This window comes from Trachurus japonicus, chromosome 6, assembly GCF_045865225.1.
Source record: "Trachurus japonicus isolate A0001 chromosome 6, Traja_1.0".
Taxonomy (NCBI): Eukaryota; Metazoa; Chordata; class Actinopteri; order Carangiformes; family Carangidae; genus Trachurus; species Trachurus japonicus.
The window spans coordinates 3,554,714-3,626,802 of record NC_140912.1 but is presented as its reverse complement, the minus strand read 5'-3'; the positions used below and the strand labels follow the sequence as shown (position 1 = coordinate 3,626,802).

Below are 72,089 nucleotides of genomic sequence, written 5' to 3'. Positions count from 1 at the left end.
CGCCTCCTGTCACAAGGCTTAAAATAAAAATAAAAATAAAGTGAGATGGTGGCAGCAGTGTAGCAGCGATAGCCCCGTGGAGCATGGAGAGGGGATGTAAAGCAGATATCTGGTTAAATATAACCCACTGCATGGCTGGCAGCAGCAAAGAAAGGGGGTATTTTCAAGAGGCAGGGCATCACTGGAGCCCTCACTGCCCAGATAACATCCATGCTAAGAGTGTGTGCGTGTGTGTGTGTGTGTGTGTGTGTGTGTGTGTGTGTGTGTGTGTGTGTGTGTGTGTGTGTGTGTGTGTGTGTGTGTGTTGTGTGTAAAGTAAAAAGACATATCCATAATTACTCTACTGATCGAACAAAATCACACCCAGAAATACACAATTGCTTTTACACACTAATGGAGAAGAAAAACACATACGCACACACGCACACACACATACGGACACACACACATAAACGGAGTAGAGCCAAGAAAAGATGTGCTCGCTCACATCTATGTATCTCTCTGCCTCGCCAAAGGAAGTATCAGCAGCCCCCCCCATCCCTCCCACCCCCAAACACAAAAAGTCACAACGGGATTTCTGATGGGAAAAATGTGCTTTCCTCAGATGATGGTCAGATAGAGGGGGAGTACAGCCAAATGTCAAAGATGATAAATGGAAGGGTGCAGAGACAAGATCACACACACACACACACACACACACACACACACACACACACACACACACACACACACACACACACACACACACACACAGAAATACTCTCTTCCTCACTTGTACTCATAAAAGCACACATGCAAATACCCGCGCGCACACACCAGAGATGCAACTGTCACGTTCACATTTGATAAATCTATCAGAGCCGACATCCAGCATTCAAGTCATCTGGAACCAAGAGAGCACACTTTGAAAAACACCTTCCCTGAAAAATGTGAACATCTCCTTTGACCAGCGGACAAAAGTTCAGCTCAGTCTCATGTCAGGGTTCACTATGAGAGAAAAAACACAGTTCAAATATTCAAGATGTTGAGTTCACACAGATATGAAACAGAGAAAAGCAGCAACAGGCTACAGATCTATCAACACTGTCCCATCATTCACACAAGAGCTCACTTCAATTCAAACTTCCCTTTTACTTTCAAGTCGGATGATGCTACGTGCAAAGTTGATTTCTGTCAGGCTGCTTTCATCCATCAGGAGAACACGGAGGTCATTCACAAAACACTTTTCCTGTTCAAAGATTCAGTTCAGAATTCAACATCATGCAACACAGAGTACGACCAGTGCTTCAGCTTCAGTTTATTACATGAACTTATCATTTTCTTTTGGCCATTTGATGCCAGACCAGCTGAGTTGATGTGTAGTTGCTCACAGAACAACCAAGAAAGCAAAAGAAGAAAAGCGTCCAGTTGATTTAATGTTGATGTGACGACAACGACTGAACCTGCAGCGTTTGTTGATGAGAAAAGTGTTCACTGAACTACTGGCAGAATTTAGCAAAAGTTTAGATTTTTATCTGTGCTACATCACATGTCACGGCTCTGATTGGTCAGAGGTCGACCCACTCGTGTCCAGAAGAATTTGCTCAATCGCTTGGAAATAAAAAGTGCAAATCTGTGTGAGTAGTTCATTTGACATTTGTTACCATGTTCCCTTTGATGAGTAATAACACTATTAATACTGAAAATGATTTTTTTTTAAAAATCAAGTTTTTTATATAACACCTTTCTAAACAAAGCTGCATGATGGTTGTAGTAAAGTAAATGAAACGACAAGCAGGTAAAACATCTCAGCTATGCAAAATCCACAGGAAGGAGGAGTGTAATGAGCAGGTGCTCTGCACTGAACGCCCTTTGTTTTAATGTCGATGTATGTGGTGTGTGATGTAGTCACACCTGTCGGCAGGTCACACAGGTCACATTACAAATGGCTGATGTGTAAGTAACTTCACCACCTGCCATGTAAACAATCTTTGGACCGGGGCGATTATTCATGGGAGAGGTTTATTATAGAGACACAGACTGCCACTGTTACAGCAGAGCCTTTATTACAACTTCATTTGATTTGACACCAGGACAAGCTCATCCAAACTTCAACGCTGTCTTTGTTTCACACATGTTCAAACACACAACCTTTCAGGAAGATTTGTTTCTGTATGTTTATTTACAGTACGCCCCAATAATCTACTTGTAGTGACCAGATACCAGCTCCGTATGGCTGCAACTTTTATGATGAGTTTCTTTAACTGATTTTTTCCAATAAAAAACAAACAAATTCAACAAAACCTTTATAAATCACCCAGAGTCAATGTCTTCAAATGACAACGATCTGAAACTGAGGATCTGGACTAAGGCAGTATTAAAATTATTATCTAAAACGTCTCTGTTGATCAACAAATCAGTTAAAATATGAATCATCTCTGCTCAAAGTCATTTCAGGTACTCTTCTTTCCAGTCAAGTAACAGGGAGATCTTTTCCTGGCTTGAGTGAGAAGTTTGAGTGTTTTCCTTCTCCTGCCAGACGGGATCAGCTCCACAGCAGTTAGTCTGTGTCTTGCTCAAAGGCAGCCGTGCCTGCTGAAGAGTTGAACCTGCACTACGCAGTAAGAGAGTGGCTTTGTGGACTAGATTAACTCATGGACTCAGTATCTGGTTGTTTGGTGACACCCATGATGAAAGCACCTTAGCCTGGCCTGTCCTTGCCCTTCCTTGTCTGGTGTCTTCTGGGGCTATAGAGTCATGCAGCACAGTGTGCGTGTGTGTGTGTGTGTGTGTGTGTGTGTGTGTGTGTGTGTGTGTGTGTGTGTGTGTGTGTGTGTGTGTGTGTCTGGATGACTTGAGAGATAATTTTAATATCGGGCCGGTGTGGATTGCTGATAGTGTTTTAAGGCAGGGCCCAGTGGACCAAGCTCTGGTAGTACCTATCTGTAATTAGTAACCATTCCCTATCGCTGATAAGATAAACTACGACTGACCTTTTCCATTTGGTCACCATGGCAACCCAACACCCCCAACCCGGCACCACCGCCCTCCCCTTCGTATTATTTTAGTGATTAAACAGCAAATAGTGCCGAAGATGTGAGGAGCTGATATCAGCATGATTAATAATAGTCCTCCACATGGTCCTCTGAGGTGTGTGTGTGTTTGTGTGTGTGTGTGTGTGCTGAGAGGAGGGGCCCCATCAGTGTCAAACAGTCATTGTGAACAGGCTTGGCTTGGCTTTTTCTGTTGAATAATTGAAATTTAAGATGAGCTGAAAGTGAAATAAAAGCATGAGGATGAGAGCGATAGATGTCCCTCCTCTCTGAGGAGAGAAACATTAACGTTACCTTCTCCCATTCCCACTCAGCTTTTGCCCACCGTGGCCCTTTATGTTGCTGTGCTGTGGAAGCGCTATCTGTTGATGAATAATGAATGCTGGATTCCAGGGTTACCTCCTCCTCACTTTAAAACGCAGCGCTGTGGTTTTAAAGTGGCGGCAGGAGGACCACCCTCCATCAGAAGAAGTGGAAATGAGAGACGAGAGATGAGTATAGCTGCTGGTTGCTGCTCCTGTCCCCTCAGTGGGACCTCACCCCGTCACTGCGGGGACAGTGTGAGATACACTATATTCACGTGTAGAGCTGCAACAATTAATCAAACAATAATCAATTATTAAATTAATCGTCAACTGTTTTGATAATCAAATAATCAGTTTGAGTAGTTTTTTTTAGGAAAATAAGTCCAAATTCTCTGATTCCAGCTTCTTCAATGTGAATATTTCTGGTTTCTTTGTTCCTTTATGACAATAAACTGAGTCTCTCTTTGGTTTGTGGACAAAACAAGAGATTTGAGGACATCATCTTGTGATAATAATTGATTGATCATTGAAATAAATGACAGATTAATCGATAGTAAATAACCGTTAGTTACAGCCCTATTCAGGTGTGAGTATAATGAAACAGGGTATTGAAAGGGTGTATATCGTATGAACCGTGTCCACGTGTCACACAGATGACGACATGCACTGTGCAGTAATTTAACCAATAAAAGGCAATGAGGAACACTGCACTGTCAAATTTCTACGAATTGACTCTGCGATACTGCTTCATGAAAGAGGAAATGTATTGAATATGTTTATTAGGCCTCAGTGACATATTGTGTGTTTTGGGAAAAGTGACAAAGTAAAAAAACAGATCTTGTGAATCTATAATAAAGATATGAGAAAACAGAGCTTCATCACTGCTTGTGCAAATGATCCACATGTGACAAAACCCCCAGACTTCTCAAACTTCAATGTCAACTTTCACCAGCCGGTTAATTATCACCTCCGTCAATATCTTCCTCTTCTCCAGCGTCCACTGTGCTGAGGGCCTGCAGCTCAGAGCCAGGCCTTCCCTACTCCTAGGAAGCCTGCTCTGTATCTCCCTCCATTTGCATGCCAGGGAAATGGCGAGTAGGTATGCAAAGCGGGACCAGTTGACTGAAAGGTCAGCTAAGCCAAGCAACCAAAAAAAAAAAGAGCTGAGCAGAACCTGGCCGACTGTTATCGATCAGATGCCTTAACTGATAGGAGTTTGGAGGGAAAATGGGCGGAGAGTAAAGGAAAGGGGGGGGCACTCCTTCACTATGCTACAAAGGGAAATCTCCCTTTGCCTCCACTGGTGGATTAGAGCAGTGGTCCCCAACCACCGGGCCGCGGACCGGTACCGGTCCGTGGATCATTTGGTACCGGGCCGCAGAAAGATGAAATGAAAATGAAAAAAAAAAAAAAAATTGTTTGTTTCGTCTATTTCACACTTCCGGTCGTTTTATTTTGAAAATGTTGCCACTTCCGTTTGTGCATCTTCCCAGTGCTGCGCAATTGACAGGCAATTGACAGGCAGGCACAAACGTAAAAGAGTGAAAAACACACGTCGCCGACTCGCCGGGCCGGGAAAAACTCAATAATGAGACGACAGAAGACCCGACGCCTTCCAACAAGAAGAAAGCTGTTCTAAAAGAAAAAGCACGAGTCCTGTTTAAATGACGGGTTCATTGCAACAGGTGATTCACATGCTCCAAGCTCCGCAATGTGTGTGTGGGACCCGGCCGGCTCTCTGCCGCTTCATCACTTCACAGAAAACTTATCTCCCTGCGTTCTGGATTTAAGCAGAATATCCTGAGATCACCACAAAAGCACTGAAAACCTGCTTCCATTACAAACATGTTATGTTTGTGAAACGGAGTTTTCTGCAGCTTCAGCAGCAAAACGAGATGACAGAGTAGACAGGACCCGAGATGACAGACGGAGCATCACCCCCGGATGACTGACATTATTATAGTGATACTATATTATGGTGAGTTGTTACAAAGAACGTAAACGTAAGAGAAAACTAGGCTATGTGAACGTGTAGTCCTGTTTATACAGTAGGCCTACATGTAGCCTAATGTAAACAGGAGAACGTACCCCCCCCCCCCCCCCCCCCCCCCCCCCCCCCGAAGAGAATGACCGCCCCCCCCCCCCGGGCCGCGGTAAAATTTTCCACCGGTGACCGGTCCGCGGAGATAAAAAGGTTGGGGACCGCTGGATTAGAGCACTACAGGATGTCCTGATGAAGCTCCACGCCAAACTATTTATAGACATTACAGGTGTTATCTGTTCAAACCATAGACTGTAAAAAGAATGGACGTAGCGTCCGTGACGTCACCCATTGGTTTGGGGGAGTCTGTTTTGTGCCGCTACTACGGGGGTTTGAGCCGCGCCATGTTTGATTCTACTTGCCATATTTGGAGCGGTGCGGCCGTTGGCCGGCCGAGAGCCCGCCCACTGGCCTCGTAGCAGCGGTCTCCGGACCTGTCACTCAACAGTTCTGCGCCCTAATTGGCCAGAACTTTAAACCTAATAACAGTAAAACGGTAGAGTTTAAAAAAAATTCACCCCCCTCAGAGTGTGTGCGGGGGTAGAAACTATCGGTTGAGACCAAAAAAATGAAATGTACCAGGCTGTAAATATGTTTTTTAAAGCTGTAAAATCGGCTATTTTAACATGGGGCTCAATTGGAGTTGCTCCCTTCTGGAGCCAGCCCCCAGCGACAGCCGAGGGGATTGCAGCTTTTTGAACGCGGAAGTGAGCTTCACTTCTCAGAACGACAACTGCCCCCTTGGTTCAAACTCTAACCAACATCCAACACCTGCATCAACTGACTCACAGACGTCACGGCCCATATGAACGCTTCCTAATCCACGCTTTGTTCAACATGGTGCTCTGCACTTGATGACTGAATGCAGCTGCTTTAGAATAGAATATTTTATATAATCTTTATATTATAATATATAATCTTTTAATATCATCTTTTTTGCAATTAATGAACAAGTTCATATATTGCAATGGATTTGAAATATTGAAACACATGAAATGAATGCAGTTTAAAGGGACAACAAGGAGTTTCTATTTGGTTATAAAAAAGTCTCACGTTAATGTGGATGTGGATGTGGATGAATCTACGCTACCCACACTTGTTAATGGGCCCATTTTCGATAAATATATCATTTTATCTCTATTGTTATTTTGTTATTATTAGTGGTGGCGGAAATGCTGGTCGAGCCGACCAGCGTTTCTTTACTTTCGGTTTCGTGGCAAGTCATGAAAATAACGCCACCGAATCGCCGTTTATGGTCGGAACTACGACGGTATGTGATCGTCTTCCAACCTCTGACTTTAATTCTTGATGAATGAAAACATGTAGTGTGAAAACACTTCGCTTTTCCAAAACTCCTTGTTGTCCCTTCAAACAGCAGTGTTGAGTTTAGGTGGTGTGGTGGCTGAGCTGTGACCTGTGAGCTGCGTGGCTCTGAAACTGGTCCAGGACCAGGAGGATTTCATGCACTCATTGACGACTCAAGATGATGTCAGATATTGTCCTGTGTGTGAGTAAACTCATTAGCAGCCCATTGACATTAAATTTAGTGCTTATTATGTAGCAGAGAGGCACACACACATATATACAGTATAGATATAGAAGATAGATAGATATATAGATATAGTATATGTTTATATGTGATAGTAATGTGCAGTCTATGACATATCTTTCCCCACATTTTTGTTTCTCTGGGGATGACCGGATTAGTGCGGTTACAATTCCCATATTATTTCTCACACAGGCCTAAGCTCCAGAATAGGGACGGGTCTCCTGACATTGCAGTCACTGGGGTTTGGGGGGGTTCAGAGGAATGTGCCTACTGAGGAAGATTCAGCCAATCAGATGAGTGTCAGCCATCCAGAGATATTTTAGAGATAATAAGCATTCTGGGAGATCTCTGGAAAATTCCTGCCCCTTACAATGAAGTAGATAATGGATGCCATCCAGTGTTGAGTGATGTGGATGGAGGCAAGATCAGATTCACACATGCAACACAGACCGCACACACACACACACACACACACACACACACACACACACACACACACACACCCATATATATAAGTTTAAATATACTGTTGCTGGTATAAGCACTTCCCAGCAGCACTTTGAAGGAAATGTGGCTGTGGTATACGCACACACATACAGGCGGGCACACACACAGACACACTCGTGCACACACACACACACACACACACACACACACACACACACACACACACACAGGGACACGGTATGTCCGCATGATTGCTTGAGTAAGCGAATTAGCCTCAGCAATGGCTGAGGAGGCAATAAGTTGGCAGAAAAGAGGGATAATCTTTTATCTTTCACCCTCCCAAATGATTTCTTAAAGTCTGTATCACTTCCCTGACAGTTGACGTTCCACTTTTTCCTTTTTCATTATTTATTTATCTATTTTTGCTTTGTGTGAATTCAGCTAAAATACTTCTAAAGCAGTTAATGGCCCTATCGCTGCCTCAGATCTGCTGCCACATGCTGCCTTTCTCCCTGCTTTCCCCCATTTTTGGAGATATTCTCCAGCCCGACCCCCGAAGAGCCGGCGCTTTATCAAACCGTCTTGACGAGAATGACACGGCCAATTATTGACAAATTATTCCTTCATAGAATGACAGTAAGACAAGGAGAGGAGTGAAGAGAGAGAGGGGGGGTGAGAGACTGTTGGCTTGTTGAGTGGAAGCCACCCCAACACCCCCGTAACAGGCCTGAGGAGACAGGCGTCTATCTATCAGATTCTATTAAGAGCTTGGCACTTTGGCGAACAAAGCTGCCTGCGCCCCGCCACGCATTAACTGCTATTATACGCTCATGAACTTTGTCACAATCACAATGGTTCCCCCCCTGTTCTCTCTTTCGTAAATTTTTAGTCTCCCTTTGTGCACTTAAGAACCAGAGAACCGCATCACTTTCACTCTGTGTGCCTGTGTGTGTGCACGAGTCAAAGATTGGATATATGAGATGATATATACAAAAAGACTGCTGTAAAATGGGGAAAAAAATCTATTCTGAACAAGGAAGCTGACAAAGCTTCATGTGCGTGTTTTTTTTTCTTAACATCTTTCTGCCTTACACTCATTCATACTGGGTGCTGCCCAGTACAACCAGTCTACAGCTGTCAAGTAAAAAAAAAGTATGTGTTTAACTTTAAGTATGTAGGAATTCCCCCCATCTAGCGGTGCGGTTGCATATCGGAACGTATTCTTGATGTTGCATTCAGGTGAAATGGGGCAGACGTCAGACAGACAACATCTGCTGCATGTAACAGGATAAACAAGCCTCTATGTAAACAAGTGGTCCGCCAGCACGAGGCAAAACAATACAGGCATGACAATATGTTGTCATGGTGATGTCGTATTGTTTACCTGAGCAACGTTATACCGTCTTTCTCTTGTGGAGTAAAATGACATCCGGTTGGTTTGCCGACGGCGTCATTCAGGTGTCTGACTGCACCTGAATGCAACACCAGTGCCTCCGTCCTTCCTCACACTACACAGTTGTGACAGTTTTAACAGGCGCTACCTGGAAAACTTTCTCCCCGAGCCGACAGCTCCGCTCAGTTTCCGTGGTTACCTACGGTCACGCTGCCACTCAACATAAAAATGGCGATGCAACATGACCGCCTTGGTTCGGTGCGCCGCCCCTTGTATATTTGTAACGACTTGTAACAACTCATTCTAAGGTACGAGAAAGCTTTCATTTGTATGCGGGTGTGATTCCACTTCAGTGAAATACGTATTTATGAAAGACATATTTGATTTTTGCTAATAAAAAGCCAAATAAATTACATACTGGGGCTTTAAGGGATAAGTCTGTCAACAAACAGGGATGCACATTGATCGAAATATAATTGAAAGCTCAATATGGTGAAATGATATGGCGATATCTGCCTATTTATTTTATTTTTTTGCATATGGTTCAGCCATACTACAACCCAAATGTAAAGAAATATAATAAAATGTCAGGTGTTCGACAATATTTCGACAAAATTCCCTGTGCTGACCAGAGGGATGTCTGACTACTCATCTTGTCTGTACGAAATCAACTCAATCTGATCATGTGTTTTCTGAAATCACTCAGCCACTGCAGCAGAGCGTATTTCTCTTCTACTCTTCCAGCTCATGGATACTGTCATACTGTATGTTGAGCCTGACAGTAAAGATACAAGTGAGTCATCAAGCAGCTCCAGTTTTGTTTTCAAGCTGTTTTTTTTCTTTTTGATGCGATGACTTTTCTACTCACATCCTCACAACTGGTAACCATCCAGTTTGAGTCACACAAGCCAACAGCACTTGGTTTCTTCAAATGTGCACCACTTAAAAAAAAAAACCTCCCATGGATTTAAAAATAGCATGAGTGTAAAAGATATGGCACACTTGAACTAGCCCAGTAATCGTTAGTTGACTAACTACCTAATGCCTTATCAGTTATTTGTACCACTGCTTTGTGAACCGCCTCTCTTATCTCCTGCATCATAATCGGAGGGACTTTGAGGCCTAACGGTCGGGTGGCTGCTGGGAGACAGATGGACCGCAGAGTTTGAGAGAACTTTGATATCAACACAACACAGTCAGGCCAGCAGGTAGGTAACCCTGAAGCATTAGGTAGGGGGGGCGGGGGGCTGGGAGCTCCATTTTCATCCATGGTTTGGATATTTTTCGGAGAACTTCACAATTGTTGTTGGTGAATAACTGAGGAACTTCAAAACTCTGCCATGAAAGGATATAATATATTATAAGATATAATAACAAAGGTGTCTGGCAACTGTTAATGTGTTGTCCAGAGCACGGTTATATCAATATGAACCACCTTCGCAATGGCAATGAATTGGAATGATTTCGAATTCACCCCCCCCCCCTCCACCTGCACGCTAATAACAGTAACGTTAGTTTTTTGCGGTTGCCTCTTCTGATATCACGACACCAGATCATGGACCTCTGTATCAAGGTTTCTGTCTCAGTTTCACAATCATTAGACCCCCGTTCTTAACTCAATCATCTGGTTCGTCTGTGTTTCTCTGAAAAAATCTATTAAATCTGTGGCCTCCAATATTTTTAAAATCTAATCTCCCCTTGTAAAGTCTAAAACCATGGGGAATCTACTTAACATCTTGGAGCCACTGCAAAAAGGTCATAATTAATAATTCAGTCTCTAAAATAAAAAACAGTGTTTTTACAGATTATTTTTAACTAAATTCTGGTTATCTCTGAGAAGCTACAACTAATAACTTCATTCATTCTACCTTAAAAATCCTTAAATGGTCATCTGATCAAATCTGATCAGTTTCTGATTGATTTTCTGTTGATGAACTTATCAATTAATTGACTAATCAAATGTATGTTGTAACGCTTCTGACCTTCAGACCTGAACTCTACTGGAGATCCCCGTGTAAAGCTGGATCTGTGTGATGAAACCAATACAATGCAATACAATACAATAAAACTTTATTGTCCACCATTGTGGAAAATTGTCTTCGGCTCACCGTAAAAGATATATATTTCATTAAAAACACAGTTAAATAAGGAAACAGTTAAAACACAATTAATCATACAATAAATAAATAGAAAGAGAAGAAAAAAAGAGAAAAAAAATTGAGAGCAGTTCATTGCTAGTGCCATTTAGGATAAATTGAGAAGGTGGACAGCATGTGGGATGAATGATTAAAACATGAAGACCAAGAATATTTTCATTCCATGAAATGGTGTTGCCATAAAAACAATATACGTATCTGATTAGTTCATCACACATCTTCAGTGCAGCTCTGAAACAACCAGATATGCAATATAGATGGGGTGATTTAAATAGAGCAGAAAAACACAGGAGACACGTTGCTTCACAGCTTCGTCCTGTGTCCCAAGGTTAAGATCTTTTGGCTTAATATCTTCAGTTTAGTCTCTAAAATAATTAACATACAGTTGGAGCCTAAACCACCCATTATTATTTTGGGAATATCAGACGATATTAAAAAGGTACTACCAACTACCAACAATGTTTCCTCTCCTATAGTCTCATCATTGCAAAGATGCTCCTTCTCATGCACTGGAAAAAGAAAGAAGCACCCACCACAAAGATGTGGCTTAGTGATCTTACTAACACTCTCCACTTAGAGAGAATAAAATATACTCTTATGGATAAACTCACAAACTTTGAAAAAATGTGGTTACCTCTCATTCACTATCTCACACCTGGTAGTGGAAATTAATGTTTTCCCCTAACTATAATAAAGAATTTAGACGGAAGGGTAAGGCTGGGTATGGGAGGGAGGGATTTATTTAGGTTTTGTTTTTGTTCGTTTATTTTTCTGTACTCTGTATACATGTTTATCTGTTCTTCATTTGCCATTGTTATATGTTCTAAAAAACAAAAAGAGGACAGTAGGTCTAACTGCACACATTTCTATATGGATATACATTATACTCTTGGATGTGTATGATGTAGATAATGTAACAATGTTAGAATGTGCTCTAATAAAAATATTTGAAAGAAATAGAGCAGAAAAACTAGGGATGTCAGAGCTGAAAACATCAAAACATTCAAACGTTGACGGAAAAAGAGAAGAAAGAGAGAGAGTTCATCCACCAGCAAAAGAAACTCAGGAGAAGAAGAGCTGATTTGTGCATTTGGAGAAAGAAAAAAGAAAAAAACAGCCACCAGGGCCTGACCCTTTAGCCAATGCCAGAAGACCTCTCTTTCCTGTCTGACTCCCCTCCCCGTCAACACTGCCACCTCCTCTTCTTCCCCTTTTCTCCATTTTCCACCTCCACACACCCCTCACTATCGCCGCCTTGCCAAGTCCACATCGTCGGTAACGAGGGTGTAGTTTCTTAACATTCATCATCGCTGAACTCTGAAACTTTATCAGCTCTGGAGAGCGGCGCCACAGCCCCGGCCCCGGCTTTCTCGGCTCTCAGATAGGGCCGATAACACGCTGATAGATTACAGCAGATTGTTTTACTTCAGGGGACACTGCTGCTGCTGCTAATACTAATACACAGACAAGAAGACTCGCTGGTGGTGGGAACGTGGAGGGAGGGGGGAGAAGAGGCACAAAGAGGTAAGGGCAAGGAAACGGTGATGAGCTGAAGGAAATTACAGCCATGTCCAATATGTCCTTATCCTACCTCTAGTCCTCTGTGGGAGGACGGCCTCGCAAACTCAGAAACCTAATGCTGTGTCAGGTCGTAGCGCACAAGTTCAAAATAATTCATGCCAATTACACACACACTTCCCAGTGCTAACCTGAGCTAGCAGAGGGCTGGAGGGGGCAGAGGGTAGTGAGCCACATGACCTCTACAACCAGCTTCAAAACTGAAACTCAAGTCTCACTTTCTCTTCATCTCTCTCCCTCCCCCCCTCTCTCTCTCTCTCTCTCTCTCTCTCAGACAGGCAGTTTACCACTTAATAAAATCCCTCTTTCTATAAGAGATCCTAATCTCAGCTAGAATAACCTAATAAAATCTAACCTTAAAATATAAGAAATATAACCTAATAAAATGTCTTCCCAAAGACATTAAATTAACAGTTCATCATTCTTTATTTCATTTCGTTAATCTTCCTACAGTCTCCCATTATGTCAGTTATGGATTTCTTCAGCCCGTTTTTACAGGTGTATCAAAAATGTTAAAAGCCGTACCGTATTACTGCTGTAAAATCAAACAGTGCATTCTGCAAATGCGTTTTTTGATTGTGTGTAACAGGGAACAGCCCAAAAAAATGAGCCAGTTCATTGTCACCACTGTAGGTGGGATACAAACAGGAGTTGAATGTGTTCAGCCAATCATAGTGCAGGGTGGAAACAGTGACGTTGACAACCATGGCTACGAGAAACGACCGCGTTTTGATTTCTGAACGAATCACTGTGGTAAGTTTACTCCTGACATCTGCATATATGTGATGTCTACTAGAGTCAAGACTCCAGGGTTGTGTTGTGGTCTGCATGGAATAAAACCACTGAAAACACGTACACGTACCTGATTGGCTCTTTACTGCCTCAGTGGTGAAACAAACAGGAACTGTTAATTATAGGTGTCTCTGACACTGTTGTCTCTGCTAGCAACTGCTGAGCAGAATATTCTGTGTTTTAATGCTACAGCCTTTACTGTGCCTCGGTCATGGTATTTTGTGCAACAACTACAGTATTCAACTGCAGATCAGACAAATCATCTTGCTTCCTGTTTACACCCTCGCATGCACACAGTGTAGGTGAGTGGTGTGCGTTTTCAGGTGTGATTGTGTGGACAGTCAGCTTTGGTATAGACCAGGCATGTCAAATGTGCGGCCAGGTGGATGAATTTGCCAAGTGTGAAAATGACACACTTGGCAAAAGAGGCATTATATTATTGAAATTGTGTGAATTTTTCTCAAGAAATTCAGTTCATAATGTTTTGTAAAAGAATAGTTCATAAACTGTAAGCATCTTAATAATGTACTTGTACTTCTTTGCAATAAAACAAGGGGTTTTCTTTGTTTATAGGTTATTACGCTATTATTTTACTGGTCCGGCCCACAGGAGATCAAATTGCGCCGTATAGACCTTAATGAAGAGGTTGTTTTCATTTTACATAGCGTTTTAGAATAAAAACATAGCAGTGTGGGAGTGGCCTATATGACCATGTAGTGACACGCCCCCTCTGACATTGTCCCCACTTCAACACAGACCCTCCGTCTGACCCACAGAGAGACTCTTGAGTTTATTACTAAAACCTGCATCTTGTGATTTTAGCAACTGCCGCTGTGCAAATAAACACACACACACACACACACACACACACACACACACACACACACACACACACACACACACACTCAGTGAGTCAGCTGGGAATTCACAACCATTGTGTTGAGCACAGGAGCAATTAGGGATTCAGATGTAAATTGGGGTCAAGCTGGTGACCTGCCTGTCTCCGTGTCTTCTGACGGGACACCACCACCAAACGGCTCCATGCCACAAAGAGCCAATCGCCGCCGCCATTCCTGCCACCGCTGTCGACGTTTCAGTCTGTCATTGTGAGAACTCAAACCTGTCCGCTTGCTGGTTTGCGCCTCTCTATTAGTGACAGATTGAGAACTGAGCTTATCTGGGGCCACCAGAATGTGTGTGTGTCTGTGTGTAGGGTGTACACGTAATGAATTGGTGTCAGGGAGGGCATAAAGAGTTAAATGAGGTCTAATCTGTTAATAGCAAGCAACAGCAAGAACTTATCAATGCACAGCTTGTACACAATGCAAAAACCTTCAGACACACACACACACAAAACACAAATATCATTATGAAAAAACACTTGCAGAGCAAAAAAAAAGAAAAGTGGCTCCATGTATTGGTCTTAATTTCAGCATCAACATTTTATCAGCCAACCCCCATGAATAATCCACACTGTAATTTCTTTCTCTCTCCCCCTTTTGTTCCTGGCATTTTGGTGCAGCAAGATAAGGGCTAAAAAACAACAGAAGGGCTCACAGAGTGAAAAAAGACAGATAGATAACATTGATATCAACTCCTACACAACACAGTCATTCTCTTATCTGGGCTTTTTATCACAGTTTCAGTTTTTTTTCTCTCTTTCTTTCTTTTTCAGCTTTCCACTCCCCGTTCTTTGTGGACTCAAAAGGACAGAAAAAAAGAAAAAGCACTGCCCTTAAAAAGTAAAGTCTGGTTTTGGTGTCAAATTAACCTTGCAACCATGCCGATTTCCTGCATCCTTACTCTGGTTAATGTGTGTGAACGTAGCAGCAGGAGCGCGCACGCTGTTGACAAGATAGATCTGGTCACATACAGTATAAGCAAAGCAGACTGTGGGCTAGAAAAGAAAATATATTTAGATAAGTGATCTGGTGAGGTGGGAGGGGAGTTGCTTATTAACAGACACAGACAGGAAGATTGGTTGGTAGAGTCAGACTGACACACACACACACACAATCTTGTCCCAGCCTACACTGCAGCCATATTTCTGAGAAGAGGAAAAACTATTTCACACACAGACTTATCATTGCTCTGTGTCAGACAGAAAAGCCTCTCTGGGTCTAATCTATCAAGGTCAGCTAGTGTGGCCTGGACAAACAGCATGTTGTTCCATCCCACTGCTCCCTGCTGGAGAACACAACATCTGACTGATCTCACTGCAGGGATGACTGACTGACCGCTCCATGACAAGCTGACAAGACTCCTAATGTACTAACAAATAAACGCTGCTGTGCTGTAATGAATTCATTTGAGCTTGGAGGCCTTGATTGCTATGAATCTTTGTGTCTTTTAATTGAAACATGTCGGTTGGTGTACATTTATGTCCCTGCTCTGCCTCTGTCCTTCACTCACCAGTACCACATAGGTGGGCTACTGCATTTCAATATGTGCGTTTCCCAACTTATTAAATTATGAAAAGTATCATTAACTGCTAGAATAAATCCCACCTCAATAAAAATGGTATAATCATCAAGAATATAATGGAAAAGACTAAATATTATTGTGTGTGAGATTACTGCATTTCTACCTGCAACTAGATTTTGGTTTACATTAAAAAATAAAAGAAAATAATTTTAAAAAACTACACATTTAACACAAAGCACAACAACAAAGGAACTGATTAGTGCTTTTATGCAGCATTTACTTATTCTTATGAGTGATGTTTGCTTGAATGAAGGACCTGAAGGAAGAAACATGGATGCCATGTTAGCCTAAACTATGTAATTAAATATATCAGTATGACCGCTGTATGACACCATATGTAGTGTGTTTAAGACATGTGCCATATGACTGAGAGTACAACTGCAGCTTTATACCACAGAGGGGCATTTGTTGCATGTCACACCCCTTCATCTGCCCCATGTTTGCCACCTGCCACTCCACTGAAACAGAAGGAAGGGTAGGAGCAGAGGGACCTGAAGAGTGGGTGGGGAGTGAGGGTGTGTGTGTGTGTGTGTGTGTGTGTGTGTGTGTGTGTGTGTGTGTGTGTGTGTGTGTAGCAGCACAGAACAAAACGAATACTACTACAGCTGCTGTCTTGGGGATCATTTCTTCAGTGAAGCATTTATCTTCCAGCAATAATTAAAGTTCATTTAATTTGATTCCACAATTGATTAAGAATGAGCATGTGTTCTTTAACGACGTCAGGCGAGGTGTATATATGTATTTAACGTTTTCCTCCGAACGGTGAGGAAACCTAATCCGAAATTTGACCATAATGTTTTCCAGTGCGATATGTCACAACTTTGCATCCTTCAACTTGAATGGAAAGGCAGCTACTGACAGTCGACAGGCGGCGTCATCACCGCCACCATCCTGATCAAGGGCTAGGGAGTGATAGTGCAGATGGGGAATTTCTCCTCATGGAAAGGAGGGAGACAGAGGTGAGAGGAGGAGGAAGGGGGAGGAAAGAAGTTCAGTTGGACAGACAGAGAGCTGGAGAGCTAAAGATAAGAGAAGGGAGGGAGATAGCGGTTGCTCGTGGTGTGTGTGTGTGTGTGTGTGTGTGTGTTGGGGGGGGGGGGGGGGTAAAAAGCAAATGGGTTAGAGGATTTGGATGCAGGGAGCATATCCATCAGGGATCTTTCCTGGTATCAAACTAGAGCGATCAGTGATAAAAAGTCAACCTGGAAACAGCTGTAGCTGCAGTGGAAGTTCACTGGGCTGCAAATAGGCCTGTCTGCCCCTACTCTCTCTCTATCGCCCCATCTGTGCCCCCCCCTCCCTCCCTCCCTCCTCTCCTCCAGCAACGCTTGTTGCCTTTATAATGACTCGAAAAGCCAGTAATACAAGTTTTCTTACACTCTGGCTGGTGCTGATGGCCATTCTCCGAAGATCTTTGTGCCTGCACCATTTTCACACATCTTTATTGGCAACAGGATCTGCAAATATAATACACTTCCACATCTCGATACTCTTCTTCCAATTGTGTGACCACTACAGAATCCCCCCTCCCTTCCTTTCTGCACATCATCTCCCTCCTCCTCCTCCTCCTCCTCCTCCTCCTCCTCCTCTAAAAAAAAAAAAGCTCCACAAAAGAAAAGAGAAAGGAAAAGAGGAGAGGGTTTTTCTTCTTTCTGCTGCGCCCCACCCTTTTCTAGATAGAGAGAGGGAGAGAAAAAGAAGAAGAGGAAGAAAAAAAAACATAATTTATCTGTGTATTATCAAGAAAGGCAGACACTTTAATCAGTCAGCTATGAAGTCAGTATTTCCATTCTTATCTGTCGCAGGAGTGGAAATGGAGAGGAGATAGCGTTCTGGGAGCCCATCGGTGGGCAGGAATGATAATGGGGGGGTGGGGGGGTGAAGGGGGGTTGGGGGTGGTGGGGGGGGCAGGGCTAGGCTATTGGACCGCTGTGCCAGCGCTATCTGCACCCATTATCAACAGCCTTATCAGCCCTACCATCAGCCTCGCTGTAATGGGGCCAGTTCAACTTTCCACATTATCATACTGCCAAGACCTGGTTAGCCAAGGCTAGGGGTCTGGCTGGAGCCGGGGGGGGGGGGGGGGGGGGGCAGGGGGGCTATAGATGGGTAGAAGAAAAGAAGAGGTGATAGAGAAGTGGAGGCGGAAGGGTAGAGATAGAGGTAGAGGGTCGAGAGGAAAGGGAGAAAAGATTATTTTAAAGAGAGATGGAAAGGACTAAATATTATAATACATAAAAAAAAAAACATGGCAGTGACATTGTGTTGTGCTCTGCTGTTGAGTCTACACACTGCAGGAGTGTTTATGGTCTCACTTCCTGCCTCTCTGGGCTGTTAAGTTATATTAGATCAACACGCCCATAATAAATGATGTTACAACAGGGCTTCATTAATCTGAGAGATTACAGAAAGTTAGTTATATCGATCACTCAGGCTTTTATCTGTGTCTGCATCGAGACAGAAGATGAAACCATTGTGTCAAGATGTTGCACAAATGTGTTTTTCCCAACAGTCTGAACCAAAACATACAAAGACAGGATGGAAATTAAGTAGTGGTGATTTATTTTTGAGAAAGACTTTGATAAGGAGTTTTCACAGCAGATACTAACAATCTGGTTGCAGCTACTGTAAAATGGACTATTTTTAAATTTGGCCATTTTATGCCGCAACATTTAAGCCTAGAAAATGAATCTGTCTCAAACAGGGTTTTATGTGGCGCTTGTATAAAGTTGGGGAGACTCACAAGAGGACGGTCATATTTCAAGCTGTAAAGCCACAGATATCTGGATGTTTAGATCCCAGTACAAACCAGGCTCCTGGATCCTACATTTCCCATAATGACACTAGTAACACGTTTGTGTCAGATCCTCCCTTTGTGTTCTACAAGCCAATGATGAACAATAAACATATTACACCTCTGGTTCCACAGAGCCAGATTCCCTGTGACTAAAACTGACCGCCAGAATAAGAGCGCACCTCTCCTGGGTTTATTCAAAATATTTCTGTGTATAATAATTAGATTAAATACATCAGCACTATGTGCATATGCTACATCAAAATCTGCATATTGCAGCGTGCATGTGCACAACTATAAAATGAAACCAAATTATAGACGTCGCTCCGTCGGTGGTTCACACCCTTTTTGTCTTATACAACTGGAATGATAAGCTGAACAATCAATATGTCAGCTGGCAGAAGGTAAATCAGTAACCACTGCCATGATCAATTCATTGTTTACATTCCCCATTTCCTTCTTCACAAATATAAGAAACACTGCATTATTACATCAAAGGAAACAGACATTTAATATGTCACTGAGGGCCGATGTGTGTTTTCACCATTTTCTGGGAGGAAAAAAAAAAAGAAAACGCGGGGGAAAAAAGACAATTTGGGAAGTTAAAGATAGTCGCTATACCCTTATTAATTCACATCCCCCAAGCTGGGAGCCATGTTGTCAGAAGCCTTCACTGTTTTCAAAGTGCTCTGAAGCTTTCACATTCAGAATAAAGACGACACAGTGCTGGAACACTATGAGGTATAATTAAGATAGTAATAATGATCTGAAATGATACCAAATCCAAATATGATTTATTTTCACCTGTGGCACATAGTGTGCAGTCTGTGAACATACTATAGGCCCCCACACACACACATTACACACACACCACAAACACACATACACACACACCACAAACACACACACATAACCATTTGATTGGCAGCTCACTTATCAGCCAGGGAGCCAGAGCACCACGGTTTACACAAGCACAAAGCAATCCAAAGGCCCGGATCACTGCAACACTACTGGCTCACATGACTCATAATGTACACACTGAGACGTGAGAGAGCCAGCGATACTGAGAGGTAGGGAGAGAGAGGGGGCGGGGGTGGGTTACTCATTGCTCACCAGCACAGCCCTGTACGCTGTACTGCTACCACGCTACGTGTAATCCAATGTATAAACAGTCAATTTAGGATGAGAAACAAGTTATTGATGAGTTTTATCATCCTCTGTTGGCAGCCTGAGGAACTGCAACAACAACTGGCTCAGGTGCTTCCAGCAAAAAAAAAAAAAAAGGTGCAGCGTTGTGATGCAGAGGAGTGAGTTTGAAAACCCTGATGATATGTATTTTGGGGTGGTCGCTGAACACGGCTAATTAGAGCCGTACTGCACCACAGATCTGCTCTCTGAGAGTCCAAATCCCTGACAGTGCTGAATTAAGGGAACAATGCTGGTTTTATGAAAGCTGATTGTGTTTGCGCATGTGTGTGTGTGTGTGTGTGTGTGTAGAGATAGACAGAGACAGGAGCCGCTGGTCTAGACCCCCCCCTGTTAAGGCGGCTCCCAGGAGGCTCCACCAGCAGCTCCTCTTTCTCCCGGCATTGTCTCGGACGCCGACTCACCCATACGACCCCCTCGGCTCCTGTCCTCCCCGTTTCCTCCCTCTCGCCTCTCGCCCTCGTCTGCTTCCTCTATCCTCTTCTCCTGCACATAACTGCACTTACTGTATGGTGTGTTTCTGCTGCCTTCTCACTTCTTGTCTCTAACTCATAATTAGAACCAGCCTTGTTGCTTGTTAATGCTGTTTAAATGTCTTTTCTACAGTGGCAACAACACGAGTCACGACAAAACGCTACAATTTTTGTCCTGAAACATGACAGGATCAACAGCATTTATCTGTGTTAGAAATTTAAGTTACAGTTTGTTGTTTTTCTAAACTTTTCTTCTTGAAATATTCAGCAAAACCTCTAATGTTAAGTCGCTGTCACCTGGCTGCCAGCGGGGCCTCTAAAGTTTACCTTCTAATGAGTGGGAGCTCACAGGTGTCAATCAATATGTGAACTCACGTTCTGTCGACCGCTCCTCTCACGTAGATGCTTCAGATCAGTATTAGACGCTGGCTGTAAAGGCTGACTCCGAATTACAACAGATAGTGTCAGTGTGTTTTCATTTTGTGTCTCATGCAGTGATTTCCACAGATACATACTGTACAGTAGTGTTTTGTCATGATGAGAATGTTCACTCTGTGTGTGTGTGTGTGTGTGTGTGTGTGTGTGTGTGTGTGTGTGTGTGTGTGTGTGTGTGTGTGTGTGTGTGTGTGTGTGTGTGTGTGTGGACCAAAAAAAAACAGTCAATACAGGTCTAATAATACAATTCACAACAAAATAAAGGACTGAGCTTCCATTGAGTCAGAAAAGTTTACGTGTAACAGTCTTTGTAAGAATTCAGCAGCAATGAGAGTTTTCATTAAACCCATTTCCTGGAACACAAAGCTGGAGTTTGTGAAAGAGCAGCTTGACTCAGCACAACACTGCTGGAAAATGAGAAGTTTGGGGAGAGCATGCAGCTCTATGTGTGGTGTTCAAACTAACATGAAGACCTTCCAGAGGCGAAGCAGGGTGAGTGAGCAACATGAGCTCTGCTGCTTCTACCATCATGTGGAGGGAAAAATAATTCCTGAATCTATCCAGGTCTCTTCCAGTGATTACACCTGCTGCTGCTGGAGCTCAGGAGAAGCTGCTGATGGGAACAGGACAATGAAAACAACAACGAAAATAAATCGACTAGAGAATGAGCTCAAACAAAGAGAATCCAGCTCCTGGAGTCAGAGCCCAGATGCTGAGATCTGTATGAGGAGTAGTCCAGACTAGAGTTCCTACTCGGTTTGACCAGGTATTAGCACCAAGGCCTTACTCATGTTTCCAATCAGCACTAGTGTGTTATTAGCTTGAGCTGCTTGTGACTCAGATGAAGATCAGATATGACACTTTATTACTCATCGATGCACAAAACCAGATCATTCCCAACAGTTCACTGACTTGGTCTTCTCACCGTCTGCACCATCTGCTCTCTGCACTGTGGGCAAACACACCAGCAGCTACTGAGAACTGGACTTTAATTCCCTGCATGTGTCACAACAAACTCGGTTGGTAAAGTTCATTTTATTTTTATTCATCTGCATACTGCTGATTAAATGAAAGCTGCAGTTGATCAACTTTCTATAAATCAGAGCTTCATTGATCCATTACAACATTCTTCACTGGGAACTTAGCACTAGGCCTCTGAGAACCCAACAACAACAACAACAACAACAACACAACATTACTGTCTCTACATTACATGCAAGCTTGTTTTCTTTCCGTGGGAAACCGCTTCCTTCGGGTAAAGCTGACCAAATAATGTCGCTCATCTCTCTACAACATCAAGGTGTTCAGATTAAACTGAGATCACAGCAAATACAGCCAGTATCGTAAATGAATACAAAATGTATGCACAAATAAAATGCAGTTTCACCTCCTGCTTTTCAGTGAGAAAAAAACTTATGTGAGTAATCCTGTTTTGCCTTTTCTCTACATTACAGTTTATTACATTTATACAAGTATCCATGCACCTGAACCCAAACTAGCTGCATCCTGCACACTCCTGTGACAAAGTAGCCTGGCTCTCGCCAGACCCTTGTAGTTCCGCAAAGTTACGCCAGAGGCGCTACGCTCAGCTTCGCACAAGGGTCTGGACTCGAGGCCAATGCAAACTTCTTCCCCGGAGCAAAAAATAATGAACCAATCAGGATCGCCGGGCGGGACTTTCTGAGGTGTGACGTAGCGCTGAAGCGACTGTTTGAGTCAAACAACAATGGCGGCTCGCAGTGAGTGGCTGAAGTAGCACGTCATTCAAGATAACGGACAAGTGGTTTATCCAATCACATACAAGATTTTTTTACAAGGCCCCGCCTTCTGAAATGAATCGCCTATGGAGCAGTCCCAGACCCTTGTGCGGAGCTCAGCGTAGCTTTGCGGAACTACAAGGGTCTGGCGAGAGCCAGGCTAGTGACAAAGCCCATGGGGGCGGAAATGGTTAAAGGGATAGTTCAATATTTTGGCAAATTGGGCCATTGCCATAATCCCTATAGGTTCGTTACCTTTAATTGTCGGTGCAAGCTATTTTTAGAACGGCGGAGCAGAGCCGTGAGCTGCTCAGAGCTACGCTACAAAGGCTAATGGGATTTCTTGGTTTCCCTCATCAAACTCATCAAATACACAATCCAACAATTCCACAATGCTCTGGTGGACAAGTTGTGACCTGCACATTCACCACGCTATGAGATAACACAACGTTACCAGACAGACACAAATTCATGCAAAACCGCTGATGCACGTTCCCATCAGGGACAGTTTTTCATCAAGCAGTCTCTGCATTTGCCTTGAAAACAACTCTGTCTGGTAACGTTGTGTTATTATCTCATAGCGTGATGAATGTGCAGGTCACAACTTGTCCACCAGAGCGTTGTGGAGTTGTTGGATTGTGTATTTGATGAGTTTGATGAGGGAAACCAAGAAATCCCATGAGCCTCCGTAGCGTAGCTTTGAGCAGCTCACGGCTCTGCTCCGTCGTTCTAAAAATAGCTTGCACCTGCTATGACTACAATGGGCCAATTTCCCAAAATGTTGAACTATCCTTTTAATTTATCAGTTTATCAAAAGAAATTTACTATCAAACTGTTTTGATGATTAATTGACATTCAAGAAAAATAAACTAGTATGAGATTGCCAAGCTGTTTTTTTTTGTTTTGTTTTTTTCTTTTTAAAATATTACAGATTAAATGTGTTCCAGTGGGTGACAAAATCTCCCTTGTTGCCCATAAACTACAAAAATACTAAAATACTATCACCTACGTTTTTGAGGCTTTTCTTCACTTGAGGGCTGAGTGAGCAGGTGCACATGGGTTCAAAGGTCAGTGTGAATGAATGTGTGTATTAAGTGCGTTTTAGGAATGGTGGAGTATCGTTCCGCGTCACCAAGTCACTGTGACCTTTGACCCTTGACCTCTTGACTGTTAATTCAGTGTAATATCGGTGAATAAGCTCACGGCTCCTAGCTACCGTTGCATTTATTGTGTGTGTGTGTGTGTGTGTGTGTGTGTGGCTGTAAAAGCAGGTCAGGTGGTGTTGTTTGTCCAGGTTGCCTTAACACCGTGGAACAGAGCGCTCAGCACAGTAGGAGTAAATGGTCTGTCTTATCAATGCCGCTGGGGGGCCTTGTCATAACACTGGCTGTCTCTATCCTACACACACACACACTGACCAGAGATCAGAGCCACGTGGCCCACAGTCACATACAGTACACACAACTTCCACAATGGCACACACACAGCTGTTTTAGCCTCAACACCTCAACACCCGGCCTCCATTTCTTCCTCTTATCATTCGTTTCTGAAATCGACTGAACATCGCTGATGAATTTTGAGGAAAACCCTTCTGCGCTGATCATCGTGCACATCTGCAAACCTAATACAGCTGGACAGTGCAGCTGGAGGAGAGCACGTGACTTCTTTTGGTTACTCAGGTTAAAGGGCCGCCGCCTCTAATAGAGAACGCGTCAGCCGTGAGTTAAGCCCTCACAAAGCTCCCTGGGAAGAGATGGCAGAGTGGTAATTATTGCTAGAGCGAAGCTGCTTGGACGTAGATTATGCTACTGTTGGTGGAGGTAATGTTTTCTCTCCTCCCTCATCTGTGAAGCCGCCGGCGCCAAGGTCAAGGGTGAAACCGTTTACAACAGTGCTGAGTTGGGGAAGCATAATTCACCACGAGGCTGTCCCCTGGGTAAATAGCAGGAAAGGGTAATAACTCATCCACACACTGAACACAAATAGTGTTTCCTCTGTAACCCTGCCAGCTTCCCCCTTTGGTCTATCTGACTGTGCATGTACACACATTACACACACACACTTCATGTGCAAACACACACTAACGTAAAGACGCTAACACTTTTATGGAGCCAATTGCGAAAGAACTCAAGAAGCCTAGTTCAATAATAAGCCAGTGGTGACGTGACCTGCACATTATTGACTGTGACCCCGTGTAGATTCAGTATGCATATGTGGGTATGACTGATTGCAGTCATATGCAGCTCTCACGTCAAGCTATCTGATAGCGAGCATGAGAATCGTTGCGCGTCCGATACCTAATCAGTCACCATCTAGCCAGTTTAATATCTGTCAGTGGAATCAACTCTGTGCAAGTCATTCTGCTGATGCTGCTACTTTCCTCTTTTTCTTCTCCTCCCACTTACAGTACGAGCTTCAAGTTTCACGCCTTTAACAGAATATATAAAAAAAAAAAAAAATCACCCTGGAGATAATCATCGATGAACACCAAAAATTTTGCAACATGTCTGCGCTATCTTACACAGAATCTGGAATGAGTAATACGTGGTATTAATTTTAATTAAATTAATCAATGACAATGCTTGTTAGGGAGGAGAGAGAGAGGAGAGATGGGGAGGGGGGAGGAAAGGAGGAGAAGGAGGAGGAGGAGGAGGAGCCTGAATGACTGAGAAAAAGATTGAGGGAGAAAAGAAATGCATTCACACCTATCATCTAATTATACAACAACATTAATCCCATTAGGACTGGAACTGATTGCCAGGGTCCGAGCCCCGGCTGCTCCTGCCTGGGCCTGTTGTTATTGCAGTGGAGCCTCAGCTCCGGCCTGCTCCAGCCTGATAACAACTCTAATCACACTTGGCGATCTCTATCTGCACCGGAGATCAGGCCCCGCGGCTTATCGAAAGTTCACATCAAGCTAAAAGCAGAACAAAGAAAGAGAGAAAAAAACAAGGGAAAGCCACCAAGGCACTGTGTGAGTCTTCTGGGTTTGTGTGTGTGTGGGTCCTTGGAATTTAGACATGCTTGTGTGTTTTATTTCACTTTGGCTCACAAAGAATGAATTAATCTCTCAACTGCGAGGTCCATATAACAATCACGTGACCCGAGCCTGGTCAGACATCTGATAAAAAAACAACACAGCAACACATTCCTTTCACAGCTGCAACACACTCGCAAATACGCCGAAACCGATCTTGACGTGAAGAATCGAAAAAAAAAATTTAAAAAAAAACACACCTCCTCTATAAGCTTTAAAGAAGTTAAACCACTGTTTTCTAAGAGAAAAGACAAGATGTAGAAGAAAAGGAGGATGAGGTTGGTGTGGTGACTTCCTTGTCTGGCCTGTGCAGGCGTCCTGGTTGGCTTTAAGCTGTGGGAGGCAGCGTATTATTCATGCTGACCTCTGAGCCCCAGCGCTGATGTCATAGGAAGCAAGCTTTCCCACACTCACACACACACACAGCCAATCAGCAGTGTGGATCTGCAAGGTGTTATCTATCTACCATCAGCAGGCCTCCTTATCAGCCCCAACATCTCTGACAGAGGGGAGGGGGAGCAGCAGAGCTCGCTGGGCTGCCATTAAAAACACACCACAACACATTCATCTACCAGCTCTGTATTCCACACACTTTTTTCACTCTTTCTCTATCTTTTCTCCTTCCTACTATCTACCTCCACTCCTCCTCCTCTTCTCCTCCCTCTTATCACAGCACATTTTCCTGCTCTCCCTCTGCCTTTTCTCTTCTTTTAATTATCTAGAGATCCACCCCCAGCCAATCACAAACAAAACCACCAACAACAACATGACAATGCTGGCGAAATGGCATGCAACTGCCAGATGTAATTACAATGTGCCCTCCATCCTCCATCTCTCCTTCCATCTGCCCAGCTTCCCCTCTCTCACTCACTCACTCAGTCCCCCCCACCTCCCCCTCCTCTTTTGCTTTCTGCGATATCAGCAGGAGCGATCGCCGCCAAGTTTTATCACGTCTCCCATCTCAACCGCCAAAATATAAGCCCAGGGATCCAGCCTCAGTGGGCTGCCTGCCTGCCTGCCTCTATCTCCCAATCAAGGAGAGGAGCCTTATCAGGCTGAGAGATCACCAACCGTTGGGGAGGATGACGCACAAAGAGACACAGACAAATATCTATCAGCTACACAAACACCCCTTCTCCTCCACTGCTATGGGCCTCCAGAAAGCCTGGACTTAATCCACTGTTGTTGTTGTTGTTGTTGTTGTTGTTGTTGTTGTTGTTGTTGTTGTGTGAGAAAGAGAGAGAGAGTGTGTGTGTGTGTTGGGGTTGTTGTTGTTGTTGCTGTTGTCAACTGTTGCTTTTCTCGTGGCTCTAACAAAAGTTATTTTGGCATCAGAGAATCAGGGATAACACTACACACCACCCACCTACAGCACAGAGGGGGAGGGGCATAATGTGTATAGATTTTTCATTTTTCATCACGTCGGTTTGGACCAACACCAACACCTTTGCTACTGCACTGCAAAAAAATCTTTCCAAGAATATTTGTCTTATTTCTTGTCAAAATGTCTAATTTCTAGTCAAAACTAATCTCTTTCCACTTAAAATAAGACTCATCACCTAAAAATTAACTTGTTTTTAGATTATTTTCACTTGTTTCAAACAAATTTTTTGTGCTCGAAATAAGGAAGAAAAACTTGCTCCACTATCAGATTCTACTTATTTAAAGTGAAAATATGCTTGAAAGACGTAAAAAGTGTCTAAAAACAAGCTACTTTTTATGTGATGAGTCTTATTTTAAGTAGAATGAGATTAGTTTTGACTAGAAATTAGACATTTTGACTAAAAATAGGACAAATATTCACGGTAAGATTTTGAGTTTTTGCAGTGTGTACAAGAAATGAGTGTGAGTGGTCCAGGCTGTGAAGCTGTGTAACGATGGTAGAGTGAATCAGGAGGATTACAGTGTGCCGCGCGTTGACGTCTGGCATTTAACAGAGACAGGTTTTGGTAAACAGGCGGTCCTTATCATGTGTTTACCTAATGGAGGTTGTTGAGGGAAGCACCTGTAGCCTTCCCTCTATCACCAGCTGCCACTTTCTCAGAAATCCAGATGAGAACTAACATGCGTCTTATTCACAAGCTCCTCCTTGAGCTGGTGATAATGAGTCTGAGGCCGACGCTTCCTCTGGAGCCCTTTCTTTTATTCTCACAGATTCTGACACTTCTTCTTCTTCTTCTTCTTCTTCTTCTTCTTCAAACCATCCATTTGTGTGACGCCCAGCTTCATACAACGCCTTATTAAAATTTCAGCGCTGCATGTCAGCATTCAGCATTCAGCTCTAAGTGGTTACCCATAACACCCTACTTCTGCAGAAAAGGAATTTCAGTTTTTTTTTTCCATCTGTGGTGTTGAAACAAAGTACTACTTCCTTACACTGGTTCAACAACAACAAACAAACAAAGAGTGGGTCTAGCCTTCAATCAACACAGTTTCCAGTCTGTTTGTAACCTCATGGACTCTAACCCAGAACCTGTGCATGGACGTGCCAAGTATGCAAATTTAAAAAAATGACAGAAAAAAACACAGCCTCTGTTTCAGACTGTTTTAGGTGGCACATATTCAAATGCAACATCAAATTGATTTTCATGTCAAAACCGCTGAAAGATTCAGATTACGCCTGACTTGTCACCACAGGTGTCCGCTCCATTGCAGGCCTTTGTTCAGAGCGAGGCTTTCGCTGTAACAGAACCAAATTTACCGACACACCAACACGGACTTGATGTAATTTAGCTCCACACACACACACCACAAAGAAGGAAAGGACTAATTAACAAAACACACAAACATCCATCACTCGACTTTAGCTCCATCACGTGACTCTTTCTCCAGCCGGAAGTTAGAGGTGTAATGTTGTGACATCAGAATTCTGCGCTGTGTGGTCATTTTGTCATAGAAATTTATCAGAATCAATTAATACCCTTAACTGTCAGATTCTTTTTCAATTATTCCATTGATGATTCCTGATCAGTTTTTTTCTGAGTGGGAAAAACAGCGCGATGCTCCTTCTATGATCCTCCTTTAAAACAAAACAACATTTATTGAATGTTTTCTATTAAAAAGGGACAACGAGGAGATTCTATTTGGTTATAAAAAAGTCTCACGTTAATGTGGATGAATCTACGCTACCCACACTTGTTAATGGGCCCATTTTCGATAAATACATCGTTTTGTCTCTATCGTTATTTTGTTATTATTAGTGGTGGCGGAAATGCTGGTCGAGCCGACCAGCGTTTCTTTACTTCCGGTTTTGTGGCGAGTCATGAGAATAACGCAGCCAAATCGCCGTTTATGGTCGGAACTACGACGGTATGTGATCGTCTTCGAACTTCTGACTTTAATTCTTGATGAATGAAATTAGTCTGCCTTGCGCCGGTCAAAGAATTTCACGGTGCGCGGAGGCTCATAAATGTAGTGTGAAAACGCTTTGCTTTTCCAAAACTCCTCGTTGTCCCTTTAAATCTTGAGCTGTGAATATCAACCTGAATTAGTAGTGTGGTCATACAGTGTAAACCTAAGCCCACAGGCTTTATTACATATGTTTAATGAGCTGCTTCAGGTCCGTTCATTTAGTGAGGGAGGAGGAGAAACCACCGTCTAGTCAGCAACTGATCAAATCAGCAACTTCAAGTTGAATATTTAATCAATACTCTACATCAGTCCAATGCTTTTAAATATCCAGAGTTGTGACTAACTGTGATGGAGAGGGTCGATAATCATGGTCATGTTTTTAAATGATGTGTGTGTGTGTGTGTGTGTGTGTGTGTGTGTGTGTGTGTGTGTGTGTGTGTGTGTGTGTGTGTGTGTGTGTGTGTGTGTGTGTGTGTGAATGACACATGGTTCTCCAGACAGAGACTAGAGATGCACATCCACCTAATGTCACTGTTATGTGCTGACATCAACCTTAGAGAAAAGACAACACAAGTTTATCTGATTACTGTTCCTGTAGTTTACTTTCTCTTTTAGTGACCAGTAGGACCATCGTTCCACTTCATCTTCTCGTCATAGTTGTAAATACGTGTCATTTGGGGAACTTTATGCAGTAACTATATATGCTCACAACATGTTGACGTGGATAAAACAGTGGATCTCAACTGAAACCGTCTCTCGGCTCCAATATTAGTTTCAGCAAGCTCAAAACATGGTGGACACACTGCCTTATACCCCTTTCCCACTGGCCAAAAAACCCGTTTAAACCCGCTAACAATCGGCTTTTGGTGGCAGTGGGAAAGGCGCACCGAGCTGCGTCGACGACTCGGCAAGCGACGCGGGTTAAAATCGCCTTTAATCGGCTCGGCTCTGCTCGGCTTGCAGTGGGAACGCCAGACCCGCGTCAACCCGCTAATTTACGTGATGACACTGAACGTTACGTGACGCTACGTCATCGCGCCGGTCGCGTCTCATATCACGTACCAAAACAAAGCTCTGCTCCGCTCTGCTCTCATCCGAGACTGGGATCAAAAGATCAGAGAACACTGACCAAAAACGATAGAAAAAAAGAAAAGAAAAGAAGCGACAGTGTGTTTAACTGACGTGTTGTGCCGCGGACGTCCGTCATCCGGCCGCAGCAGACTCTCTGTCCTCCGCGGTCCTGGTGCTCCAGGTCAGCCAGCCAGAGAGTCTGCCTCGGCGGACGGACACTCCGCGGCGGGCGGCTGTGGCATGACTGTGTGTGTCTCTTGCACCGCGGATGAGAGTTTATGCTCTGTCTGATCCCTCAGCGGGGGGTCAGACTCGGCTCATTTTGGTCAATGGGAAAGGGGCCAAATGCCGATTGTTAGCGGGTCGACCCGCGTTTAAAAAACCCGCGTCGACCCGCTAATTTTAGTGGGAAAACGGCTTTGGTGGTAATAATAGTAGTAGTGGTAGTAGTGGTGGCACCACTAGCCCCCCTCCCTCTGCTGAACCTCCATACACCCCCAGCCAAACAACGTCCTTATCACTCTCACTCTTTCCTATCAAAATGTCTGCCAAATCACAAGAGAGTCACGGGGCTGAGAGCCTGGCTGGCCTCAACAGCAGCCGGGACCTGGTGTACAGGGAAGCATGGTGGACCAGAAGCACTGATAAAGACGGCCATGACACCCCTGAGACGCACACATGTACACACACACACACACACACTCTCACACACACGCACTAAGTCTAGTCTGGATTTATCAGCCTCAGGGTCTGGAATACATCTCCAGGCCTCGCTGCTGGCTTTACTGTAGGTGCCTACTGGGAGTTCACAGCTGATAGGCCACTCTATGGAAACAGATATGAAAAAACAGGAAGTGACAAACCATATGTATATAGGCTACTTGCAGTAGCACACTAGAGATTTTCATCGAGAGAAATCCTGAATGACAAGCTGGCAGATAGGCCTGATCGCCCAACATGGACCAGTCAGATCAGCTGTGCCAGGGAAGTGAGCAGCTAACATCAGCTTTGAATAGCAGTGTATCAAAACCTGAAGAGTCCAACTAAAAAGTGTCAAATTTGTTAGTCCAGGTTCATTATTACTACTGATTAGATAAATTGCAGCAGGACTGAAAAACTTGAGGTAAGTAGCTCAATGACAGCAGGTGTGTAGTTGTGGTTTATATAGTTTGAGACAAGATAAAGTTGTACCAAGCATTATCACCACATAACAAACCAAACTGCTCAGTCAGTTAAAATCAACATCTGAATAAAGTCGGTTTAATTTCTATAGAAAACTTACGATGTTAAACGTAGAATTAGGCCACTGTTTAATTATTAGTATCAACTAAATGGTTGTGTGTGTGTGTGTGTGTGTGTGTGTGTGTGTGTGTGTGTGTGTGTGTGTGTGTGTGTGTGTGTGTGTGTGTGTGTGTGATGTTTTATGACATAACCTAAACTAACTCATGTCTGACAATGTTTGATAATGGCCTGACACACCCTAATGACACTGTTGACAGTTTTGCACTTTAGCTTCTGGAGCTAACGTTAGTGTCAGTTCCCCAGAGAGGGAGCAGACCGCTGCACAGCTCTGGATACCACAGGTCATATACGGCTGAAACAACAATATAAAAAACTGAACGATGGATATTCACACTCAAATCTACTGAGCCACCAGCCAGCACACCGATACTGCAGCCAGATCTCCCACTCTGCGTGAGTTTTTGAGAGGTAGAAAGAAACACCGTCATATGAACCAGAGAATAAACCGCAACTTTTATTTTGAAGTTTGACCAATTCAGTGAATTACTGTTATACACACACAGACAGACACTGGTGAGAACAATTATATCCGGTAAAAATCTAAAAAAAATCTAAAATAAAATAAAAACTTTGCACCTCTCATAGCTTTATCTAAGCCATCCTTAATTATGATATGATTTTAAATTATTTTGTTGGGATTTTTAAATGTTTTTTTCTTATCTTCTTCTCCTTTCTTTCTTCTGCAACAAAAAACGCTTAAAAATATGTTTCACACTGCAACATAATGACATGATATGATGTTCCTTTCTCCCTGACCTACACATTATACAAACACAGGCGTGTTATGCCATGAGAAAAAAAGGTGATCTCTTGCATTCGCTGTATGCATTAAACAACTTATGTGTGAAGGTAATTCTGTCTCTGTTTATCTTTTTGTAAACCTCTAGATGTGAAAGCCAAAGAGAAAACACACCTGCTGTCATCAGGGGCAGCTACTAAATCAGGTTATTTAGTTAGAAATGTCAACTCAAGCATCAACCTTACATTATATATGATTATATTTAAGTAATGTGATACCACAGAGCCCAGACTTCCAAATGCTGCTTTAGACGCTGGTTTTCTGGGAACACAATGACACAATCACCGATGACAAGATATAATTATTTGCTCAATGTGATAACTTACCAAACAAACTATTCAGCTGATGTCATGGTTTCCATTCCAGCTGTGGCCTCCACACAGGCCTACATTCACACTTTTTTAAACTTTATCTCTAATCTCATGCATAATTACATTAAATGTAGACTGAGACTCTTCATCAGTTCAGTGTGAAGCGGGCTTTTTAAAAAAGCACCGGCATGGGTTAATCACAACATCATTAATATGCATTTACATAAACTTTGAACATCAGTCAGCAGCGATAAGATTTCACACGTTTTATAAACAGGAACAACTCGTCAAGCACGGAGACCAGCCAAGCGCCAGACCAAGAAAAAGGCCTGTCAAGCGGCTCCTAAGATGCATTATTGAGTTAAAAGGATAGATGAAAAAAAAGATCCAATTGTAAGCAGCTATCAGCAGAAGAGATCAGCAGGCGGCCTATCTGACGCCCCATCTCTGGAAAAGAGAAGTGAAAAGCCAGAGGGAAAAATGCAACGGCGGCCTCGGCGCTGGCTCAGACAGAAAACAAATAAAAAGGATCCAATTTTAATCTTTATCTGAGCTCACATCGGATCGCTGCTTTATCTCTGTTCACATCGGCTTTTTCAGAGAACACTGACGTTTCCACAACAGAATTAAACAGGAAGCCACGGCTACAGTTTTAGCTGCCAATGGACAAAAGCATTCTTTGCAGGGTAATGGGCTAAATGAAAACTTTTTTTATATTCCTGTACAGTCCAGATAGCGAGGTTGCCAGAGTGACACTTGAATCATTTAAAAAGAAAAAAGAAAAGAAAAGAAGTGCAGACCGAAGCTACGTCGGTGTTTCTTCCGAAAACCCCCTGCATGTGAAATTTATTCAACTTTGAGATTCAATGTGAGGATTATTATCAAGTGCGCAACAAAGCAGGCTCCCGCGCGCAGTTCTCGCGCTGTGTTTGAAACGCTTTTTATGTTTAAACATAAAAGCGGCGTCGTAAAGCTACTGTTTGGTTTCATCCTACTTATTAACTTAACGGTGAACGCACGTTCAACAGAGGCGCCGCTCACAACGTGCGGCTTCTCCTGTGAGTGCGCGTGGCACGGCACATAGGCTCCACGCTCACAACAACACACAACAACACAGAGAAGACAGTCAACTTGTTTCATCCTTACGTTTAATCTGCCGGGGTTTGCTCTGCTTTCTCCGGGACATGGTGGCTCTTCCCCTCTGGTCAGGAGCCGCTGGGACGGACTGACGGAGCGGCGGAGACTGTCTGGCTCTTCTCTCTTCTCTTCTCTTGTCTTCTCTTCTTTCTCTTCTCTTCTTTTCACCCCACCTTTTACTGCTTCGACGCGGCGCTCCGATCAGCGACCGGAGAAATCCGCATGACCCGCCTGCACTTTGATTCTTCTGCCACGACAGCTAACGTGTGTGTGAGTGTGTCTACCTGTGGCTGAGTCCGCTCACTTGTCACTGTCAGCCTTCTCCTCTTCTTCTTCTTCTTCTGCTGCTGCTTCTTCTCCTCCTCCTCCTTCCCAAACGTGCCTTCACCTCACTTTTCTCTCCGTTTTTCCTGCTATCGTTATTCCTTGTCCGGGTGTCCCTCCGCCGCAGCCGCTACCGTGTCTGTTAGCGAGCACAGTGTCTGTGTGACTGTCCTCACAGATATCAACAGTCGTAGATAATAGCAGCTCTGTGGAGGTCAGCGACTGACTGCTATTGTTTTCTGTCAAGTTTCCTCTCGCCGGTCGGTCCGCCCCCTCGGCCGCCTGCACTGTCTCTGAACCGGGGAGCCTCAGCCACTTTCAATGGAGCTCCAGCGCTACACTCAACTTCGCTTACTAGGTGCTGCAGACGCGCCTCTTACGTCTGACGTAGCACACCGGACTCGTCTCCTATTGGTTCACACCTACCCTCGTAAAGCAAGCTTTAAAAAAAAAAAAAAACATGCCAAAATAAAATAAAAAAGTACATACTTCATATTTCACCCCCATGGTTATTATATAAGAATTATATGGGGGAAAATAGGCTAGAGCTCTGGGAAATCAAATTGAATATTCAGATTTTATTTATCCCTTAATAATATGCAGTAGGCCTATCTGACATTACAACCAAATGTTATATATATATATATATATATATATATATATATATATATATATATATATATATATATATATATATATATATATATACATATATATATATATATATATATATATATATATATATATATATATACATATATATATATATATATATATATATATATATATAGGGGTTTTTTTATATATAAAAAATATAGGGTTATTTTTTATATAGGGTTATTTTTTTTTTAATAACCCTATTTTTTAAAATTTATTTTTTAAAATGTTATTATGAAAAATCTTTGACATGTCAGATTATGTCAATTTAAAGATAAGATTTGTAAGAGTGATGCTTTGTGAAAAACTGTTCTTCTAAATATTTTATTTGTTGTAGACTCATGAGAAGCATTAATAATAATAAAATTCTTAAATTCTTCACTGGGGAAATATTACTCTCATGTAGCCTAATTACCTGAGCTGTGTGTCACCCCCAGATTAACTTGACATGTTATTGAAAAGTTCTCAGTAATACGTGGTATTGCAGGGTGATTTCATTGTACTATACTTGAATTCTTGTTTAACAGTGATACAGACATGAGATTAGATGGGATTTCCTTTTGGGCTGACGACAGGCTGCTTTGGTTTCCTGTATGGATGACTCAGATTAAAGTTACTGCATTGCAAAGAACAATAGCAGTATTAGTTTTTGATGCATGTTGAGGGTAGATTGGTCCTTTCTAAAATTCACAAGATGGTCTTAAACTGGCCTCGTGTTTATACATTTTTCATCACCTAAAAAAAAGCAGTAAACTACTGAACATTTAATTATAAAGTAATTAACCACCAAGACAGTGAATTGTTATTCAGTTTATCTTACTCCTTTCATTCCACTTCGGGAATCGAACCAGCAACCCTGGGGTCTTACACATTATTTTCCAAATATGCTACTAGCTTCTACATGACCAGAGAGAGGAGTTGTATTTGGCTTGTAACCAGCTAAATTCACTGGTGCCACCTAGTGGCCATGTTTCAAATCATGTGAGCAGCTCACAGAGAGGCATTGAGGTAAGTGTGACAAATCATATCACATGCTTTGATGACCTGTGGAGCTCAACAAAGCAGGAGTATGGAAATCAGCCATGTTGGCAGGACCAAGATTCAAATTCTGGGATTGGGGAGAGATTTACCTTAAGAAGCAAAGGTTTAAACTTTAAACCAGCCTCAGTTAAAACCTTAGCTTCTTGTAACCTGAACAGCAGGTTACCTGCACAGCATGCCCTTGTTAAAGAGTTGTAGCACTGTATAGTATGTCTCTTCCTCATACTCATCAAACCAATCAGTGAGTTCTTATATGGAAGTAGTTGTATTCGTTGTAGTTCTGCTCTCATTCTTAAATTTGTGATCCCTTTGTGTTTCAACCTCACCTAAAGTATACCTTGTTTACTTGTGAGCATCATGTGTGGCCGTTCTTGTGTTGTGGTACAGTATGCCCCCACTTACTGTAGATGCTACTGTGAAAAACAGTAAATTGACTCTGAATCTAGTTCTTCACCTTTTGTTCAGCAGTGGGTCATTCTCGGGGGATTTGTGTGGCTTACTGGAAGTTTTAGTTAATAATCCAAATTCCAGACTGTTTCACCTTGGGTCAGTTGAAGATTTTAATCATGCATTAATATGGAGTTTTTGTCTCATAAATATCTGTAAACGCACAGAAGGTGATCTACAAATGTTCCTTGGTTTGCACACGTGTTTTGCTATCCACAAATACAAATTTACTAGCTTACTAGCTACTCCTTGCTACTGTCCTAATAAACATACAGTCTGAATTGTAGTGAAACTATTTAAACATTACTTCATCTGTCTGCAAGATACAAGAATACATTTATTTCTCAAAGTTACTCTAACATTGTTTGTATACCAAGACTGTTTAAATGATGTCCATAAGTACATGAAAGCGTGCAGGTCAAAGACTGTGTTCTCATGGTGTCGTGAAAAGCAGATGGGGATGAGTCTGACCAATGAGGTAAAAAAAAAAAAATCACAACTTTTATTTCTGGTGAGGGTAAGCAGTGAGCTACTGTTCCTGTGTTGTTTTGTATATGTTGCACAATACAACTAAAATCCATGAAATCAATCAATCAATCATATCCTAAAAGACACATGTGCTGTCAGTCCAACCAGTCTGTCATCATGACTTGACTTGACTAAAAAAAACATTAATGTATGGAGTTATTTGTGTCTCATAAATATCTGTAAACGCACAGAAGGTGATCTACAAATGTTCCTTGGTTTGCACACGTGTTTTGCTATCCACAAATACAAATTTCTAATTTGTAACTTGTATTTTGGTTTTTACAAATAAATGTGTATTTGTAAATATATTGTGTATTTGTAAATGTATAATTTTCCATTTGTAAAAACAAAAAAAGCCATTTGTAAAACCGAAAATTCTGTTTGTGAAGTGTAACTCTGCATTTGTGGATCACCAATCACACACACGCATCTCTTTCCGCAATGACGTATTTCTGAGACATTCCTGCCGAGATCCACACAGATCCACAAACTCACAGCTGCTGATTCACAAAGGGCCGCTCTCCTCACCAGGAGGGGCAGTGTTGGCGAGTAGCTGAATGAAAACTAACGAAGAAGACTGCGACTGGCTTATCTCGAGAAATTATTTTAATTCCCACTGTTAATGCGTCACTTTATTAAGTTTTAATGTTTTTTAATGCGATAAAGTAACTGTTTAGATCCCTAATATGCGGTTAGTTTATCCAAATGACGCCTGTTTGGAAGTTTGCTCCGCCGTTCGCGGAGCAGTGAAGCTCCATCTGTGGAGCAGCTAAGCTAACTAGGCTACCACCGGACGAGCGGTCTATCACAGAGGCTACAGCCGGGCTGCTGTGGTTTTCGGCCGGCTAACCTCTGCTGTCATCCAGGTCTCCCCCGGCTCGTTTTTTCCCCCGGAATGACGAAGCTGGTTAGCCAGCCCACCGCAGCAGCCCGGCTGCTGTTTAGATCTGATTAGATGTTTAGATGTTAGACTGTTTAGATCCCCAATATGTGGTTATTTTTATCCAAATGACGCCGGAGCAGTGAAGCTCCACCTGTGGAGCAGCTAACTAGGCTACCACCGGACGAGCGGTCTATCACAGAGGCTACAGCCGGGCTGCTATGGTGGTCGGCCGGCTAAGCCGCGGTCTCCTCCCAGGGGAGAAAACGACCTGCATTGTTAATGTCAACTGACTGACCGTTTCATTGTAAAACATTTATTTATTGATGTAGCGGTGGTGATTGTACATAGCCCATTATAGACTAAATAGTTTTGTTTGTTGATATAGCCTACTACACCACTGAATGAGACAACATTTATCTCCTAAAAATAATTCATCCAGCCGGCGGTAAACCTCTAAAAAACTGCCGGTAGATTGATGGGCTCCTTTTCTTCCCTGGGAGGACGACGCAGATTAGCCGACCGACCACCTCAGCAGCCGGCTGTTGCTTCTGTGATGATCCGCTCATCCAGATGCAGCAACCGGGTTGGGGCTTGGTTTCTCCCCTGGAATGACGCCGCGGCTTAGCCGGCCGACCACCACAGCAGCCCTGGCTGCTTCCTCTGTGGTGATCTGCTCATCCAGAGGCAGCAACCGGTTTACTGAAGTGCTCGTTTTCTCCCCCGAGAAGACGCCGTGGCTTCGCCAGCCGACCACCATAGCAGCCCGGCTGTAGCCTCTGTGATAAACCGCTCGTCCGGTGGTAGCCTAGTTAGCTGCTCCACAGGTGGAGCTTCACTGCTCCGGCGCCATTTGGATAAAAATAACCACATATTGGCAGGGGTGGAAAGAGTACCAAAAAAATCTACTCAAGTAAAAGTACAGTTACCTTGATGAAATTTTACTCAAGTAAAAGTAAAAGTACTGGTGTAAAAATCTACTCAAGTAAAAGTAAAAAGTAGTTCATTTAAAATTTACTCAGAGTAAAAGTTACTTAGTTACTTTTTTATTTTTTTTTGGGGGGGGGGTATAATGGCCAGAGATTGGCCTCACATTCTCCGTGCATGTCTCTGTGTTTCAAATTTGTCCCTTCTCCATCGATACACTGGTCTCCATCATCTTTTAGCTCCTGTGGCACCAACTTGATTCTGACCTTCTGACACTGCAGTTGTCCAGAGCCAATCAGATGGACAGTTGCAGTTACTGGCCTAAGGTTGTCACGATCATGATCATGATACTGAAATTTTCAACTCAATATCGATATTAAGGAAAATATTCGATACTCAATACCATTTTCAATACGGATAAAAAAAGAAAAGAAAAATCTCTCTCTCCCTCTTTCACTCACACACACCTGTTTTTTTACTGTCTTTCCTGTCTGCTCTCAAGGAGGAGGAGGAGGAGGAGGAGGAGGGGGGGGGTTACTGTAGGTTCTCTCTCTCTTGCCTCTTTACTGTAACTGCTCTGAAGCAGTGGGCTGCTTGTCTGTTCTTTTGAGCATGGCCATGGATCTGACTGGGCTCCTACATTTAACTCAACGGACTGCCGGTCCGGCCTTCAGCCCCGGTGTGTCTGGCACGGTCACCATAAACGTAGCCGAATAGATGGACATACCTGATAACGTTGTCTTTAATCTTTAACGTCAGCTTTTAACCGCTAGCTGCGGCTAATGGCTAATATAAGACGACAACATAGCGACGAGCCCTGTTATGCACAAACTCACGTAGCGGTGAGGGGGAAAGAGGTGTGTACCTACCTGCATAGATGACCTGCCTGCTGCTGTGTGTGTCTGTGAAGGGGGAGAAATCGAGGCGGCAGCGGCGTAGCTACTTTTGACAACCCACACAGAGTTATATATTTTTTACTTTGTAACTTAAGCTATTTAAAATGTAACTAAGTAAATTTCTTCCAACAATATGTACTCAAGTAAAAGTAAAAGTACTGATTTTAAAAATTACTCAAAAAAGTACAAGTACACAAAAAAGCTACTTAATTACAGTAACTTGAGTAAATGTAACTAGTTACTTTCCACCCCTGCATATTGGGGATCTAAACAGTCTAACATCTAAACATCTAATCAGATCTAAACAGCAGCCGGGCTGCTGCGGTGGGCTGGCTAACCAGCTTCGTCATTCCGGGGGAAAAAACGAGCCGGGGGAGACCTGGATGACAGCAGAGGTTAGCCGGCCGAAAACCACAGCAGCCCGGCTGTAGCCTCTGTGATAGACCGCTCGTCCGGTGGTAGCCTAGTTAGCTTAGCTGCTCCACAGATGGAGCTTCACTGCTCCGCGAACGGCGGAGCAAACTTCCAAACAGGCGTCATTTGGATAAACTAACTGCATATTAGGGATCTAAACAGTTACTTTATCGCATTAAAAAACATTAAAACTTAATAAAGTGACGCATTAACAGTGGGAATTAAAATAATTTCTCGAGATAAGCCAGTAGCAGTCTTCTTCGTTAGTTTTCATTCAGCTACTCGCCAACACTGCCCCTCCTGGTGAGGAGAGCGGCCCTTTGTGAATCAGCAGCTGTGAGTTTGTGGATCTGTGTGGATCTCGGCAGGAATGTCTCAGAAATACGTCATTGCGGAAAGAGATGCGTGTGTGTGATTGGTGATCCACAAATGCAGAGTTACACTTCACAAACAGAATTTTCGGTTTTACAAATGGCTTTTTTGTTTTTACAAATGGAAAATTATACATTTACAAATACACAATATATTTACAAATACACATTTATTTGTAAAAACCAAAATACAAGTTACAAATTAGAAATTTGTATTTGTGGATAGCAAAACACGTGTGCAAACCAAGGAACATTTGTAGATCACCTTCTGTGCGTTTACAGATATTTATGAGACACAAATAACTCCATACATTAATGTTTTTTTTAGTCAAGTCAAGTCATGATGACAGACTGGTTGGACTGACAGCACATGTGTCTTTTAGGATATGATTGATTGATTGATTTCATGGATTTTAGTTGTATTGTGCAACATATACAAAACAACACAGGAACAGTAGCTCACTGCTTACCCTCACCAGAAATAAAAGTTGTGATTTTTTTTTTTTTACCTCATTGGTCAGACTCATCCCCATCTGCTTTTCACGACACCATGAGAACACAGTCTTTGACCTGCACGCTTTCATGTACTTATGGACATCATTTAAACAGTCTTGGTATACAAACAATGTTAGAGTAACTTTGAGAAATAAATGTATTCTTGTATCTTGCAGACAGATGAAATAATGTTTAAATAGTTTCACTACAATTCAGACTGTATGTTTATTAGGACAGTAGCAAGGAGTAGCTCTGAAGCAAGTTTAGACCACTAACACAAATGGAGATGTCAATGTATTAAATTTGGTACACATATTCCTACAGAATAAAAGGTGATATAATCCTCTTCTTTTTCACTGGTCAGATATTATTCCCTCGATAGCTTGGTTTTGTTATGACCAAATACCTGCAACTGTTACAGTTACTCTTAATATATGTTACAAGATCAGGGGCACATGGGACAACACTCTCACCTATAGAGGGTATAGCCTATGTTACCGCTTCACTGCCACTCTCTCTGGAGCTCTGGTAACAACAGCAGCCAGTTAGAAGCAAGGAGGCTCTGGCTGTCTGTTTAATCAAATAGAAATAGTGCAGATCTCAGGTTAACATTCAAAGAAATACTGCATAGTGGCATGCTGGGTCTGGGTGGGCGGGGCTTGAAATACGATTTGGGGGTAGTGACTGATTTGTTGTGACATCACAAAGTTACAGAAGTCCTAATGGCTGGTTTCAAGGCTCAGTTTTTGTAAACAGGCTGTGTGCATTTCATTGTGGACTGAGGCCTTGACACTGTACTTTCAACCTAAAGCCAAAAATCTAGACCTGCATTATAATAAAAAAAGATAATGGAAATCTACCTTTATACAGCATGGGACCTTCAAGTATTTTGTATCATTCATATCAGCCATCAGATTCTCACTGGAGTGGACTCGTTTTTTCTCGGAAGATAATTTGACTTGTCTCAGCAGGAAAAGTAGGGTGTAATTAATGACATTAATTATAGATAGCTGCTTTCCATTTGACTGAGGCAGTTCCAGGACCTACTTCTGTACATGATGGGACTTAGGTATGTAATAGAATTGAGCAATCATTCATGTTAATAGTTGCACATGTGTTTTACCTTCTGTGACAGATGAATATTTCTGCTGATATTTATTGCTCCTTGCTCAAGCTACTGTTCTGCTGCAGTTAAGTGAACTGCAGCATCATTGTGGGGTGAATTCACCATGTAGCAGAGGGATGTTGACTATTTTACCACACCATGGCCTTGTGCCAGGTTCATAGAGCTCACTGTGTTTGTTCTGCTTGATGGAACATGATGTTTTTCTGCTGATTATGGAAAGGCAAACACAGCATCGTCAAACCTGACCTCTGGGGTGGAAGACCAAATTGACAGTCATGGATCTGCTCTCTGATCACATCAGTCATTTGAAGATTATTGGCAACACCAACACCTTTAACACCTGCAGCTTCTGACAGCTCTGATTGTACCGTGAAGGCTTCTTAGTGTAACTTGCTAGCTAGGTGCTTTTGGAAGACTTAGTATAATTGTGAATGCAAGCAGAGCAGTCTTCCTGATTAAATTGTACAAAGCTTAATTTTTCTTTAACACGTGCAACATATTTTTTGCTCTACTGCTCGACATGTCATGTACTGTACTGTACACATACTGATCTTTTAAGTGTAACTCTTCACAGTTTACCCACAATTCTTAGTTCTGTGACACTTAACTGAAGTAAACATGAACATCAATTTCTACTTTTTACAGACCAATTTAGACTAATTGTAATCACTTCCTCCTCAGTCTGTGTGTGTCTGATAACAATAATCCGATCAGATGTGAAGACTAGACTTCCAGTCTAATGAGTCGTCTGCCCGTGGCAGTAATTCAAAATCACCTTGTAGTGTTCTGTTGCTCAAGAAAAAAAAACTTTTTAATATGCCTGATCTTTATCTTTATCTTTACTGTCTCTAGCTTTATTGAGGCCTTATTAAATACTTAATTGATCATTTGTAATGCATTTGTACTACATCGATATGAAACGGTATAAACAGCGATAAATATTTTTATTTTTACACCTGGGATTGTGTTTTTGTCCCATGGACCAACAGTTATCATAAAATTGTACAGAGCAGACAATTTGACAACAGTGTTCAGTGCAGCTGAGGAAATACTGGACTCTGTAGCAGTCTGGTCACACACTCTGCAGTGCTTATAGCATATTCAGAGTAAAGTCACATTTACAGGGAAATAGTGTTTTGTTAGATGATGATGTAAGCCTGGTCACTGAAGGTGGTGGAGAGGTGAAGTCAACACTTTGTTGCCTCAGACTTAGTCTGTGATCCATTTTGAAGTGACAGTGTGAGTGATCACACTGCTGCTGAGGCTGTTAAGGTGTATTTACGCTTAGTTTTGTCAGATTATGTTATGATCATAGAATACCTCCCCAGGACATTCAGTATATGAGCCATAATAAACCAATTGCTTTATGCTTGTTCCTAGATGGCTGTGTTAAAGCAGTGATCACAGCAGAGAGAGGGGGCAGAGATATTATTAATGGTTCTTCTTATACTTTTCCTGCAGTGACAAGTCAAAATGAAAAAAGTAAATAACAAATGTTTTCTCTTTTATCTGTTTGGTCAGGGGGACAAAGCTGATACAAAGCTGAGGATGAATTTGAGAAGTGTTTTTTTCCAGGGGAGGAAGAAAGTCCAGCCTCTCCACCTGTCAAAGGAACCAAGACTATAATTGAAGGTGCACAGATTCCTGATGCCCTGATGGCACATCCCTGCACCATATTACTTGGCCTCATCTACATAATGAATTTGAGCTACCCGAGTGAACTTAAATACACTTTTGATGCACGGCTAAAAATATTAATGGAGACTGAGCCAAAGCAAGTGATACACTAGGTTTTCAGTGCGAGTGTCAAGCTGGAAGAATCTGATAAGTCTGAGGCAGCGTTTTGGAAACAGCTTGTCATGGTCTGGCTTAATACTTGTATTTAACTACTTGACAAATTAGTTCAGCCTTGATTAAAAAAAAAAAAAAACTTGCAGTGTGGTTACTTAGATAAGTCAGTAGGAGATTGGTTGAAGAGAACAAAACCTTCATTTTAAGACTGGCTTTTATTAGAAACAGGCCTATAGTTCTAATTTCCTCCACTACATGAAACACTATACATTCACAAGACGCTTCGCCTTAAGTGAGTAGAATTTGTTTTTATTGTAATGACCCCATGAGCAATAGTAATAATAGTAGGCTATACATAATAACACACATATGAACAAATACGACCTGGACAACTATACAAAACAGTATTACAGACTACAGAGCAGCAAGTGCTTTTTCAAGCGTCTTCTGTAACATTGTGAGGAAATACAGTTTTTTTGTTAGATGGAAGAAGTAATTCTATTGTTTGGTGCCCTGAAATCTTATTAAAAACTGAACTCTACAACTGAAAAGTCAAAATAAATACATAAAATATCCATGGCTGTAACATTTGTTACCCATGTCTTTTGTATTAAATTAGATCATTTTGTGTTTGGTTTGTGATATTTGTTTTGAACCAACATCTCCAAAGCAACCACAGCAATAATAAAGAACAAAACAAACAGTTATAGTTAAAACAGTTATTGTGTAGCTAATGTGAATGGTAACATCAGAGTTAGAACCAACAGCAACACTGGCCAATGTTTGACGATGAAGAGGTAGTGACAGGGTTTTATAGTAAAGCACGGCATTGTGTAACAGCATTAGCATGTACATAAGTTGTCTTGTTGGGGTTCAGATTTATGTTAGTAAAAGACCCATGGTGGCTTTTGAGAGGATTGTTCACTGTTGAACTCATTTCCATGAGTAGACCACAACCAAACTACCTGTCACCTGTTTTGTCTCTCAAAGACGAGTAATGTCAGAGTTGTGGTCTATCATTATCTGTGGATTCCAGTCATTTTTGTGTACCATTGTTTTATTTCAGGCAGCAGGATGGTGTAGGTGGGGTTAGGTCAAAAATATTTTGGACTACCTTTTAGCTTCAAGATTACTCAAAATCAGCATGATCTTTGCCAGTAGGATTTTTGTTTCAGAAATATTTCACCATACAAACTATGTGTATCTCTATTGTCAGTTTACATTTCACATTTTCAAGTCTAATCTTATTCAGTGCCTTTAAACCAAACTGGTTCCCAGTCCCTACAAGTAGATGGTCAAAGAGCAGGCTTTTGTAAATTGTGACTCAGCGTCCAGAGTCCTGCTGAATTGGAGGTTAAATCAATGAAGAGAGTACTATTTATGCTCTGCTGTTGTGACACAATATACTTGTTTACGAAGTGTCTGTGTGTCTCTGTGTGTGCGTGTGTGAGGATGAGGTTGATTGGAAGTGCATGTGTGTGTTTTCACGTGTTTGTCTGAGTACTTGTACTGTTGTATTATCTTTGTGAGGACTTGTCTGAATTTGTGGACATTGTGGTATTTTGACTTGTCCCTGTCGCCACAAGGCTCCGTATGAGGGCTAAAGACTGGGTTACATGGTCGGGGGCCAGCTGTGATACTTAAGGTTAAGGTAGGGGAATAAGCACTGTGTCATGTCCTCACAAAGATAGAAACATGTGTGTGTGTGTGAGAGAGAGAGAGAGAGTGAGGGGAGGTACCAGAGGGCCGGGATAGAGGCAGAGGGCTATTTCTGTGGAAGTACACTGCAATTCTTTCTGTCTTTTCTTTGAGTCCGAGTCAGGATGAGAACAGCGTTGCTCTTTGTTTATCTGCTTCCTGCACTGACAGAGATAGCTCAGGCAACACCAGGTAAGAAAACACTGCATCTACCTATTACAGCAGGACACTCTGATGCACTGGCCGGCTGGAGTAGCAGACAGATGCATTTTGACTAGTTTTGTAATATTTTTGGAGCCAAAAGAAAACAAGGGCAAAAGCTACAAAAGAAATTGCATTTGAAGGATTTCCATGTCTTTAATATTTTATTGATTCACATTGAAACATTGCCAAGTGGCTAAAGCAAACCTTGTTCACAAGCTACCAATAACAGCTTTCCTGTAGCTTCACAACTGTATGTGGGGTTTGTCCTGAGTCTTTAAGGGATTTCTTGAAACAATAACTGGATTATGGGATATTCGAAACCCAACAGCTAATCCCTGGATTGACATAATTGTTAGTTTGCCTTGTTTGTTTTTACACCTGCACCTCCAGGAAATGTTGATAGTCAATGTAAAATATACTTCACAAACAGACAGAACAGCATGTATTTTAGTATGTACACTGAAACTACTTCAGAGTTTGTAACATCACAAAAACTGATCATGCAAGTACATTTAACACTTCACGAGAAGTGTAGTGTCACAACATTTTACAATAATGGAGACATATGCATTATTATAATTATCATTATTATTATTATTTGTAGTAGTAGTAGTAGTACACAGCTGTTGTCTTTTAGTCATCTCAACAAATTAACTATACACAAAGCAGAGACTTTATTATATAACAATGAAATGATTTTCATGATCATTTCAGCAGACATGACCTCATTCAAGCTTGTTTCTCTGAGTCTCTGCAAGATAACTTTGGTATTTGAAACAGTAAAGGATCTAAATAAAGTTTAGCATACCTTGGAGAATGTCTAGCAGTAAAGTAACATACAATACACACAATACTACACATCGACTGTAACCTTGCAGAAATCTCAAACACACTAAATACACACTTGTATCTTCAGCAGGGAGCATTGACCTTGTGGTTCAGCTGAAAAATGGCCGCATCAGAGGAGAATATGTGACCGTGAAAGGCACGGAGAGGAGGGTGAAGCAATACCTGGGAATCCCTTTCGCCCGGCCCCCAGTGGGGCCCCTCCGCCTCGCTGCTCCCCAGGATGTACAGCCTTGGGAGGGGGAGAGAGACGGCACACGACAGCCCCCCATGTAATACTGGATAAAACTTGAATTACTAGATTGACATAACATTTTTTTTCTCCCTGTGTGACACAGAATTCACACTTCTTCTCTCTCTGTTTATCTCAGGTGCATCCAGGATCCAGAAATAGTTGTGAATGTTTCGAGGACCATGTCCATGCAATACACTTTACCAGAGCTCTCAGAGGATTGTCTGTATCTAAACGTATACACTCCAGCTGAAGCAACAAAAACAGACAGACTGCCGGTGGGTAAAGGAGACAGTCTGTATATACAGGGGTGCACAAAAATATTATTAATATTAGCCAATACAATTCAACTGATATTTCAGTGGCTTTACGTTTATATTTCAACTGTTTACATCTTACATGTCGTGTTGTGTTGTGTTGTGTTGTGTTGTGTTGTGTTGTGTTGTGTTGTGTTGTGTTGTGTTGTGTTGTGTTGTGTTGTGTTGTGTTGTGTTGTGTTGTGTTGTGTTGTGTCAGGTGATGGTGTGGATCCATGGAGGAGGTCTGTCAATGGGCGCAGCCTCTCAGTATGACGGTTCTCCTTTGGCTGCTTATGAAAACATAGTCATGGTTATTATTCAGTATCGTCTGGGCATTCTGGGATTCCTGAGGTAAGAAATGTGTTGATAATCACATTTCTGTCATAGGTTTCAATTAAAGGGATAGTTCACCCAAAATTCAAATTTCACTCATTATCTACTCACCCTCATGTCGACTAAGAGCTGTGAGAAGTTTCAGAGTCCTCCGTTCCTTCTCTGAGTTACGGGGGGTCCGTGCAGCAGTATTTGTCCATATAATGGTTGCCAATGGATACCAACTTTCTTCGTCCAAAAAGACACACCCAAAAACATCCAAATACCTCCATACTGCTCGTCTGTAATGTCCCTCTTGTGTTGAAGCCCCGACATGAGAAATTGTTCCGAAAAAATTAAATAAGTCTATATTTTAAGCTTGTTTGTAGCGGAAGCTCCCAGTGTCTCGGTTCACTGCTCTTCCTGTGTCAACTGGCGGAACAATTTCTCATGTCGGGCTTCAATACAAGAGGGACATTATAGACGAGCAGTATGGAGGTATTTGGATGTTTTTTGGTGTGTAATTTTGGATGAAGAAAGTTGGTATCCATTGACAACCATTATATGGACAAATACTGCTGTGCGGACCCCCCCCCCCCCACCCCGTAACTCAGAGAAGCCACGGAGGACACGGAAAATTCTCACAGCTCTTAGTCGACATGAGGGTGAGTAGATAATGAGTGAAATTTGAATTTTGGGTGAACTATCCCTTTAAAGACATATGTATACACTGAGACCAACCAGTGTATCACAGTGACTGTTTTCTAAATAGAAAGATTCTCCAAAACATCCAAAGTGTCTTGACTTTTCCTGTCCCAAAGCACCGGGGATGAACATGCTCGGGGGAACTGGGGCTTCTTGGATCAGCTGGCAGCTCTGAGATGGGTGAGAGAAAATATTGAAGCGTTTGGAGGTGATCCTGGAGCTGTCACAGTCGCTGGAGAATCTGCAGGAGGAATCAGTGCCTCCATGCTGGTAAAGAAAACTGATCACTGGATCAGTGCCACCAGGAATGTGATTTCAAACACACATGTTGAATATTGCTATGGGAGTCACATATTTGTATTTATCTTTCCTTATGACCAGACTCTGTCTCCACAAGCCAAAGGGTTGTTTCACAGGGCAATTTTTCAAAGTGGCGTGGCAACACTTGGAACCTACACCACCAGCCATCCTCTGGGTTATGCCAAGGTACAGTATGTAATATGTAAACTACATTCATTGTTTTGAGCAAGCACATTCAGGAACACCATACTAATACTAGGTGGCCTGTGCCCACCACAGCCTCAAGTTTCTCTTGACAGAAGTCTTTTATACTGTTTGTGTTGAGTTGAGTTGAGTTGAGATTACTTTATTTATCCCATAGGGCAATTCTGTTTCTACAGCTGACCACCGCACCAAAATCACATACACAAGCATACATACAATTGAGGAGGAAAGTGCAAGGACAGTGCAAATTTGAGATCAAGTAAGATAAAAGTACAAAAATATAATAAATACATGAGAGGGCAATATACGTAAAAACACATTGTCAACAACAGTACTAAAAACTACAGCTTCACGCCAGCTGAGCATTCAACAAACTAATGGCAGAAGGCACAAAAGACCTATATAATGATTGGTCTTCCTGAGAGGCTGCATGTAACGTCGTCCTGATGGCATCAAGCTAAATTCACTGGGAGACCCGTCTTTCCCAAAGGGAGTTCCAGTCAGTAAGTTGGGTGCCAGTAATTTTTGAGCAGACTTTCACAATGTTATTTAAACAGTTCCTGTCCTTCACTGCCAGACTGTTAAACCAGCAGATGAAAGAGAAAGTAAGGAGGCTCTCAATGTATGCAGAGTACACAGTACATAAAATAGAATTGGAGACCCCGAAGGAACTGATTCTCCTCAATAAATGAAGAGAATCAGTTCCTTCCTACATAATGTGAAGCACTCTGTGTACGTGTACTATGATGGGTGCTATATAAATAAAGTTTTACTTACTTACTAAGTAGCAGCCTACCGGGCGTGATCCTTTACTGTAACCATCCAAGGTTTTATGCACTGCATTGCTCTTATATGACTGGCTGAGTAGATAATTGCCTGAATTATGAGTTTGTAGCAGCAGTACATTAAACTGCATTGATTTTTTGTTTTGCTGTTCATGGGCAGTGGATTGAGACAACAACAAAGTGTTTAATATGATTGCCTCATGAAGTTTTGAGGTTGTGGGTTTCTTATAGTTCTGGTCTCAAATAAGGAGAAAATGTACACTCTAACAAATGATGTGCTGGCTCAACGAAAAAAAAATTGAGGTAACAATTTCCATGGATATTTTTAAGTTATTTCAACTTAGCTAGTATCAAGTACATGCCACAAGACTTCTCTAGTTAGGCCAACTTAATTACTTAAGTACAAGCAACATGATTTCCCTTGTCCTCTACAAGCTTATTTAAGTCAAACCAACTTAATTTTAATTGTGTTAAAATTACCTCTTTTAGTTATTCTAACTTATTTATTTTCATTTCATTCTACTCAGAAATGTCCATGGAAATTGTTACCTCAAGTAGTAAGAACTTATTTATCTAAGTCAGAATATATCACACATTGAACTTTCAGTTTGATCTAACTGTTTATTCAAAGACAAGTCAGCATCTCACTCTACAGCAACAGGACTGAGTGTATATGATATTTAAAAAAAAAAAAAAGTAGCATTCATAAAATAAATGAATGAAACTTACAATATAAAATATCCCTTTAAAACAGTCTTTTGAACACAGCATACAATAAATTAGGAAACTTACAATATAAAATAGCCTTTTAAAACAGTCTTTTGAACACAGTCTGAACATTTTGACAGTCATACTCTTGAGACTGATTTTCCCATGAATGTTGACTCCAGGGCAGGCTGACAGTGGTGATCTGTTTTAATTCTTGGTTTATCTGAATAAAAAGAAAAGGCACAAATAAGTACAACATGCTAATTTATACAATTTGCACACAAACTACTGCAAAGAAATGGCAGTGCACACTCATGCTATTCTAACAACTAGCTTATAACTAGTCCTGTGGCATCTCAACAATATTTGTTTGTCAACACAGTTGACAACTGCTGACAGAGAAACAGCATCTAGTGGTGAAAAACGATTTCTTGTAGCCTACTAACTGTACTGATAGCTGTTGTAAATAAAACGAGTCAAGATTGTACTCACCAAGCTGTAAAGTTTGCAAATGGGTGTCTCCAACTCTGTGCTCTGGTCACTGGTGTCTTTCCAATCCTGTGCTTCCAACAGGCATGCCGCATGGTTCGCACTAAACATGTACTAGCAGGTTAGCCTTGTACTCAACTTCTAACAAAATACAGACACAGATTTTTAAGTTGTGCTAACTGAATACACCTCTATGTTAAGTTAAAGCAGAAATATCTGTTCAAAATTCATGTATTATTGAGTTACGACAATTTTATTTATTTTCATTTAGACCAACTTATCAAATTAAGTTATCAACTCATTATAATGTATATGCATAACAAACTTAATTTTTTAAGCAGAAAAAGCTCTTGATTTTCAGCTCAAACTAACCCCATAGGTGCTTCTTGTCTCTGCTTGTTGTGTGATGAAAACAACAACAGAAAGGTTAGCTCTGTTCAGGTTGCAAGGGCTACTATAGTTAGTAAAAAAAAAAAGTCAAATTTTTTTTTTTTTTTTTTTATCGTGTCATATCAGGGGCTTAACTCTAGTCATAAACTCATAGTTTGGTCTCCGGAGCTAGACAGACGGAGCTGTGCAGCTGTTAAATATTGATTTGTCTATGTGGGGAAAGTGTGTGAAGGGTAAGGAATGACAGAAATCTACTTTCAGTGTGGAAAAGCAGTTTCACCTTTATCACTATGAAAAACATCAACAGACCTGAGACTTCCAATAACAATGTAATTTCACATTTTTCCAGCAGAGGGAGTGAGGAAGCTTCTTAACAAGAAGCAAATCTGCTAAATATTTATACAAGAATACTTGACTTAGTGATTGTTTGGCTCCAGGTGTTAGGTGTTAATGGCACAGATTGAAAAGCAGAGTCATTACTGCTGCTGATCAACAAAACATCAAATCCTTGCTGTTTATATTATTTATACTTTATATGCACATGGCAACCTCCAATAGAGTGAAACTAAGGATTTTAACTACTAACAGAGAACTGCTGAATTAGGGTATGCTTCATTGTATTTAAGATTTTCATTCACTCTTCTTCTCATACCTAGATTGTTGCCAACTTGACTGGATGTGACCGGAGCAGTACAGAGGAACTGGTCGAGTGTATGAAAGGAAAAAGTAAAGAAGAGTTAGTTGAAGCAACCAAAAAGGTAAATGGTCTTAAGATATACAAGCAGAGGTTAGAGATATCGTTTAATTTGATAGTCTTTATTGTGTTTTATTCTATCTCACATATCCTGGCTCCCGACTGAAACACTAACTGGGTTTCAGTCAGATAAAGAGGCCAAAACGAATCAGAATCTCAGCTTTTGAGTTTTACAACGTGTCAGTGTGAATTATGGAGGAATAACTATAGACCAAGCCTTTGTTTGTTTTTCAAATTAGCTTGTGTAAAGAAAATCAATACTAACTTTAGCCACAAGATGGCAGTATGTGGACACCTGCCTCACAACCATGTGAGAATGATTCACTTTTATTAGGAACACCACAGAAACACTGCACACCAACTGTTCTTCATGTCATTGAACAAGAAGTTGGAAATCTTACTCTGAGACTCCCCTCCATGTGACTATATCACATCATATAGAGATGTCCTAAGATAAAATAAAACTTTATTGTCTATTATATTTGCATAATGGTATATTTGTCTGAAAAACCACAAATATGTAAACCACACACATATATAGAGTGATTCCTAACAGTGTAGTGTCGTTTTAGTTTTGCTTCATCATAATCTTGACTTACTGTTGTGTCTTGTGTTCAGATGAGGATTTACTTGGGAGCTGTGGTGGATGGTGTGTTTATCACTGATACAGCAGAGGAGCTTCTCAAGAGGAAAGAGGTGTTAAAGGTTCCAGTGATATTGGGAATTACCAACCATGAGTTTGGATGGATTTTGCCTCAGGTGACACAGATCTCAGTTCTCTCATTTCAAATGCTCAGACATAACAGACTCTGTCACAATGTCACTGTCAGCTGTGATCCATGCTTGTTGCTCAGTCTTTAGATGACTCTGTGGTGGCTTTGTGGAATGAACCCTGACACATTGTTTCATGTTGATCTCAGAGCTTTGCTCCACCTGGCTGGGAGAGGGGGATGGACAGAGAGTCGGTGCTGGCAGTCGTCAACATGTTCAATCCTGAAGGGGTGAGCTCAGTATTGATGAGGATGATGATGGTTGAATGATGAACACGCAAATCTTACAGTAATGGTAGTTTTCAATGACAAGTCAATATACTTAATTCATTCCCAAAATTAACTCAGGGGGATGATTTACAAACAGAAATGCACACAACAAATCATTAATACAAAAATCTAAAACAGGCCAGAAATAATTCAAAAATAAAATTAAAAAGGTAATGTCAGGGAAAGGTTGAGATCTACAGGAGATAATGCTTATGACCAACCTACCTCTGAGTACCAATGTGAAAAACTGCAAAGCAACATTATCTCATAAAGTGCCAAATGTTTTACCTTGACTCGTCTTCAGTATAAACCTTCTGCTTTTTATGCAAGAAACCAACCATTCCTGTTCCTTCAAAACATGTTCAAAGTCATTCAAAACAGAATATTATTTGGCTTTTCCACAAAAAGGTTCCTCTCCCTCTATGAACACTCCCAGAATTTTTGAAAATAAAGATATTATTGATTTCTGAAGTTAAAAGGCTAAACACAAGATGTCTCCCGCATCACTGAATCAGTGTATATTAAGCCAGTGTATATTAGGTTTCCACTTCCTACATTGTACCTGTGTAAGATGTGCATTGAACCATGTTTGTCTGCCCAAGTAATCCCAAATGAACCCGTTAAACACTAATTCATTGTGAGCAGCAGAGAAGCTTTGCTACTTCGGACAATGAAAGTAAAAACTTTCTATGTTTTCTATGTTCTTCTATGTTCTACCAACACTTTGTGTGGTAAGTAAATAAGGGACTGTTCGTTATTTATCATCAGTGCCACCGGAGGGATTCACGGGACTTTTTTTTTTTTTTACATGACCCCCCTGTCGGAGTCAGTACATTTTAACATGACCCTGCATTAAGCCTTATCAAAAGATACATGACCCCCCCCCCCCAGCCATCGACACGATCGCATCACGTAGCGCGTGACACTACATTATTTCATTTTGACAACCATGTGTGCAACACCTTCTCATCACAATGCCATTTATCAGCTGTTATTAAAATCCAACTTATCAATAACAGAATCGCGATTTTGGACCAGCTCACATTACACAACAAGCCATTAACAATTAATCCACACTCAAACCGAAGCAACAATAATGTGAACTGCACTCAACAACGTATTATTACAAGGTTTACGACAGATATGATAGACAAAAGTGTGTGTGTGTGTGTGTGTGTGTGTGTGTGTGTGTGTGTGTGTGTGTGTGTGTAAGAAAGAGAGAGAGAGAGAGAGAGAGAGAGAGAAAGTAGGTAAAACCTGTTAGCTGTTAGCTACCGTAGCTCAGGCGTCGGTCTCCCGTCAGGTAAAAGCTACCGTTTACTCCTCAAATGAAGCTCATGAAGTTGTCCTCTCCGGTACAGTTATCCATCACTGCTGTTGAATTAGCCGCTAAACTGCTGGACGCTAAAACCGAGGGGGCGTCTGTTTGTTTACAATTCACGAAAGTAACGTGAACGTACGTGCTGCTCAGACTATGTAGAGTTACGCAATGAGGCAGGCAGGCAGGCAGCGTAGCCTCTGTACGGTACTGAAGTTAAACTCACTCACCCATAAAAGACGTGCTAAGCCGCGGGCGAAACCCTTATTGAGTTCTTGGTGAAGCGGTTAGCATCTTCGCCTGCGGTGCGGGAGACTCGGGTTCGAACCCCACTCAGGGCAGACCAGAGCAATATAAAACTAGAAAATTTCCTCTCGGGAAATTTTGAATGGGCCACGGGAGCTACTGCGGGTTGTGCCATCTCTGTCAACATGGGAATCAAACCCACGATCTTAAGGTCAAGACAGAGCTGATCAGACAGACACATGATCATCTTTCTATAAGCACTGATATGGAGGAGCTGTAACCACATTAGGTTACCTGTGTGTGTGTGTGTGTGTGTGTGTGTGTGTGTGTGTGTGTGTGTGTGTGTGTGACACCAACAAGGTTTAACTTTAAAACCAGATTAAATCATGGTTTAAGTTTAAATTCTGTTGCACGTTAACTGTGTTTTAATCACATGAAGGTGTGTGTGTGTTTGTGTGTGTGTGTGTGTGTGTGACTGTAATCACATGAAGCTGGCTCTAGAGTCTGTGTGTGTGTGTGTGTGTGTGTGTGTGTGACTGTAATCACATGAAGCTGGCTCTAGAGTCTGTGTGTGTGTGTGTGTGTGACTGACTTGTCACATAGTTAGTTAGTAGCTGCATCCTGTGTCAGTCTGATTTAGCTGTGTCTGTGTTTATAAACATTTAAACGAGCGCCAGGTGGATTGTTTATGAAGTTAACGAGCCCTGGCCTGAGGATCAAAGAGGTTACCACGGCGATAGGGGCCCCCGCAGGCTGAGACAGACAGAAACGTGGAGAAAAACAGCCATTTTCTGCCTCTAAACCGGCCTCACAATTAGGCTTAGCATGACAAAACGGTAACTCCTATCAGAACAAAACACAGATCAACGTTGCTCTAAGGACTTACTGAAAATTTCGGTACGATTTGGTGTTTCTACAGTAAATATTTTGGCGACGCTGGCAGTTTTAAAACATCAGGCCGTTCTGCTCCTCTCAGAAAATATTTGTATTGGACTCAATGAGGAGCAGAGACAGACGTGGCCGCACTCAGAGGCTGATTCTGTCAATTCTGTAAGTCTCTCTGATATTTTGAGCACATGACATGAGAGATAACAAGTTTGTCTTACAAATTCTGAAAAAATTATGTCTGTAGAGTGTAAATTGTGGCCGTGGTGGCAATTTATCCAGAAAAAATACAGAATGTTTCTTCACTCTCTCCCACTCTAACCGATGATGTCACGCACTCTGACACGAACATTCCATGCAATACACACCCATTATAAACTCATAATTTCTCCAAAAATGATCATGGTCATTGATCAGGGATTGATCAAAAACTATATGACCTATCAAAACGTGGAGTAATACGACAATACACAAGACTTGTGTCTACTGTTTAAAGTTTAAATGGAGTCTCTAGGTGAAAGTATGCCTGAGCAGTAGACGTTTGTTAAACTCCAATGATTGGTCTTTTTCGCTCTTTTTTTTCCGCCCGTCCCATTGACTTACATGCAAAATTTTTGCGCAGTTTTTCGCGACTACGTCGCGAAAAATTCGTAAACAGTTGAGAAAAGTAATAGCACCCCGATCCCGATCAAACCGCACGTTTTGATATATAATTTGTCCTGCAACTCGAAGTAGCGAATCGAAAATCGTCCGGAAGTGGAAAAATAACTAGAAAAAACATTTCCAAGAATGGAAATGGTGTGAATGCTTCCAGCAATGCTGAATGAGCTGAAGAAATTGTTGAAAGAAAGAAAGAAAGAAAGAAAGAAAGAAAGATTGAAACAAGAGAGAAAAAAGAAAAGGACAGAAAGAAAGAAAGAAAGAAAGAAAGAAAGAAAGAAAGAAAGAAAGAATCAATCAAACAAACAAAGAAGTAAAAAGACAGAAATGGAGTGAAAGAAAGAAAGAAAGAAAGAAAGAAAGAAAGAAAGAAAGAAAGAAAGAAAGAAAGAAATGGAGTAAAAACAAAGGAAGAGAAAAGGAGTAGAAAGAAAGAAAGAAACAATCAAACAAACAAAGAAGTAAAAAGACAGAAATGGAGTGAAAGAAAGAAAGAAAGAAATGGAGTAAAAACAAAGGAAGAGAAAAGGAATAGAAAGAAAGAAAGAAACAGTCAAACAAACAAAGAAGTAAAAAGACAGAAATGGAGTGAAAGAAAGAAAGAAAGAAGAAAAAGAGAGAGGGGGATGATAGATAGAAAGAGGTAGATGGATGGATGGATGGATGGATGGATAGAGAGGGAAGGATATAAAAAGTTACGTAAAATACAAATGAAGGAGTAGAAGAAAGAAAGAAAGAAAAAAAGGAGACAGAGGGGTTAAAAAATAGGGAGGGGTAGAGATAGATAGATAGATAGATAGATAGATAGATAGATAGATAGATAGATAGATAGATAGATAGATAGATAGATAGATAGATAGATAGATAGGACACATGTTAAAAGCTGCATCCTATATCCCAGGCTCCACCTGTAATTGCACTACTATTAATAGAGTTGGAAAGACTAAACATCTGAACTTAAATTCATGAGAAAAATATAAATTGTTGGAGATGTTTACATCAAAAGTATAAAGTAATTGAGAGCCTGATGAATTTGAGCTGAAAACCTGTGTGTGTGTCTGGGTGTGTGAGTCTGGCGGTCTCTCTGTCTGCGTGTACTGTACATGTGCAGAAAGTAAAACTGTTGATAAGCGCCACAGAACTCCTCTCTCCCTAATGATCTGATTGATTACACCTGTGTGGCAGCCTGCCCTCAGAAGTTACCATGGCGACTACCATGCTTACATTTTACTGTGTGGAACAGTGTTGTGTTTGTGTGTTTGTGTATGTGTGCATGTGTGACTGTGTGTGAGTGTCTGTGTGTGTCTGTCTGTGTGAGTGTGATGCCTGTGTTTGTGCGTGGACATCCTCTGTCAGTCTGGTTTATCATGTGTGTGTGTGGGGCTGTGTTTAAAAACATCTTAACGAGCGGCCAGGCTGCACCTGACCTGTTCTATTTATAGACATGATAACGAGCTGGCCCCAACAGCTGGACCAACTGCACACAGAGCAGAGCAGAGCAGAGAGATTTGAGCTCTGTGCAGCTTCCCAAAACAGCCCAGTAAAAGAGAACCGTAACTCTTATCAGAATGTGGCCATGACTACTGGGAGAGGAGACCTTCCTGAGCACATTGATGTGCATTAAATGTTTGTAGGGCAAAAACTTTTCTTGCCGTCGCAAGGTAGAAAAGGGGGGCATTTCTGTTTTTCTAAAAAAATCAGCTCCTACTTTTATATTGAAGTGGATGAGCCACTGGAGCGGGTCTAGCTGCACAATTAGGCTCACTGAGACAATTCTGTAAGTCTGTCTGCTGTTTTGAGTACATCAGATGAGACACGACAAGTGTGGCTACAAACCGGTGAGGAAATCATGTGTCTAGAGTTTAATTTGTGGCCGTGCTGGCAATTTATCCAGAAAAAATCCTGAATGTTTTTTCGATCCCTCTCACTCTAACGATGATGTCACTCACTCTAAGCCCTGCTCGTTAAACGCAATACACAACCATTATAAAGTTGGATTTTGTGAAAAATTTTAATGATTTTAAAACAGCCAACAATCTAAAACTGTTGAAGATATCAATAAGATGAGTCATACGGGAATAGATTAAAAGTTTGTCTACAATTTAAAAGACAAATGGAGTCTGTGGGAGAAAGTATGCTGACGTTTTAGAGGTTCAAAGAAGTAAGAAGATTTTAAAAGTTTGAAGACGTTTTCAATGCATTCCTATGGGAAAAAAATTGCTGAAAAAGTTAAATATTTTAAAAAGTATAAATAGTATAAAAGAGAAAAGTCATAGCACCCTTGCCCTGAAAAAGCCACACGTTTTGATATATGAATGGTTGAAATAGCACAAAGTATGAAGGAGTAGAAGATGTCTGAAAAAGGGTGAAAGTAGTAAGAATAATAAGTATAAAGAAAATGGCCGAACTGAATAACAATAGTGTGAATGCTTCCAGCATTCACACTAATAATAACTAGAAAAAGCATTTCCAAGAATGGAAATGGTGTGACTGCTGACAGCAACTGAACGCTGTTGCAGAATTAGCAAATAGTGCAAGCAGTGATCACCATACAAATGTTTGACCAAGGTCGGAATCGAACCCACATCCTCATGGTCATTAGACTTCCACTCTGCCTCTAGGCCACAGTGCACACACAGTTGCAGAGACTGTTGTCTGTTAATGATCTGCACACTGTCAACATCAAGAAAGCTTGAGAGTCAAGCTTGAATGACTTAGAATGAAAATGTCTGTGAATTTCAGGCTGAGCACTAACCATATGGCCACAGAGAACCTGAGTTACAATGAGCTTTATACTATGAGGAATCAAAGACTGTCCAATGACAGCTGAATAATTGGAATCAAAAGTCAAGCAATGAAGTGAAAAGACTGAGGCAGGAATCGAACCCATGACCATATGATCACTAAACCTTTACTCTGCCACTCGGCTACAGAGAGCACACTGCTTTCAAAACTGTTGTCATTCATTGTAATGTGATGATGTGCTGCAAACTGGTATGAGTAATCAAGGAGATAACAAACACCTGTAACCAATTGAAGGCGGGGGAGGAGAGCAGAATTCAACATAACATAACAAGAGTTCTTCCCTTGGATTCGAACCAGTGACCTTAGGGTTGGCAAGCAGTTACCCTACCCCCTACACTATAGTGGAGTTGTGAAGAAGAGAGGTTGAGACTTTGATGAATGTGAGATTTTTTGTGAAAAAGTTAAATATTTGAAAAAGTATAAATAGTTAAAAAGAGAAAAGTAATGCCGATAAAGTTCAAAAAAAGCTGCACGTTTTGATATATGAATTGTTGAAATAGCACAAAGTATGAAGGACTAGAAGAAGACCGTAAAAAGGCGGAAGAAAATGGCCAAACAGAAGAACAATAGTGTGACTGCTTCAGCAGTCACACTAATAAGAAAAAATCCACACAATAACAGTTTCGCCCGGGCACTGGTCCCTGCAGCTATTTCATAGCTGTTGGGACCAGTGCCCGGTGCCCGGTGCGATTGCCCGTGGCCCTAATAACGTTGTGATTTAGGGGCCGTTGCTCTCATTGTCATCAGTGCTTGCAGCTTTGAAATGTCCCGTTTTTGTTTTGTTTTTGTTTTTTTGCGAGCATTGCAGTGTCCTCCAGACAAAATGTTGAATGACCCCCCCTCGCTGACCTTTTTTTTTTTAGTGGACCCACCCCTCAACAAAGAATATTATGACATGACCCCCCCCCATTTTCCTCCGGTGGCCCATTCCATAAATAACGAACGGTCCCTAAGTAAAATGTATGTATGTAGCATCTCTCATAGATAAAGATCACAAAATGCTTCACAATCGGCGCGTTTCCACTGCAGGAACTTGGGGGTAATTTTACGGGGCCAGCCCCCTTGGTGTGGAACCTCCCCCACAGGGCCGCTTACAGGAACCTTTACAGGGCCGAACGGAGTCCCTGCCTGGGGGTAGGTACTCGGATCGGCCCTGAAGAAGTCCTGGTGGGGCTTGAGATTTACTCTGTGCTGATTGGTCAGACTCAAAGCAGGATCATGTGACGCTAAGAGAAAGCCCCGAAATAAGCTGCATTTTTATAACCCAACATTACTGCAAACGGAAAAACGGCCAGAAAAAAGAGAGAATAAGTCAGTAAAAGACGAGAGTAGCAGTAGGCCTGGTAAAAAAAAAAAAAAGAGTGGTAAATAGGCGATCGTGGGATTACGTGACGATCGAGACAGCATTTTTTTCTTTTTTTAGAAAGAGTCTGTACTGACAGAAAAAAACAACAACAAGAGCAGTAAAAAAACAAAACAAAACAAAAACACTGCACAACGACCACACCATAATCGAAACTGTTGCACGTCGCCATCAGAGCCCGGTGGGTCCTGTCTGCAGTGGAGACACGGCCACTGAGAGGGCCGAGTGAGAGGACGGTTCCTGTAGAAGTTCCTACCCCCTCCTTTTACCAGGAACTCCTGCAGTGGAAACGCGGCTAATGAATATCAATACAGAGAAATAAAATGAGACACATAAGAACAGATGTATTAAATTAGACAGCCATAAAAACCTTAATCTAACAGTCTTCAGTTGCTTTTTAAAAGAATGGACAGACTTGAGGCAGCATAACAGGGGATGCAGTGCACTCCAATGTTTGGGTGTCACTGCTTAAAAGGATCACTCCCCTCTGGTCTTAAAGTGAGTATGTGGACCCACTAAGCAGTCTCTGATCTGATCACCTCAGTGTGAGGTTTTAACAAATCAGAGATGTAAAAAATGAACTGTTTACCAGTAAAGTAAGGCTAAAACAGGTGTGATGTGTACTCTTTTGCTTGTGCAAGTTTAAAGGGATAGTATCATTTTTTAAAAGTGGGGTTGTATGATCTACAAATAGCCCTTAAAGGGATAGTTCAACATTTTGGCAAATTGGCCCATTGCCATAATTGCTATAGTCATAGCAGTAGGTTCGTTACCTTTAATTGTAGGTGTAAGCTATTTTTAGTACAGCGGAGCGCAGCAGCTGGCTGCTCAGAGCTACGCTATGGAGGCTAAGGGAATTTCTTGGTTTCCCTCATTAAACTCATCAAATACAAAATCCCAAAACTCCACAGCGCTTTTGTAGACAAGTTGTGAGCTGCACAACCACCACGCTATGAGATAATGACGGAACGATACGAAACGGAGCCGTTTTCGAGGTAAATTCATACAAAACCGCTGATGCGCGTTGCGTTCAGGGACAGTTTTTCAGCAAGCAGTCTCCGTATTTACCCTGTATTTACCTCGAAAACGGCTCCGTTTCGTATCGTTCCGTCATTATCTCATAGCGTGGTGGTTGTGCAGGTCACAACTTGTCTACAAAAGCGCTGTGGAGTTTTGGGATGTTGAATTTGATGAGTTTAATGAGGGAAACCAAGAAATTCCCTTAGCCTCCATAGCGTAGCTCTGAGCAGCCAGCTGCTGCGCTCCGCCGTACTGAAAATAGCTTACACCTACAATTAAAGGTAATGAACCTACTGCTATGACTATAGCGATTATGGCAATGGGCCAATTTGCCAAAATGTTGAACTATCCCTTTAAGTACTTTAATTGCAGTAGAAGACTCTCTGCACTCCTCCTGTTAGCAACGCCAGCCCATAGCCCTGCCCAGAGATTTACAACATACAGTGTTGTGAACAGACCCAAAGAAATGGCCTATTTTCACGGCCTAAAAGAGGTTTTACCTGAAAAAAAAATACACAGTTCCATTGTTCACTATGATATCATTTTTTCCAGCCCCTCAAAGTGCAGGAAAAACGCAGTTTTTATTTGGATCTAACCAACTCACGTATCCCTCAGCCCAGGGTTAGCGCCCGCCGATCAGCAGTTGGTTAGGTCCAAATAAAACTGTCTTTTTCCTGCACTTTGAGGGGCTGGAAAAATTATATTATAGCGAACAATGGAACTGTGTATATTTTTCAGGTAAAACCTCTTTTAGGCCGCGAAAATAGGCCGTTTCTTTGGGTCTGTTCACAACACTATATGTTGTAAATCTCTGGGCAGGGCTATGGGCTGGCTTTGCTAACGGGAGGAGTGCAAAGAGTCTTCTACTGCAATTAAAGTACTTAGGGGCTATTTGTAGATCATACAACCCCACTTTAAAAAAATGATACTATCCCTTTAACGCCTTGCCACAAAGATCTGAACAACCTGGAGATGGTCAAGTTCTTTTTTATCCAGGCAAATCAAAACACACAATAATCTAAACAAGATACAGTAAAAGTATGAATGATCATCTCAAATTTTGCCTTCGACACCAGTGTTTGTAGTTTGGTGACTGATAAGAGGTCAGCTCTACCTGACAGTTCCACGTCTCCTCCTGCTCCAGGCCTCTGGTGCCAACACCCTGATTGCAGATGAATACCTGAAAGACAGTAAAACACCAGAGGACATCAGAGACGGATTCACTGAGATGATAGGGGACCTGCTAATGACACTGCCTGTTGTCAAAGTGGCTGGATACCACCTAGGTCAGTGATGCTCGATTCTTTATTTTATCATTTCACCCGTCTTGACCTTTATCCTTCATCTCAACACGCGCGCACACCTCTTGTCTTGTTTTTAGACGCAGGTGTTCCAGTTTACATGTACGAGTTTGTGCACCGTGCTGAGATACACAAACACACCAGACCCAGCTTTGTTAAGGCAGATCATGCAGATGATGTCGGCTTTGTGTTTGGGGGATGTTTCTGGAATGGACTTATCAGGATCATAGGTAGGTGTCATATGATCTGGTCTAGATACTTAGACCTAACACATGATAAGTTGATTCTATAATAATAGGTACAATTTAAACTCCTCTTGTCTCATCTTCAGGCAACGTCACCAAGGATGATGAGAGACTTTGTAGGACCATGATGGCATACTGGGCCAATTTTGCCCGTACAGGGTGAGTAAACACTTAGAAAAACTGAGTCATTGAAACAGCACTAATGAATATTCTTAAATTGGCAACAGAAAAAAAGTACGAAGGAACATGGAGGTGTCATCTACAGAGACAAAACCACAGAGAACGATTAGGTTCAGCTCTATGGAGATTAAAGCATCTTCTCATCACATCACTCTCATCAGTAACACAGTACAGATTTAAAGGGATAGTTCACCAAAAATTCAAATTTCACTCATTATCTACTCACCCTCATGTCGACTAAGAGCTGTGAGAATTTTCAGAGTCCTCCGTCCCTTCTCTGAGTTACGGGGGGGTCTGCGCAGTATTTGTCCATATAATGGTTGTGAATGGATACCAACTTTCTTCGTCCAAAAAGACACACCAAAAAACATCCAAATACCTCCATACTGCTCGTCTGTAATGTCCCTCTTGTATTGAAGCCCCGACATGAGAAATTGTTCCGCCGCTGCTCTTTCTGACACAGGAAGAGCAGTGAACCGAGACACTGGGAGCTTCCGCTACAAACAAGCTTAAAATATAGACTTATTTAATTTTTTCGGAACAATTTCTCATGTCGGGGCTTCAACACAAGAGGGACATTACAGACGAGCAGTATGGAGGTATTTGGATGTTTTTGGGTGTGTCTTTTTGGACGAAGAAAGTTGGTATCCATTGACAACCATTATATGGACAAATACTGCTGCACGGACCCCCCCGTAACTCAGAGAAGGAACGGAGGACTCTGAAAATTCTCACAGCTCTTAGTTGACATGAGGGTGAGTAGATAATGAGTGAAATTTGAATTTTGGGTGAACTATCCCTTTAATAATTACACTGTGCCAACCACCAAACCCTAACCCTAACCCTAGTGGAGCAATCAGCAGATTTAGCACATTTAAAAACACATTAATTTAATGCAAATGTTGCTCTGCTAAAATGATAACATTAGTTAGCATAGCTAACTACTTTATTAAGTAATATGGCAGTACTCTGTTGGGTTTGTTTGTTTTGTTTTTTGTTTAAAACTGACATTTATTTAAAAGACTGAATGTCTCCTCAGCTCTCCTGATGGTCCTGGTCTGGTCAGCTGGCCTCAGTACTCTGGACAGAAGCAGGAGTACATGGAGCTGGGCCTGATGCAGACAGTGAAACAAAAACTGAAGAAGGACAGAGTCCACTTTGCCACTGTTGTCCTCCCTCAGAAGCTGCAACAGTTAGCTGCAGCTGCTAAACCTGGGAAGTGATCCCTGGAAGATCCCACACTACTGATTCTGTTCATCCCAAGTTTGACTTGATGTTTCCAGTGAAACTGATTTCCTATTTATTCCCAAATATTTAGCCAAATACATTTGATTGAGCCAAGGAAATTCATACTTCCAGTACAATGTAATTATATTGCTTGTTCTCATAAAATAATGAAATGTTTCTAAAATGATATAGCCTATTCAAACAAGAATCAAGGGAAATGACCATGGAATTTGTGCATTATCTGAGGTGAACAAGTGAAAGAAACATAAAAAATTAAGGAAAAATAAATAAATAAATAAAATGAGTGTACAAATGATTAACTTGAAAGAAATTGTCAAAGAAATATATGTGCATGAGTAAAATAATACAACGTGAGTATTAGTAAAGCCTAGTCTGAGTCAGAAGTAGGCCTACATGAGTTAACCCAGGATTAGTGGTCTTCTACATTGATTTTCTTTTTTCAGCTTCCATTTCCTTTCAATTATCCTTTTTATTCGCAAATATTAAAATAATCCCTCATGACCTTCGTCAAACTGGTTTCTTTGACTCGATGCTGCTAGGGGGGGGGGTTCCAGTGCCTTCATTGCGAAGAAAACAACTTGACGCAGCACCACGGCTGCTCGGCCGCGCTTATTGGCTGAGCTGCTCGTTGACGTCATTGGGTTCTCCCCCTCGTAGTGTGCTCCTGTGTTTGCGCCTGCGCAGTCCTGAGTCCAGACCTGAGACCACGGTCTCCAGCAGCAGCGGCAGCAGCGACGTCCAAACAGTGAAGAGCAGCCCCGTCTCTGCAGGTAGGCAGCCCCCACGTACGTAGCACAACTTGTTACTCATATTCTGCTGTTCCTAAAACACCACGTCAGTCATTCGGAACTTGTTCTGGTGAGATTTCTAAACGCCGTTTTTACTCCTACCATCTCAATTAGTAGGAAGGCTCTGCTTAACTGCGCCTCATTTAGCCTATTTCTTCTTTGCGTCATGTTTTTTTTCTTTCTCATTTGCCAACCGTACTGGTTTAATTGGAGCTGCTTCGCCGTGCGGTGTGTGTGAGTGGTGTCTGGAGCCCAGACTGACAGTGGTATCCCCCGTTTCCCTCAACATGGCTCCACAGTCACGTTCACATCAGCGCCGTCAACATTACAGGAAACGTCAGCGTTTGTTCAGTGGTGCTTCCTACCTCAGCTGTCAGGAGCCCAGTGCCGCACGGTCCAGCTGCCCCAGACACATTATGGTCTGCATCGTGCGACTACATGCGCCTGTTATTTATTTAGCTATCTATTATTGCACGTTTTTAACTTTTCGTAGGTTATCTCTTTCAATGGGAACCAAACCTCATTCATTAAGTTCGTAATTTGAATGTGGCCTAGTTATTGACACAGCTAAATGCTGAACAAAATGAAGCTCGAAGCCTCATGCTCATTGTTACTGAGGCATGTTCATATTCGGCGTTTGTATCATCCACCAACAGCAATGCATTCATAGGAAGTGATAACTTTTTCATTCATCCATATGTAAGTTCAACCAACAAACTCGCGTTTGCGAGGTTCTATTTGATATAAAATATATATATATATATATATATAATTAAGCAGCTGCCTGTTATTTGCATTGCATTTCGTTTACATCTGTTAGGTTTGCTGACGCAGATTTTTAATGCAGTTTGGTGATGTGATGTCCAGTAGCTGAAATGAGCCCAAGAGTTCAATATGCAGCTGATTTACATACAGTGTGTATCATTCTGCATTATTAGCAAATCACTGCACATATACAGATCTTTAACCATTTTTCAACATAGTTGGGCTTCAGACACTGTGTTTGCTTTTCTCTTGGAGGAAAACTTCCCTCCTTTTTTTATAGCATCCATCACTCATATCACCCTGACTCTGCAGTGTTTGTTTAGTTGCCTGGTTCTCCATGTTTGTGCCTATCAGTAACAGTGAGCTTATCTTTAGTACCATCCTTCCTCTTGGCATCCTCGTCCAGTAAGGTCATGAAAGATGGAGCTCTGGCTTGAAATATTTCTCTCGGTATGAGAAGGAATTGCACTGGGAGACATTTTGTCTTGAGCCAATAATAGAACACAATGACAAAATGGCACAAGGGATGATGCGTGGTCCAGAGGTGGTAATGGTATTGGTTTGGAACAGATTGCTCCGATGCCCTCCTTGACCTCTTCATGACCTCTGACCTCTCTGTGATGTTATTGAGTGTCGGTGGCGTTGAGTGAGGAGTGCATTAAAACACCTCTATGTTAGATGTACTGGATGAAGCGCACCTCACTGCTGCTTTCATGTTCACTTGAGGTAAAGATGGAGTAAAAATCCCATCGTTTTTCTCTCCGCTGGAATCCGGCTCCTCATCTGAGAGCAGATTTAGTGTTGTGCTGGGAATGTAGCCTGTGGTGTGTAGATTACATCTGTAAGTGCAGTGCCCCTCAGCTGTTACACCGGCCTTCGCCTCAGCTCAGATTCTCCACCTGACTTATCTGCCATCAGCCACTTCTGCTTGTCACACATCTATTGAAGCATCTGATGTGAGCTTGTTGCTCTCTGGCACTATGGTGGTGCCCTGCGCCCGGACTGAGCTTTACATGTAGTACGAAGATATTTTGTTCTATATAACTAAATTACCAGTTTGTAAATGACAATAAATCAGCCTTGACTTCGCTGTTTCTTACGGTATCACAAAGCTATGTCACAGTGCAGTATTTCCTGTTTGTGGGTGAAGCTGATAAGAGTTATTTTTGTTACCATTACTAACACCTCCCTTTGATAAGTCCAGTTTTGTTTGGGTCCACAGTGTCAGAGCTCTTGTGTGGCAGTCTGGTGTTGTTCCAGTACCAACCAGTATCTGTGATGCCCCTGACAATGCCTAAAATACTGTGTTGGTAACAGATGAATACATGACTATGCACCAATAAGATACAACGTGATTTAACAATAACTAGTGGATAAATTGGCAGTAGCCTACAGGAGGTGAGGATGCACAGATGTTGGCGTTTCCTGTTTTTGAGCAGCATAAGAACAGATTTTCTGGTAAATACCGTGACTGTTAGCAGAGTATCTGCAGTTTGGCAACATGTGACACTGGAAAGTCCCTCCCAGGGGTAGACAATAAGGGAAATTTGCCACTGGCCCTCCGGGCCAGTGGCTTTTGAAGATCACTGGCCCCACCATTCTAACCACTGGCCCAGGACAATAGGTATCGATCCCCATATTAACGAAAAACAACATATCCCAGCCAATTCCTGCGGTCTCGCCATCGAGGCTGGAACTTTCTGATACCATTACTAGTCAATTTCCAACATTCTTGATACTTATTCAATACCACGATCTTGTAGTTTCTTGAGATTTTGGGGGATTATTTTGTTATATGTATTTTAGTGATTATGTATGAGTTGGTATATTTGTGTTTAATTTTTGTATGTTGTTATTTATTTGAGTCTGAGGATTTATATCCTGTATCAGATATTTTTCATTCAATTTCATTAAAGAAGGTCAAAAAAAGTGCTTTTAAATTCATCAGGCTACTTTATTTAATAAATAAATAACTGTTTCACATATTTAGCCTCCACTGTGGTTTAACAATGAAGTAAAAACAGAGTTAAAATGGTAAATATGCCTCAACACAAACATGAAGTTATGTAGTCATTACTTTTATCCTCCAAGTAGTTCAGTGATATAACTGTTGTTCTCATTCATTCACGTTTAGGCTGTTTCCACAGATTGGTGCAAAACTGACTCATTGTTTCATTTTCAGCTCAGTTTTGCGTTTACACACGTTTTTTTGTTGTTGTTATTATGGTCTAAATGTCACGTGACGTGCCACCGCTGTGGCGCACACCGAACAGCTGGCGCCCCAGCGCGAGCTCTGGCCCGTGTGTAACGTTCGCGTCGGTCCCGACAGGACTCGACCCGACGCGCTGAGGAGGAGGGAAGTTTCATGGTTAAGAAAAAGGTTTTTATCGGTTCTTGTGACGACCTTCTATCAGCAGCAGTGAGTGAGCTGGAGCTGCAGCTGCAGCTGCTTGCAGGTGGTGCTGACGTGCCAGGGCACAGCGCTGGCTGCGCACAGAAAGTAGATGTCTCTGTCGTTGATCGGGTCGGGATCTCTTAGCACTAATTACCGAGACGATTTGACAGTTATCATTTCAAACCACAGGGATTTAATGTGAAATTAGATTTATTTATTTACTTGTTATATTTTTTTCAAGGCATTATTTTCACTGGCCCCACCGGGCCAGTGTTTGGAGCGTTCTGGTGGCCCTGACGGTTTGAAAAGTACGTCCGGGCCACCGGGCCATTTATATTGTCGACCCCTGCCTAAAAAAAGACAATGCACAGTGAGGCTTTGATTTCAGAGGGTGGCACTACTGTTTGGACAGCTAGTGCAGATGGTATTCCTGGAAATCCAGGGTATTCCTAGATCCATCACTGACAGTCACATTAGAAACTGAAAGAAAGATCATGTGGAATCAATGTTCATGTTTCAAGGGTTTCAAACTTGAGTTAAACCAGACAACAATGACATCCAGACAGGGGTTATTAGTGTGCAACTCTTCAAGGGGATTGTTTAGCACGGTGGCGTTGGATTGGTACTTGGTATCAGATCATTCACAAGATCAGGTATCAGGAAGGACAAACGAATTCAGAACATCTCAGAACACTGCTGCCTGTAAAGGTGTGATCCACCTCACCATGGGGACAGCTGTCCCATCAGTGTATAGAGACTTAGAGGACTCATTCATTACATCTGCATTGCATCTTTTCATTTGACATGCTACATCTATTCAATAGTGTAAGGGGATTTATATTAAAGAGGTCAACCAAAGTGCAGAGTAAGTGCTGGCAGGGATTAATTGGGGAAAAAAAAAAACAGCCCCGGCATTTTTGGCCCAAACCGGCCCACAACACTATCCTCTGACTGCTACCAAAGCTTTCTCTCTTTTTTTCGCTGCTTTTCAGCGCCACCATGGCATTTTTTCAGCGGTTATTTATCCATGTCGACACCTGAGAGCGACACCTAGCTGGCTGATTAGCCTTGGCGTGACACCGTCATTAGCCCAGTCCATCCAGTATCTGGGTGATGGACAGCCCCTGACTGAATGACAGTTAACCAATGTGTCGATTGGCCAGTCAGCCACATAACTGCAGGGCCAGGTCTGTGGGAGAAAAACAAAAATCAGCTGCTGACCAGCCCATATTAGGCCCCAGCCCACCGGGACAGTGCCAGATGGCCAGTCCAGCCCTGGAAGCTGGTGAGATGTGTTTAGGAGAAGATGTTCCAATGGAAGAGATATTTTTGGTTTGTAGCAATTCTGAGTTTTTTTTCTCCCACAACTATCATGTTTTGGTCATGATTCCTGTCAGTAATAATAATAACGACATAATACTCAGTCAGTGAGTACACTGCAGAGCTCTGGGATCATGCTGCTAAAACTTCTCAAAAGAAATTCAGCAGGTCAGGAAACATGTGCAGTCATATGATGCGACAATCTGTCAACAAACCCCCTGTTAGACAAACGCACAGAGAGCTGAACAGTAGCATTAAAGCTCAGACTGTCTTCTGTTTTTCACAGTTTACAGAGCAGCTCCAGCTTAAATTTACTGCAGTCGCCAAATTAACTGTACAAATATGAATGTTAATTAGTGTGTATTGTTATTCTGTTTTCTTCATACTTTTTCTTATTATTCTATTGTTATTCTGTTCGGCCATTTTCTTTATTTTTCTTTTTACACTATTGTTATTCTGTTCGGCCATTTTCTTTATTTTTCTTTTTATTATTAGTGTGACTGCTTTCTGTTCGGCCATTTTCTTCCGCCTTTTTACGGTCTTCTTCTAGTCCTTTATACTTTGTGGTATTTCAACAATTCATATATCAAAACGTGCAGCTTTTTTTGAACTTTATCGGCATTACTTTTCTCTTTTTAACTATTTATACTTTTTAAAATATTTAACTTTTTCTGATTTTTTTCAGCTTTATAATGTGTGTGTATTGCGTCTAACGAGCAGAGCTAGAGTGGTGCTAGAGTGGAGAGAGGCAAAAAAACATTCTAGAGTTTTTCTGGCTAAACTGTCAGCACGGCCACAAATTAAACTCTAGACAAATTATTTTCTCCAGTTTTGTAGCCACACTTGTCTTCTGGCTAAAATTCTGGTCAAAAATGCAAAGAGACTTAGATAATAATTTAAAATATTTTTTAAATGCAGCCAGGGAGCTCTCTGCTCTCATTCAGCCCAATGCATTTTTTCCACAGCAGCAGGAGAAGGAGCTCAACTTTGTAACTTGCTGTTAAGTGCTTTTTAATTCATTTTAATTCACCAAAAAATAGTCACAGGTCACAAAAAAGTCCTCTTCTTACTTGGTGTGGCTAATTTATACTCATTTCTCTTTATTTTAAGCATCATTGAAAAATCTCACATTCATCAAAGTCTCAACCTCTCTTCTCCACAACTCAGTCTGTAGTCCAGTTGGTAAGGTGGCCGCTTGCCAACCCCAAGGTCACTTGTTCGAATCCAGGCTGAGCAATCTTGTTATGTGATGTTGAATTCTGCTCCCCTCCCCCACCCTCAATTGGTTACAGGTGTTCGTTAAGAGACGCGTTAATTGCTACTGCCACCGTTTGCAGCACATCATCACATTACAATGGCAACATGCTTATGTCTGTGCTCTCTGTGGCGAAGCGGCAGAGTAAAGGTTTAGTGATCATGAGGTTGTGGGTTCGATTACTGGTCCAAATCTTGCCTCAACAACAATTATAGTGAATTATTTTCCCAGTCGTCCTCTGTTGACTTCTGATAACTTGCTTCATGTTGAAACTGCTGCTCTCAGCCTGAAATTCACAGAAATTTTCATTGTAAGTCTTACTTGGTGTGGCTAATTTCTGCACTTTCCTTACCTTTTTTTTTAAGCAGGAGCCAGTGATCCTCTTATTAAAGGTTTTCTTTGCCCCTCACATACTGTCTCTGCCTGTAGCCTAGTGGTTAGCTTGCTGAGCTGGAGACCTGAAGGTTACTGGTTCAAATCTTGCCTTAATAACAATTATAGTGAATTATTTTCCCAGTCGTCCTCTGTTGACTTCTGATAACTTGCTTCATGTTGAAACTGCTGCTCTCAGCCTGAAATTCACAGAAATTTTCATTCTAAGTCATTCAAGCTTGACTCTCAAGCTTTCTTGGTGTTGACACAGTGTGTTTCCAACAGGTGCAGCTTTGGGCTCGTTAACTTCAGAGTGAGACAGAGTGCAGCTCATCAACAGACAACAGTCTTTGCAACAGTGTGTACACTGTGGCCTAGAGGCAAAGTCAAAGTCTTCTGACCATGAGATTGTGGGTTCGATTCCTACCTTGGTCAACCATTTGTATGGCCATCACTGCTTGCACTATTTTCACAAAAGAGTCCTCTACTTACTTGTTGTGGCTAATTTCTGCACTTTCCTTACTTCTTTTTTTAAGCAGAAGCCAGTGATCCTCTTATCAAAGGTTTTCTTTGCCCCTCACATACTGTCTCTGTCTGTAGCCTAGTGGTTAGCTTGCTGGTCTGAAGACCTGAAGGTTGCTGGTTCAAATCTTGCCTCAACAACAATTATAGTGAATTATTTTCCCAGTCGTCCTCTGTTGACTTCTGATAACTTGCTTCATGTTGAAACTGCTGCTCTCAGCCTGAAATTCACAGAAATTTTCATTCTAAGTCATTCAAGCTTGACTCTCAAGCTTTCTTGATGTTGACAGTGTTTCCAACAGGTGCAGCTTTGGGCTCGTTAACTTCAGAGTGAGACAGAGTGCAGATCATTAACAGACAACAGTCTCTGCAACTGTGTGTGCACTGTGGCCTAGAGGCAGAGTGCAAGTCTACTGACCATGAGGTTGTGGGTTCGATTCCGACCTTGGTCAAACATTTGTATGGTGATCACTGCTTGCACTATTTGCTAATTCTGCAACAGCGTTCAGCTGCTTTCAGCAGTCACACCATTTCCATTCTTGGAAATGCTTTTTCTAGTTATTCAAATCTTTCTGTTCTTCTGTTTGGCCATTTTCTTCCGCCTTTTTACGGTCTTCTTCTAGTCCTTCATACTTTGTGCTATTTCAACAATTCATATATCAAAACGTGCAGCTTTTTTTGAACTTTATCGGCATTACTTTTCTCTTTTTAACTATTTATACTTTTTCAAATATTTAACTTTTTCTGATTTTTTTCAGCTTTATAATGGGTGTGTATTGCGTCTAACGAGCAGAGCAAGAGTGGTGTCAGAGTGGATAGAGGCAAAAAAACATTCTAGAGTTTTTCTGGCTAAACTGTCAGCACGGCCACAAATTAAACTCTAGACAAATTATTTTCTCCAGTTTTGTAGCCACACTTGTCTTCTGGCTAAAATTCTGGTCAAAAATGCAAAGAGACTTAGATAATAATTTAAAATATTTTTTAAATGCAGCCAGGGAGCTCTCTGCTCTCATTCAGCCCGATGCATTTTTTTCACATCAGCAGGAGAAGGAGCTCAACTTTGTAACTTGCTGTTAAGTGCTTTTTAA

The 72,089-nt window shown here is 41.8% G+C and overlaps 2 protein-coding genes across 4 annotated transcripts in view; one reads left to right on the top strand and one right to left on the bottom strand.

Moving 5' to 3' along the window:
* Nucleotides 1-34,158, bottom strand: part of zfpm1 (zinc finger protein, FOG family member 1) — a 112,929-nt gene extending 78,771 nt beyond the window's left edge. The window contains exon 1 of one of the 2 annotated variants that reach the window (XM_085778342.1): nt 33,460-34,158. In XM_085778342.1, the coding sequence (XP_085634468.1) occupies nt 33,460-33,499 (40 nt within the window). In that variant the 5' untranslated portion in view covers nt 33,500-34,158. Of the gene's footprint in view, nt 1-33,444 lie in introns of both variants that reach the window. The other variant, XM_085778341.1, reaches the window with a different exon arrangement.
* Nucleotides 34,159-45,145: 10,987 nt separating this feature from the next.
* On the top strand, nt 45,146-63,603 carry ces3 (carboxylesterase 3). 2 transcript variants are annotated; one of them, XM_085778340.1, is made up of 13 exons: nt 45,146-45,237; nt 46,169-46,367; nt 46,467-46,605; nt 46,844-46,977; nt 47,760-47,913; nt 48,025-48,129; nt 51,176-51,277; nt 51,892-52,032; nt 52,194-52,274; nt 61,755-61,896; nt 61,992-62,141; nt 62,243-62,315; nt 63,376-63,603. In XM_085778340.1, exons 1-13 carry the CDS (start codon nt 45,171-45,173, stop codon nt 63,557-63,559), a joined length of 1,671 nt encoding a protein of 556 aa, XP_085634466.1. In that variant the 5' UTR covers nt 45,146-45,170; the 3' UTR covers nt 63,560-63,603. The 2 variants fall into 2 exon arrangements, with proteins under 2 accessions (XP_085634466.1, XP_085634465.1); XM_085778339.1 differs by having other exon boundaries at nt 46,166-46,367.
* Nucleotides 63,604-72,089: the final 8,486 nt, after the last annotated feature.

Excerpts from the sequence above, each read along its gene's own strand:
- ces3 (XM_085778339.1), top strand. The coding sequence starts at position 45,171 with ATGAGAACAGCGTTGCTCTTTGTTTATCTGCTTCCTGCACTGACAGAG. Across the intron at positions 46,368-46,466 it reads GGCACACGACAGCCCCCCAT|GTGCATCCAGGATCCAGAAA; the intron begins GTAATACTGGAT and ends TGTTTATCTCAG. Across the intron at positions 62,142-62,242 it reads TGGACTTATCAGGATCATAG|GCAACGTCACCAAGGATGAT; the intron begins GTAGGTGTCATA and ends TCTCATCTTCAG.